The 72,089-nt window shown below is 45.0% G+C and overlaps 3 non-coding genes and 1 pseudogene across 3 annotated transcripts; 1 reads left to right on the forward strand and 3 right to left on the reverse strand.

The window, feature by feature from the left end:
• The first annotated feature begins 28,483 nt into the window (after positions 1-28,483).
• On the forward strand, positions 28,484-28,555 carry trnae-cuc (transfer RNA glutamic acid (anticodon CUC)). Its single transcript has one exon. It is a non-coding gene; the product is annotated as a tRNA-Glu (tRNA).
• Positions 28,556-33,490: 4,935 nt separating this feature from the next.
• trnas-uga (transfer RNA serine (anticodon UGA)) lies at positions 33,491-33,572 on the reverse strand. Its single transcript has one exon. It is a non-coding gene; the product is annotated as a tRNA-Ser (tRNA).
• A 4,930-nt stretch (positions 33,573-38,502) lies between these two features.
• On the reverse strand, positions 38,503-38,586 carry trnap-cgg (transfer RNA proline (anticodon CGG)). The gene is given in 2 exon segments: positions 38,503-38,538; positions 38,551-38,586. It is a non-coding gene; the product is annotated as a tRNA-Pro (tRNA).
• Positions 38,587-71,044: 32,458 nt separating this feature from the next.
• Positions 71,045-72,089, reverse strand: part of LOC140721089 (N-acetyllactosaminide beta-1,3-N-acetylglucosaminyltransferase 3 pseudogene) — a 1,245-nt pseudogene continuing 200 nt past the window's right edge.

Raw genomic sequence — 72,089 nt, forward strand, 5'->3', positions numbered from 1 at the left:
ACAGAGTGTAACAGCAACACAGTCTCCCAACTCCTACACTGACCTCCTGAGGCCAGCGTGCCGAACACCTTTCCCACACTCTCTCTGCACATGAGACGGGTTTCAGCAAACTCTGTCCTTCTCCGACTCTCTCTCCCTGCTGATTTGCACTCCTCGGTGCTCTAACCCTCACAGAATAAATACTCAGCTGGTTTGACATTCCAAAATGTGAAACCTCAAACTTAAAATTATTTCAGACGGGTGTACAGAAGTATTTGTTCCCCGAACAGCGGAGACGTTTGATAAATGACACACAATAGGAACTTTACTCAGGACGAATTTTCACACATCGATGCTGTCTGGCCTGCTGAGTCCCTCCAGCATGTTGTATGTGTTTCGCAAGTTCTTCTCACATTCTGTTGAGATATTGTGGTTATCCTTTCACTGACAAGCATTGTTCCAACACGTGACCTTCCAACTCATGTCGCGTCACCTTCCAAATTTACTATCTGTATTTACCTCTTTCCGGTGCATCTAAGTCGAAACTCACAAGCGGATTCCCATTCAAACTGCACAACCTATCATCCACTTTCCTCCACTCCACGTCGGGTATGATTGCCATCTCCGATGACATCACCACATTGCTGTTTGGGTAAAAACCGGTATGGAGCTGAAATGAGAGAGAGTGTGCAAATGATGATTCATATCTTGCTGACAGTCAAGGGGGAAGGAGAAGATCGTGAAGACAACAGGATGGGGATATTTGCTTAATGACAGAAACTTCCCTTCAGCAAAACCGGGTGTAAAATGAAGAAAGCAATGTGAGGAAGTACGCCGAACTGTCATAGACGGGTTTGGAAACTACCTGTCCAGTGGAAACTACGACCTGAACACAAAGTCTTACATCACTAATCTATCCTGGCCATGGTGGTGAACTCGTGGTTAATTTCATTGCTGCAGCCAATCAAAGGATTAATGTGATTTCAAGTTTCTGGGGATGGGGTCGGAGATTTATTTTCCCAGCTTGCTGCTGCTGTTTAGAAGGAGGCGTTGTCTGTTTTGACAGAGAAGCTCAGACTAGAATTAAATGGACTTGGTGCTAACAGTTAGGATTAGTCTAGTTTAGGATTATGTTCAGAGAAGACGAGATGTTTCGAAAGATCCTTCCGACGGTGTTGGCTACTGTTCCAGTCAACATGTCATTTGTTGACAGTGTTAACAAATTTTACACTATTAGTTTCGCATTATCGTGGTTTGAAATACGCTCAACAGAGTGATACTTCTCAAAGTTTCACAGTGCGAGTAGGCAAGATAGACGACAACACAGCGTCTTCACACCTCAGACTGAACTCTGACATCTCCAACCCTATCGGGCTGTCATCGCCCATCGTTCTTCCTTGAACAATAGCCATTCTTCCGGATTCCGGTGAGGATACTTTGCGTCTCAATCAGGACCGACCCGGCGCACGTTGCTCATGAAAGGGAAACGTGGGTTAAAACTTCTTTCCCAATAGTTAAGAAGTTCAACTGTTTCCTCTAGTGCGGCCTGACTTGTGAATGTGAAGCACACTTCGCCTTCCAATCAGCGAAGTGTGGAAGCTCTGACGTGTTGTTTATGAGCTTGTCTTCCTAAATATATCACAAGACAACATATATAAATTTAAATGTTGCGTGAAACGAAGACACGAGATGAGGGTATGCTCCCCAAGAAGGCGGAGTAATCCGGTCATTTTATACGCGGCGCCGGACACTTCGAAATCGATGCATGTAGCCATGAGCTTCAGGTTAGCTACTGTTACCGGTCTCGAGCGTGCAATCTTCTGATAGTCTCACATCAAGAGCCGAAATCAGACGCCTTATCCATTAGGCCAGATGGTCAGATTGTTTAGAAATGGCCAAGGGTCTTTAGCTGCCATGTTATCGTGATTGCCCAATACATGAAAAGTTACTATTTTAGAATCAGGTGGTGAATTCCTATAACAGCCGTTTACTTTAATTCAAACAGCGTGATAAGGAAACAACTGGACATTGTTAATTCAAAAGAATTTTATCTTTTTCCACTATACAGAATACTCACAGGTTCTCTGAGTTACTGTGCATAGAATAGAACACTTATGTTCAACATGACCATAAAGTCTATGGGGGCTATGATAACTACTTGCATTCTATTGTGGTTGGCCCATATCCTTCCAACCCTTCCTTATCCATGTCCGTGAATACCGGTAAGCATGGACATGCAACATCAATAGAAATAGAACATAAAGCAAACGTGTGGACCATAAACAGAGATTGTGTGTGCTCCAAAGAAATACAGACCCTGAATAACCGACGAGGTGGTGGTGAAGTTAAACCGATGGACTTATAATCCATTCTGCTTTGGAAACGTGCATCCGAATACCATTTGTGTCGTTAGCCATTTGTTTTGTGGGACCATCTCTTGCATTTTCACTTAAACCTCTTCAAACTTATCATTCAAATTCAGCTTCAAATTTATTGTCATTCAACCATAAACATGTATACATCTAAATGAATCAACTAATTATCTGGACCCAAGCTGTGAAACACAAAATCTATATCACATAAAATATTGTTAACACAACAATATTAACAGAGATTTGAATATATTCTGGAGACGTACAAGATGGCAAGCATACATATACAGTAGGACATATAGTTAAATATATAACTATATTTCTACAGACTTTGCCATAAGTAATGATTAACGGATGTCAGCTGGGTGTTCAGAAGTCTCAAAGAGCGAGGAAGATGTTATTCAACCAAACAGTCCTTGTTCTTATTCCTTGGTACGTTCCTCCTGACGGTATGAGGTCGATGATGTTGTGGTTCAGCAGAACTAATGGGAGTTGTCTTTGATAATGTTGAGGTCTCTGTGAACGCAGCGCTTCTGGGATGTGGACGAAGGAGCCCTGATGATTCTCTCAGCGGTTCTCGCACTCCATCACAATGTTTGTGTGCAGATGTTTTGCAATTCCCGTGTGAGACGGTTATGCAGCTGCTAAGGACACTGCCGACTGTGTTCCGCTTAGGTCTGGTTGGAATGGAGGCAGGAAGCTTCTTTTGCCTCAATCTCCCCTGGAACTCGAGGCAATTCGGTGCCCTCGTGACTAAACACGTGGTATTGAGGAACCATGTGAGATCACTTGTGATGTGCACCCCAGTAAACTCGGCACTCCTGACTTTCTGCAGAAAGGAGCGGTTGCTGTGCAGAAAGTAATGGTCCGGCAATTTTCCCTATTTGCCCCACACAGGGTCCGAGAGACAACGTTGTCAGGCCCTGGGGATTCGCCCACCGTCATTTGCCTGAAGATAGCAAAATAGCTCATCCACTGTAATCTGCATCGGGTCCATGGTCTCGCCACTGCTTTGTCTCACTCCTTACACGCTGTGACCGTCTCGCGAGTAAATACAGATGCCAAATAAAAATCACCCCCACCTTTTTTTGGTTCCACGCATAGAAAATCATTCTGATCTTCCGGCGGACCAAGGTTATCCCCCGCAATCCTTCTGCTCCTAACATAACGGTAGAAGCACTGAGGATTCTCCTTTAGCTCGAGCAAACTCATGTCTTCTGAGTTAACATGTAGGGTTTTGTCATCCTGATTTCTTTCTCTTGAATTTCTCATCCTCCTCAAGGGCGTGCTCTGGACCGGTATATTACCGTTTAGCACCTGAAATCAACTGTATCGCTTCCCGTATAGTAAGCATACAACAATGACAAGTTTAGTGTTGATGCTGATGAAAGAATGTTGCTGATTACTTCAGTCCTCCTATTTGTCACGAATTTCAGTCAATAATATCAGCGGATGCGCGTCATTGATTGAAGAGAGATGATGGGAATACATAGCCCAGAAAGCAACACAGCAGAATTCCTTCAGATTCTCCTCTAAATGTATTATTTTACACACAATTTAGCTAATTTAATTGTATTGACCTATCCATATGGAATGTACTGATCCCCCTTGTTTAAATAATCTGTGAATGTACCGTCCGAATGCTCACTAACTAAGGCCAGATAAGACATCTTGAACCGAAGCGTGGACAATCCACTCCACATGCTGTCCAAGTCGCTCATTTCCTCCATTGTTTAATGCTGCAGATTCTAGTGTTGGCGGCCATTGTATCTCTCAAAATTCAGATACGGGCTTTCTCGAAGTAAATGTAAAGTGAAATTATAGTTTCCTATTGCAGGAGCTCAGTGAGTCAGAGAGTATCTCTGCAGGGGAAAGGGTAGACCTTGTAATAATTAATGTCCGAAACCCTTCCTCAACCGGAGGGCGAACAGGTTTTGGAGAAGACGACGATAATGTGCACTGCGAGCCCAAACCACATTAGCCCCAGGGAGTCGCCTCTGGAATTTTATGGGACCAAGTGGGAGAAATATGGGTTAGGAGACGATGAACCGAATAATCTTAACTGCATCTTAAACATAGCACTGTTTTGCCACTGGTAAGCAGTCAGAAACCTTTAAAGTCACGATAGCGAGGACTGAGCAACAGGCACAGATAATCGAATGGATACACAGAAATGTGTCATAACAACGGCGACGGTCAGTGTGGGAATTCAGTAATGCTGAATTGGACGGGAGAATTGGGCTCATCGGGAATACATGGAGACAAGTAATATTTAGATTCCATTGTAATTCTGTGCAAATTCTGAGTGAATATCTAACACTGATGAAGCACGTCGAAGAGCCACTTGCCAAGCCAGCTTAGAAACATCGAAACACAGAAAGACCACAGAACAATACAGACCCATCGGGCCACAAATCAGTGCCGAGCATGTCCTTACTTTAGAAATTACCTAGGGTTAACCATTGCCCTCTATTTTCCTCAGCTCCATGTACCTATCTGGGAGTCTCTTAAAATACCCTGTCATATCCACCTCCACCACCGTCGCCGGCAGCCCATTCGCGCATTCACCACTCTGCATAAAAAACAATATCGCTGACCTCTCCTTTGTACCTACCTCCAGGCACCTTTCAACTGCACCCTTTTGTGTTAGGCATTTCAGCCCTGGAAAAGGATCAGACTATCCACAAGATCATTGCCTCTCATCATCTTATACACCTCTATCAGGTCACCCTTCAACCTCCGTCGATCGAAGAAGAAACGGACGAGTTCACACAACCTATCCCCATAAGACATGCTCCCCAATCCAGGCAACATCATTGTAAAGCACCTCTGCACCCTTTCTATGGCTTACACATCTTTACTGTAGTGAGGCGACCAGAAATGAGCACAGTACTCCAAGTGGACTCTGATCAGGGTCCTATATAGCTGCAACATTACCTCTCAGCTCCTAATCTCAATCCCACGATTGATGAAGGCCTTATTAACCACAGAGTGAACATGCGTAGCAGCCTTGAGTGTCCTATGGACTCGGACCCAAAGATCTCTCTGATTCTCTACATTGCCAAGAGTCTTACCATTAAAACTATATTCTGACATCATATTTGAACTACCATAATGAACCACCTCACACTTATCAGGGTGCACTCCGTCTGCCACTTCTTAGCCCAGTTTTGTATCCTATCAATGTCCCGCTGTAACCTCTGACAGCCCTCCACACTATCCAGAACACCCCAACCTTTGTGTCATCAGCAAATTTACTAACCCATCCCACCACTTCCTCATCCAGGTCATTTATTTAAAAAAATAACGAAGAGTAAGGGTCCTAGAAAAGATCCCTAAGGCACAAACTTGTCACCGGCCTCCATGTAGAATATGGCCCGTCTGCAACCACTCTTTGACTTCCGTGGTAAGCCAATTCGGAACACACTACGCAACATCCGATGGAATCCCATGCCTTCTTACTTTCTGAAGGAGGCTTTCATGGGGAACCTTATCAAATGCCTTACTGAGATCCATATATATAACATGCTGTGCTCCACCTTCAGCACGTCTTTTGGGACATCCTCAACGAATTCAATCAGGCGAGTAAGGCAGGACCTGCGCCTTACAAAGCCATGCTGTCTATCCCTAAGGGTATTATGTCTCTCCAAATGCGCATAAATCTTGCCACTCAGGATCTTTTCCAGCAACTTGCCCACTACTGAAGTCAGAATAACTGGTCTATAATTTCCTGAGTTATCTCCTCTCTCTTTGTTGAATAAGTGAACAACACATGCAACCCTTCAATCCTTCGGTACTTCTCCCCTCCCTATTGGTAACACCAACATAATTGCAAGAGGCTCATCAATCTCCTTCCTCGCTTCCCACGGTACCCTGGTGTATAGCTCATCCGTCCCTGATGCTTTCCGAAAAGCTTCAGTACATGCTCTTTCTTAACGTCTGTATGCTCAAACGTTTCAGTCCGCTGGAAGTCATCCCCACAATTGCCAAGGCCTTTTTCCTTGATTAATAGTGAAGCAAAGCGTTCATTAAGTACCTCCGCTAAATCCTCCGACTCCATGCACACGTTTTCTCTATCGCACCTGATTGGTCCTATTCTCTCATGGCTCATCCTATTGCCCGTCACGTACTTGTAGAATGTCTAGGGATTTCCCTTCTCATGGACCCTTCTCACTCTCTCCATTCCACTGTTAAGCACCTTCAGAGCAACCCTGTAATTTTCTAGAGCTCTAACAGTAGCCAGTTTCCTGAACATTTTCGTAAGCTTTTCTTTTCTTCACAGCTATATTTTCTACTTCCCTATTTTATGTACAATGTTTCTTTAACTCCACCAGCCGTTCCCTCTCAATGGAAAATTCCTATTCAGAACTCCATGCAAATATTCCCTGACTATTTGTCACGTTTCTACCATACATTTTGCTGACATCTGCTCCCAATTTATGTTCCCAAGTTCCTGCCTACTAGCATCATAATTTCCGCTACCGCAATTAAAGGTTTTCCCAAATTGTCTTTTCCTATCTCTCTCCAGCGCTACGGTGACGGAGCTAGTGTTGTAGTCACTACCTCCAAAATCCGCTTCCACCAAGAGATCTGACACCTGACCAGATTCATCTCCCAATGCCAGATGAAGTATAACCTCTCCTCTAATTGGCCTATCCACATTTGGCGTCAGGATTCCTTCCCGAACACACACACCAAACTCCACCCAGCTAAATCCCTTGCGCTACGGAGATGCCCATCAATATTAGAAAAGTTAAAATCTCCCATCACGATACCCCCATTATTATTCCACCATTCCAGATCCTGCCTCTCTGTCTGCTTCTTGATATCACTGTGACTATTGGGGGGGGGGGGGCTATAAAAACACCTAGAAGAGTTGTTGCTCCTTTCCTGTTTCTGACATCCACCCACACTGACTCAGTAGACCAAGCATCCATGAATTTCTCCTTTTCTGCAGCTGTGACAATATCCCTAATGAACCATGCCACGCATCCACCTCGTTTGCCTCCCTCTCTGTTGTATTTGAAACACCTAAACCCCTGCACACTCAGCAGCCATTCCTGTTTCTGAGACATCCAGGTCGCTGTAATGGTCAGAATGTCACAGTTCCACGTATCGATAGACGTCCTGAGTTTATCCGCCTTGTATATGATACTGCTTGCATTAAAATAGACACATCTCAAGCCATCAGGCTGAGTACATTCTTGCTCTATCATCTGCCTATCCTTGCTCACAAACGCCCTACAAGCCGTATCTACTTGTGCTGCAAACTCCCCATCCTCTGTCTCTTCAGTTCGTGTCCAACCCCCTGTAAATCTATTTTAGACCCTCTCCAATAGCATTAGCAAACCTCCCTTCCAGGATATTGCCCCCCCCCCCCGTATTCAAGTGCAACCAGTACTTTTTGTACAGTTCAGACCTACCCTAGGAGTAGACCTAATGATCAAAAAATCTGAATCTCTGCCCCCTGCTCTAATCCTTCAGCCACGCATTTATCCTCCACCTGACTCTATTCCTATACTCACTGTCGGGTGGCACAGACAGTAATCCGGAAATTACTATCCTTGAGGTCCTGCTTCTCAGCTTCGTTCGTAATTCTGCTTTCAGGTCCTCCATCTTTTTTCTGCCTACGTCGTTGCCAGTATGTATTATGTCCCATAGCTGCTCAGTCTCCCATTTCAGGATATTGCGGATGTGATCAGAAACATCACGAACCCCGGCAAATGGGATGCAAACTACCATCCTTGTTTCTTTTCCACGTTCACAGAATGGCCTATCCGTCCCCCGAACTATAGAGTCCCCTATTACCGCTGCTTTCTTCTTCAGTTCCCTACCATTCTGAGCCACAGGGCCAGGATCAGTGCCGGAGACACGGCCACTGTTGCTTCCACCAGGTAGGTAGCACCACCCCGCCCCCGCCCCCCACCAACAGCACTCAAAATGGAGCACTTATTTTTAAGGGGTCAGCCACAAGTGTGCTTTCCACGAACTGACGTCCTCCACTACCTCTCCTAACGGTCAACCACTTGTCTGTCTCCTGTGGTCCTGAGGTGACTACCTGTCTGTAGCTCCTGTCTATCACCTCCTCACTCTCCCTAGTTAGACGAAGGTCATCGAGCTGCCGCTCCAGTTCCCGAAGTCGGTCTGGAAGGAGGTGCAGGCTGATGTACGTGGCGCAGATGCGGCCATCAGGGAGGTTGAAAATCTACCGGACATCGCACATCTGACGGTCAGAACAGGAAACTTGCCTCGCAGTCATACCCACTGTTCCAAAGCGCCGAGCCGCATTAAACTCGTTTTATAAAACTCTTCACCCGTCCATTGGGAAACTCTCTCTGTCTCTACGATTCGATTGGTCCGCCAGGGACTTTGCAAACTGCCAGGGAGCAGAGGTAAGTGCTGTTGCTTTGATTAAGGTAAAGGTGCCCAGAAACTAAAAATGATGAGAATACACCACAGGGTTCTCCAAGTTGCGGCGGAAGAGATTGGGGATGTATTAGTACTGATCCGTCAAGAATCAATAGATTGGAAAATTGCAAATGTCACCTCATTCAACAACATTTAAAGCAATCTGCGATATTTCTATCTGTGGCTTGCCGCAGCGATGTGAAAGATACTGTCCTCGGATCCACAGAGGTGTTTGATTATACTCACTCTGTGATGAGCTGTAAGCAGAGATGCCTGAAATATGAATTAATATTTTAACCGACCCTACCTTATCAGCTGAGCGCTTTCAGTCATTTTTGTTTTTATTTCGATTTCCAGTATTATTCTAATTTCTTTTACAAAAAATCGACTGCACTTTCGGATAGAACTCAGTTCCAGATAGAGAAAGTTAATCTATTGCATTGGAAGTTCTTTAAAGGTCAGCGTACATTTATCATCAGTGTCAGTATATGGTCCTACATACTGCAGTGAGATTTATTTTGCTGAGCAGCGGACCAGATGGTGGACGGGAAAGGAAGCAGATGGTGACGGGGTCTCAGGAGGTGAACAGGGATAAAGATGCAGATATGCAGGGACAAAGAGGGAGCGGTCCGGTGTTGGAGACTGAGTTGAAAAAGAAACATAAAACACACACGACTCCGCCATGTTCCAATCCGATCATGTTCCCCTCAAGGTGAAACTCAGAAATCGAATCTGTGGTACCGGCGTGGCAGAAGGAATAAGCGGGGCATTTATAGCGGAATCGCGGGCATTATGAGGGACATTGGGAGTGAAACACCGTGAACATCACGAGATGGAAGACTGATTAACAGCGGAGAGGGCGCAGGGTGGAGAAACGGGGTCGGATTCATCCTGACTGGACAAACCAGAGTAAAACGATCCTCCCATCACGAAATTGAAAAACGAGGAGTAACGGAGGGAACGGAAAAAAAATGGCGGGACATCAGTGGATTGTCCCCGACAGCTCCCGAGTTCGACAGAGCGTTCATCTGAGTGAATTAAAGCTGGAGAAGCATATTTGAGAAGAATCTGATGAAGAGAAAAATTCACCTGCACAGAGTAGACAACGAGTGAAATATATCGCCAGTAAATACATGCGTATGTCAGAGCGCTCAGCTGTTAGCCGTGGTTCTACATATCGGAAAGCTGATAGCTTAAGGAGGGAAATGGCGATTGATTTAATTCTACTGCTGTAACTAGCTGGTCGCTCTATGATTTAACGAAATTGGTTAACAGTTTCAGCGGGTATTTCACCGCGTTCTTCAGCTCCTCTCTGAACTTGCTCTGAGTCACTGCGTAAATACATGTGTTGGTGCAGGAGCTGAGGATCTGCAGCATCGTCGCCGTGCCATCTGCGATATAAATCGGATGCGCGGCCGAGTAGAAAGGGATGTTTGCAGCCCGTCGGCAGATATCAAAACCCACCCGTGTTAACCACAGAAGTATAAAACTACCGGTTATACTGAATAGTAAAATGACCGATTTCCTTCGGTTTTCCATCTCCGGGTCCTTGTCATTGTTTCCGTTGCTGCGGCCCCGGAGCCCCATCCGGACTTTATTAGCGGACAAAATCCGTCTGACTGTCAGAACATTGAACAATAAAATCAGAACAAACGGGAGACAAGGCATGAAAATACGATGTATCATCTCAAATGCGGCCCAGGAGGGAGACGTATGGAAGCTCTTTGTGGACACACAGCCATAGGAAACTCCATTAATTATCATCCTAGGCTCCATTGTAAAGTAGAAAGGGATACTTTCTAAACAGCCCAGAACACTCACCGTCCCGATAACCACAACCGCCGTTCTTTCGGTACAATATTTTGTTTTCAGCTTTTCACAACAAATGGCGACAAATCTGTCACAGGTGAACCCGACTGTCAGCCAGACAGAGACCCCGGTGCTTGCTAAAAGCAGGCAACGGGAGACCCTACAAACGGGTGTCCGATTGAGGAAGGAAGACATCAAGTATATGTCAACAGTCCACCTCAGCAAAGGGTCAGAGATAACGACCAGGAGATCGGCCGCTGCCATTCCCAGCAGGTAGTGAGTGATGCATTTGGAGAGACCGCACTTTCCGCGGGACAGGATAACAATCGCCACCAGGTTAACTGCAAGAGACAGGGAGGGAAACAGAGAAATTACCGACTAGTCAGGGAAATCCAGCCGCAGTGTGATAGAATCAGATTAGATCTTGTTCTTTTTTTGCCTCAAAGAGTGAATACCGGACGCAGAACATATGAAGCGACTGGCAGTGCGCATTATCAGAATGTCAGAGAACTTGCCGAAAATTTTGTAAATGAGTTAAATTTGCGTGAATTCTCAAACCGACCAGAGGACAGCTGTTTCAATATTTCCACGGCCACAGTGAGAGATGGACATTAAATATCAGCATCACAGGCTCTGAGCAGCACAGGAATGAAATGAAATCCACATCTGTAAATTGCTCTGCTCATATTCCTGAAATAAGTGAGCTATTCGCTTTGTTACATCACCCAGTTACGCAATTCCTATGGGCAGAACAGAAGGACGGCTGGTTCCCACAGATGCGGCACAGCCCGGTGTCCTCCCGTACCGTCATTTCAATTCACAATTATTACATGATATCGAGGCAGTGGAGAGGTTTTCAGTCAAAGACAGCATCTCGGCTCCAATATGGAGCGCTGTCTGCTACGAAAGCAAAGGGATTAATATTGTCAGCGCCTTCCGCCCATGACTGAAATGCGGGGACTGGGCAGGTGGCTGTGGAAACAATTAGCGAGAGAAACACTTCAGAACATTGGAATTAACTCTCAGTTTCTGCCGTTTGCAGGAGTGACAGCGGCTTACCGGGAATTCCAACGGCTGCAATAACAGGGTAGTAAATGTCTTCTATCCGCCAGATTACTGGATATCCCATTTGAGTGACGCAGTGAACGCTATTGCTCTGAATTCCACAGCTCGGCAAGACACTCTGGGCTGACGTACTGCAACAGGCTCTGATTTATACAGGGGATCGATCTCCAGTGACAAGGTCCCACCTCTGACCATTGTTATTGAACAGACAAATTACATCACCGGCAGTGTCTCAGGTGTAAATACTGTGGGCATGTAACACGAACACATCAGTATCATTGGCTTACCTCAGTCAGAACCCTCTGTGTAATTCGACCAGATTGTGTAATGAGACCAGTAAGTGAGCAATGAGCGGCTTCATTTACAACATTCCACAGTTGTATTGGCAGCGGTCACGAGTGTTCCCACTTCCCAATTTGAAACTTTCACTGTGGTTCTCTTTCCACAATCATTCCGGAATCGAGGTTTCCAGCATTTTCGGCAATTTTCACTGTTACGCCGGCAGTTTCATTTACAAATAGATCCGGTTTCCCTTCAGTGTTGTCTGGATCCAGGGACACATGAAAACCCCTCCCAGTCTCCTCCTGCAGACTTCCATTTTATTTTTACACAGCAGCTCCACTTTGGCCGCTCAGTCACCAAACCCACCCCACCCCGTCCCGCTATGCGCCATCAGATATAAAACATACACGCTGTGTACAGAGACACCCTGTCCAGTTCTCCATCAGACACCAAACCCACCCCACCCCGTCACACTATGTGCCATCAGATATAAAACATACCCGCTGTGTACAGAGACACCCTGTCCAGGTCTCCATCAGACACCAAACCCACCCCACTCTGTCCCATCATGTGCCTTCAGATATAAAACATACTCGCTGTGTACAGACACACCCTGTCCAGTTCCCCATCAGACACCAAACCCACCCCACCCCGTCCGACTATGTGCCACCAGATATAAAACATACCCGCTATGTACAGAGACACCCTGTCCAGGTCTCCATCAGACACCAAACCCACCCCACCCCGTCCCACTATGTGCCGTCAGATATAAAACATACCCGCTGTGTACAGAGACACCCTGTCCAGTTCCCCATCAGACACCAAACCCACCCCACCCCGTCCCACTATGTGTCATCAGATAAAAAACATACTCACTGTGTACAGAGACACCCTGTCCATTTCCCCATCAGACACCAAACCCACCCCACACCGTCCCACTATGTGCCATCAGATATAAAACATACCCGCTGTGTACAGAGACACTGTGTCCAGTTCCCCATCAGACACCAAACCCTCCCTACCCCGTCCCACTATGTGCCATCAGATATAAAACATACTCGCTGTGTACAGATTTCCTGTCCAGTTCCCCATCAGACACCAAACCCACCGCACACCGTCCTAATATGTGCCATCAGATATAAAACATACCCGCTGTGTACAGAGACACCCTGTCCAGTTCTCCATCAGACACCAAACCCACCCCACACCGTCCCAATATGTGCCATCAGATATAAAACATATCCGCTGTGTACAGAGACACCCTGTCCAGTTCTCCATCAGACACCAAACCCACGCCACACCATCCCAATATGTGCCATCAGATGCTGGATAGCCAGGTGAGGTCATATCATCAGATAAGGTCATATTAGAAACCGTTATAATCACACACACACACACACACACACACACACACACACACACACACACACACACACACACACACACACACACACACACACACACACACACACACACACACACACACACACAAATAAACGCTAGGTCCTATATTAAAGTATTTGCCCATTTCCCTGTCCATTCCCTTCTCTTCCGCCACTGAACCCGTTAACCAGGGCATTTTACGACCGATCGTATCATCGATGAAGGGACAGAAGAAACAGAAGAGATATTTAAACAACCGCAGTACCACGTTGCAAAATATAGAGAAAGAAAATGAATAGTGAGTTGGGAGAATTCTGCGTTATTTCTCAGTCTGTGGAGAACAAAGTACTTATTATGCAGTAGGCTTCAAGCTGAAAATGAAGAGAGGGGCCATATGCTTTTCACATGAATTGAAGAACTAGTGAGAGAGAACGACAGCAATGTAGAGACAATCAACCATGGGAGATATTTAGTCGGATAATATGAGGCTGTTGGTTTAAATCTCTACTGGATTGTCGCCGGTATAGTGTTGAAGGGTAGTTCGTTTTATACCAACCTGTCTCCGGTGCAATGTGAGAGTGCGGGGTTCATTTTGTAGATATCAGTCCCTGGTACAGATTGAGAGTGTGGCCTTCTGTACGTGTCACTCTCTAGTTCAGTATGAGAAAATGCATTTCATTCTGTATCTATCAGTCTCTGTTACAGTGTGATAGTGTGGGTTTCATGCTGCATCTGTCAGTCTCTGTTACACTGTGAGAGAGTGGGTTTTATTCTGTATCTGTCAGTCTGTGTTACAGTGTGAGAGTGTGGGGTTCATTCTGTAGCTGTCAGTCTCTGCTACAGTGTGAGAGTGTGGGTTTCATTCTCTATCTGTCAGGCTCTGTTACAGTGTCAGAGTGTGGGTTTCAATCCTATAACTGTCAGTCTCTGTTACAGTATGAGAGTGTGGGTTTCATTCTGTATCTGTCAGTCTGTGTTACAGTGTGAGAGTGTGGGGTTCATTCTGTAGCTGTCAGTCTCTGCTACAGTGTGAGAGTGTGGGTTTCATTCTGTATCTATCAGTCTCTGTTACAGTGTGATAGTGTGGGTTTCATGCTGCATCTGTCAGTCTCTGTTACACTGTGAGAGAGTGGGTTTTATTCTGTATCTGTCAGTCTGTGTTACAGTGTGAGAGTACGGGGTTCATTCTGTATCTATCAGTCTCTGTTACAGTGTGAGAGTGTGGGTTTCATTCTGCATCTGTCAGTCTCTGTTACAGTGTCAGAGTGTGGGTTTCAATCCTATAACTGTCAGTCTCTGTTACAGTATGAGAGTGTGGGTTTCATTCTGTATCTGTCAGTCTCTGTTACAGTGTGAGAGTGTGGGTTTCATTCTGTATCTGTCAGTCTCTGCTACAGTGTGAGAGTGTGGGTTTCATTCTGTACCTGGCAGTCTCTGTTACAGTGTGAGAGTGTGGGCTTCATTCTGTATCTGTCAGTCTCTGTTACAGTGTGAGAGTGTGGGTTTCATTCGGTATCTGTCAGTCGCTGTTACAGTGTGAGAGTGTGGGTTTCATTCTGTATCTGTCAGTCTCTGTTAGAGTGTGAGTGTGTGGGTCTCATTCTGTATCTGTCTGTGTGTGTTACAGTGTGAGAGTGTGGGTTTCATTCGGAATCTGTCAGTGGCTGTTACAGTGTGAGAGTGTGGCTTTCATTCTGTAGCTGTCAGTCTCTGCTACAGTGTGAGAGTATCGGTTTCATTCTGTATCTGTCAGTCTCTGTTACAGTGTGAGTGTGTGGGTTTCATTCTGTATCTATCAGTCTCTGCTACAGTGTGAGAGTGTGCATTTCATTCTGTATCTGTCAGTCTCTGCTACAGTGTGAGAGTGTGCGTTTTATTTTGTATCTGTCAGTCTCTGTTACAGTGTGAGAGTGTGCATTTCATTCTGTATCTATCAGTCTCTGCTACACTGTGAGAGTGTGGGTTTCATTCTGTATCTGTCAGTCTCTGTTAGAGTGTGAGTGTGTGGGTTTCTTTCTGTATCTGTCAGTCTCTGTTACAGTGTGAGTGTGTGCATTTCATTCTGTATCTATCAGTCCCTGCTACAGTGTGAGAGTGTGCATTTCATTCTGTATCTGTCAGTCTCTGCTACAGTGTGAGAGTGTGGGTTTTATTCTGTATCTGTCAGTCTCTGTTACAGTGTGAGAGTGTGGATTTCATTTGTACTTGTCTTCTGACGTTCCAACGTTAAGTTTGTCATCTCATTCCTGTACCTGTGAGACTGTCATTCAATGTGGGCGAGTGTATTTTCTTCTCCTTCTTCTCCGCTGTTCCTCAAACCCAGTAAATACTCTTAAAATAGACTCTGTATTATCTGAGCTATTTTTAGAACAAGTGTAACCCACAGTTGGTTTATGTTAAAATTATGGGATTGACAGTGCACTGATGAATTATGACAGTTGCATCGAGCAGGGCAATTGAGCAGCACGTGATCTGTAATGTTCTGCGGTTTGTCAAAACAACTTCTTAAATGTTGAATGAAAATAATCTGATGAAATAAATTCATTAGTTTATATAAATAAGTCCGTCATTATATTAATAGTTTATTCGAAATAAGACCAACCGAGGCAGAGCGTTTCATGTGCCAGCATTATTTATATGTATACATTCCCTCTCAGCAATTCTAAGTCGCTACCTTCACCATGTATCTGCTCTGTTATGTTTGCCAATTCTGTCGCATATTCCTCAATGTGCACTAGTCCATGAATATAATCGAGTTATGTCCCACTCATAAATCATTGAATATTCATTTCGAATTTCTTATGGAAAAGAAAAACACAGAAAACCTACAACACAGTGGAGACCCTTCGGCCCACAAATTTGTATCGAACATGTCCCTAAATTAGAAATTAATAATGCTACCCATAGCTCTGCTTTTCTAAGCACGTACCTATCCAAAAGTCGCTTAAATAAACCCTATCATAACCACCTGCACCATCGTTGCCAGCAGTTTATTCTATGCACTCACCATTCTCTGCTTGAAAAAAAAATTACGATGGCTTCAGACTTGTCTGCAATACGCCTTCAATTTTTCATTGATAAAATTGTGTCTACGTTGTTCTGTGCAGCACTGAGACAGTTTGTGAATAGGACTGCGATGGAAGCTCCAGTGTCACATTTCGGTTAATCCAAATTTCCAATTTGCAGCATTCAGTTCATTGATGAACTCCTGGAATCTGGCGTCACTGTTTACGTCACAGTTCAGCTGGGAATGTTCGGAATGTCAGAGACATGGTGGATGGCACAGTTTGCTCCTGTTAGATTTAAGCTGCTATGTTTAACTGATATTGTTAATCCTTTTCGTACTTTATCGCTGTGTTGCAATACACCGTGTCATATATGACACCCATCAGTGCAGAAGAACGAGATGGATGGAGGAGAATGGACAGCGGATGATTATTAGATTGATATTACAATGTGAACACGTCAGTTGCAGATGTTGGGATTCTGGGAACAGTAGAGTACAGGAACAAGCCCTTTGACTCTCTACTACTGGGCTGAACAAGATACCGAATGAGATTAAACTCTGATGACTGCACATGACCCATGTCACTTCATTCATTGCATACTCATGTGCTTTGACTGAATTTTTACCGTTATGGGAAGCTAGAGGTTATATCTCAAAAAATGGCAGACCTGTACCATCAGCTCCCATGTTGAAGTAAATATTTGAGAAGGGAAGTGGAAACACTTATAGATTAAACGAAAAGGTAAAGCTCAGTTACAGACTTTCCCGGAAAGTGAGCAGGAAGGCTGGTGAGTTCGGCAAACTAGAATCAATCTGGGTGGTGAAAGGGAATCCAGATGTAGAGGTAGCGATGACAGGGAAACCAGCAAACTGTAAATATAGACACATATATAGACTTAGTCACGACACATTAACATAATCAGGAGTTAGCAAAGCTACAAAGAGGCGAGCATTCTGAAGTGTTTGGGAAATATCGAGGGATATAGGCACGGAACCGGATTGTACTTAATAATGGCACATTTGTGGTGCCAGAATGGCGAAAAAAAATCAGGTGATGTACTGGCACCATGACATTTGTGGGCATCAAGGATCAGAGAGAACTATGGAACAGTTGAAGAAACTGTGTTGGTGGCCGAAATTGAGAAAAGATGTACAATATTATTGTAAGAATTGTATGATTTGTGCCCAGTAATAACCCAGATAAATCGGCTAGAGAAGCAGTTTTGAGACACGTCCCGTAGAAGGACCATGTGTTAATCTGCAGGTTTATTTTGTTGCTTCTTCACCTCCATCGCCTGGAGGACTGAAATAAATCCTCAAGATAGTGGTAGCGGTCAACAAATGGATAGAGGCTTCCGTAACTAGATCACGAAAACTGCTGATGTTACAGCCAGGATTTTGTCCGAGAGAGTTTTTCCACGTTGAGGATTGCCAAGGACCCTAGAATCAGATCATGGTCCCCGCTACGCTGCAGAGGTGACATGAAATGTAATGAAACTGTTTAGGGTAAAACGAAAGTTCCATATGCCCTATTGAGCACAATACTGCACGATTGTTGAACGGATGAACTGGACTTTAAAGGCAATGTTGTCTAAAACGGCTAAACGGCTCCTGGGTCACTGTCTTACACTATGTTCTTCTGATTGTCTTCGCCATAGAAGCATCCTCTCCTGCATTTACACGTTTTAAGTTGACAATTCGGAGAAAAATGAAAGTGTTAGTATTCCTGTTTGTCTAGATTTATCACTGACCGAGTATGATGGCATTGGAAAGGACAAATGCAAGCAGCAATTAATTGATCCTATTAAGGAGGCCCATTATGATGCCGCCCATAATACGTGACGGAAAAAACGGCAGAGCGAAGCTTGTTTCGAGGTGCGAGCAAAACGGCGGGCGTTGGAAATAGGACAGCAGGTTATGATGTCATTGCATCAGCACAGCCCCTTTACACCTTCCAGATTTGTCGGCACCGAGCCAGTTCATCAGTATATCGAATCCAGACCGCTCCAAACAAGTTGGGTTAGTATCATGTTAAGCAACTCAAACCCCTTGGAGATAGTCAATGTCCTCTAGTAGCTGAGTTCCAGAAAGCCTATTGTCAATGGGATGCTCTGCTCCGAGATTAGATTAATCTCTTGGATTTACGTTTCAGGCAATCAACGGTGATGGAGCAGTTGCCCCTTCAGTGAGTTGGGCGACTACTTCAATTTTGTACCTGGAGGATCGAGACAGATCACATCTCTGCACTCGCCCGAGCCAAAGCGGAGACACTGGAAGAGAGAAACAGATGGGAGAACGTGTTTGTTGCGTGGAAGTTTGGAAATAAAGTGCGGGATAATTGAGCTGATATGAATGAATTATAGCAAGGCATTAAATTTATCAACGGTAGGACCATTCATAACGTCAGAAGTTTTGGTATCCAGGGAAAGTTCGCTGATGGATCCTGACCTGACGCCCACAGAAGACAGAGGATAGTTGTAGATGGATTTCTCCCTGGATTTTGGTGACAGGTGTCCTCCAGAGATCTGTTCTGAGACCGCCAGCTTTTTGTGTTTTATGAACGATTTGGATGACGAGGTGGTAGGGTGGTTTATTGTGTTTTTAATAATGTGGAGGTTGGTAGAATTATGGGCACTATAGAAGGTTGTCACAGTTTACAACAGGACAGTGACAGGACGCAGAGCAGCGCTGAGAAGTTACAGATGGAGTTCAACCCGGAAAGGTACGAAGTGATTCACTTTGGAAGGATGAATTTGAAGGCAGAGGTGATACTTTCTAGGGTCAACCGAGGGCCGCACATTAGTACGAGTTCCACACTGGAAACAGAGTGGTGAGACTTTCTCCAATAAACCGAGGGCCGCACATTAGTATGAGTTCCACAATGGAAACAGAGTGATGAGACTCTCTCCAACAAACCGAGGGCCGCACATTAGTACGAGTTCCACAATGGAAACAGAGTGGTGAGACTTTCTCCAATAAGCCGAGGGCCGCACATTAGTACGAGTTCCACACTGGAAACAGAGTGGTGAGACTTTCTCCAATAAGCCGAGGACCGCACATTAGTATGAGTTCCACACTGGAAACAGAGTGGTGAGACTTTCTCCAATAAGCCGAGGGCCGCACATTAGTACGAGTTCCACACTGGAAACAGAGTGGTGAGACTTTCTCCAATAAGCCGAGGGCCGCACATTAGTACGAGTTCCACACTGGAAACAGAGTGATGAGACTCTCTCCAATAAACCGAGGGCCGCACATTAGTATGAGTTCCACACTGGAAACAGAGTGATGAGACTCTCTCCAATAAACCGAGGGCCGCACATTAGTACGAGTTCCACACTGGAAACAGAGTGGTGAGACTTTCTCCAATAAACCGAGGGCCGCACATTAGTATGAGTTGCACAATGGAAACAGAGTGATGAGACTCTCTCCAACAAACCGAGGGTCGCACATTAGTGTGAGTTCCACAATGGAAACAGAGTGGTGAGATACTCTCCAATAAGCCGAGGCCCGCTCATCGGGACGAGTATCACAATCGGCACGGAGCGATGCCCTACAAGAGCAGAAGGAAGTGTGATTGACAGCTGAGCTTAAACGCATCCTGTGTTCTGCACATTCATATAGTGACGCTCGAAAGGCAATATACCTGACAGTAAATCAGGAGGAAGAAAATGACACCTTAAGGATTACATTCAGATTGGAGGGTTGTGACTAGTGGTATCCCACAAGGATCCGATCCTGGACCTCTACTTTTTGTGATTTTTATTAACGACCTGGATGTGGGGGCAGAAGGTTGGGATGGTAAGTTTGCAGACGATACAAAGGTTGGTGGTGTTGTAGATTGTGTAGAGGATTGTCGAAGATTGCAGGGAGACTTTGATAGGATGCAGAAGTGGGCTGAGAAGTGGCAGATGTAGTTCAACCCGGAGAAGTGTGAGGTGGTACATTTTGGAAGGACAAACTCCAAGGCAGAGTACAAAGTAAATGACAGGATACTCGGTAGTGTGGAGGAGCAGAGGGATCTGGAGGTACATGCCCACAGATCCCTGAAAGTTGCCTCACAGGTAGATGGGGTAGTTAAGAAAGCTTACGGGTTGTTAGTTTTCATAAGTCGAGGGGTAGAATTTAAGAGACGTGATGTAATGACGCAGCTCTATAAAACTCGAGTTAGGCCACACTTCGAGTACTGTGTCCAGTTCTGGTCGCCTCACTATAGGAAGGATGTCGAAGCATTGGAAAGGGTACAGAGGAGATTTACTAGGATGATGCCTGGTTTTGAGAGTATGGATTATCATCAGAGATTAAGGGAGCTAGGGCTTTACTCTTTAAAGAGAAGGAGGATGAGAAGAGACATGATAGAGGTGTACAAGATATTAAGAGGAATAGATAGAGTGGACGGCCAGCGCCTCTTCCCCAGGGCACCACTGCTCAGTACAAGAGGACATGGCTTTAAGGTAAGGGGAGGGAAGTTCAAGGGGGATATTAGAGGATGTTTTTTCACTCAGAGAGTGGTTGGTGCGTGGAATGCACTGCCTAAGTCAGTGGTGGAGGCAGATACACTAGTGAAGTTTAAGAGATTACTAGACAGGTATATGGAGGAATTTAAGGTGGGGGGTTATATAGGAGTCAGGGTTTGAGGGTTGGCACAACATTGTGGGCTGAAGGGCCTATGATGTGCTGTACTATTAAATGTTCTATGTAATTGCAAATAATATCGCAGTCTGGAAACCTGCAGATTGTTCATAGATTTCACTTGCTACATTTGTTCAAAGACAGAATGGATGGAAAAATAGTGATAGTATTGTGGCAGGTTCGAGAATATCTTTAAAGTTAAACAGACTACATCGCACGTCACGGGTATGAGGTGGTCAAGTCATTCACTGAGAGAGGGCAGGTTCCTGCCGAACGGCCCATGTGTGCGCTGGAAAACATTGTTCTTCAAACTGTCCACAGCCCTCGCTAACTTCCCGAAGACACGGCCCGTTTTTGATCACATGCCTCTGGAATACCGCTGTGGATCTTTGAAAGTGTTTGCAGGAATATGGGAAGTGCATTTTATTATAACACATGCAAGCTGTCACTGTGATTTCCATCACTCGCACCACCCGGAATGACTGGGACGAAAGAAACAAAAGAATGAACGAATGTTCCCCTTTAATAAAGAAGTGTTCTCCATTTCACCCGCCAGAACAAACTTCTTCCCTCAATTTCAGAAGCGAATGTGCTCCGTCAAATGTTACAAAATAAATCGACTTCAAGATGAATGGCTGTTTTAAAGCAACAATGATATAAAATTATGCTACTTAAATAGCTGAAGCCGGGTATCATGGAAAATAACATGTAAAATCCACATCATGTGTTCTTTTAATGTAAATGGATTGCAATATCCCTTGAGGAGTCAAACTCGGGATACGGGAGCAGTGAGTAAAAATAGTTTAACGTAAATGTTTGTGCATTTGGTTGTCACTAATGTCCCTGACGTGATCGCCACGCTAATTGCCTCAGTGGAATTGCTCTCTCCTCAATAAAAGTCTGTTAAACCGATCACCAGTCCATCTGAGCAGCTGAAACGCTCCGTACAACTGAACGCTGCTTCTGACGGAATATGGGATATGCGGCGATTTACTACATTGCGGCCATTTTCTATCCCACACTTGTAGCGGTTGGTGTCCCCGGTAAGATGCCGGAGCTGGTTACTTTATGTATGGTGCCGTCGTTACTCTGCTGCGGTATCCGCACTGTTACTAAGCAAAGATGCTACCATCGGCTGAAACGTGTTTCTGGAATGGAGGATTCAGGCATCTAATGGTTTTATTTTTATTTTCCTTATTTCGATCGCAGTGTTTTATTCTTTTGTTAATTACGTTGGTGTCGATATTGTCGTTGTTTCACAATTTCACCTCGCTAGAGTTTCTGAAGTGATTCTGGTCTCTGCTTTTCCAGACCCGAGTCTCTATCAGTGCAGACACTTCGACCTTATAACAACGTGGAAGCTTATTTAAATGATGGTCCCGTCTATTTTCGACACGTAGTTCTGTTCTTCTGTAAGTCTGTAAATGAGAACTCGTGCTTTATATCTCCTTGACTGCACTTTGTCATCGCTACAAACAATCCCTTCACCTCTAATAATGGAAATGGTGTTGTTTACAGGAGCGATCGACTGCTCACCGGTACGTGAGTCGTGGAACTCGGATATCTCGCTCTAAACTGTGGGATGGTCGCCAATCCACTGACACTCACATCCGTCATTGTCCTCCAGCCGGAGTGCAGCGACGGAGACCGCACACACTGGATTCCCGCTTTCCACTTCCAAACAGACCATACCCTGCATAGCATCGGTAGAATGGGGGCATTCAGAGAGCTGACCATATTTCTTACTTTTTTTTCAAATTTCTTGCAGTTAATTTAACGGCGATTGTGATCCTATCTCGGGGTAAATGCGGACTCTCCAAATGCATCATCCGTTACCTGGTTGGAATGGCAACAGCGGATCTGATGGTGGTTATCGTTGTTGCTTTAGTGGAACAGACCAACAATATCTACATTTATTCCAGATCCCTGCTCATCACTCCTGTATGCGCTCTGACACTTGTATTTGTGGCTGCGACGCGGGACTGTTCTGTTTGGTTGACGGTCAGTTTTACCTTCGATCGCTTTATCGCAATATGTTGCCGAAAGCTGCGGGAGCGATACTGCACCGAGCGAACAGCAACGGTGGTTATCGTGACCGTGGTTATAGTGAGCTGCGGGAGATGCGCCCCGTTTTACTTTGTCATTGAACCTTCTGTCATCATTGACAACATGCCGTGGCGTTGCGCCCTCACACATGAATACGCTACTTCGCCCGTGTGGAGAGGATACCAATTACAGGCCAGTATTTTAACACCATTGGTACCGATCGGCTTAATCCTGGTGTTTAACGGGTTAACCGTAAAACATATTGTTGTGGCAAATAGAGTCCGCAGAAGGCTTCGGCACAGCAGCGACAATCAGAAAGATGCCGAAGTGGAAAACCGCAGAAAATCGATGATTTTACTGTTTTCTATATCAGCTAATTTCATATTATTTTGGATGCCCTTTATAGCCCATTCCCTGATATGGCAAGCGCAAAACTATTTTTACGAGGACAGATATTTGAGTTCCCCGGTATACATCCTACAGCAATTTGGGTTAATGTTGCAATTTCTCAGCATGTGCACCAACACTTGTATCTATACACTGACACAGAGGAAATTCAGAGAAGAGCTGAGGAATGGAATGAAGTATGTGTTTACATTAAATGGCCATCTGTGTAGATAGCGCCGTGTCTATGGTAATTCAGGGGAGTTTTCAAATAAAGCCGTTTTACAATGAACAGCTTTGGCAAATATGTCATAAATTCAAACATTCATATGCCTGGGCATCCAGAAATTGCAGAATTGGCGGAAGATTGCTGACTTCATTCAGTTCAGGTCGGTAGCAATACAAACGCTCAATGCTGCTGGCGTGATTGTTACATTGGCTGAAGTTTGTTCCAAACTATCACAGACACTCGACTGTCACACGGGCAGGGATGGCTTTAGGACATTCTGGGTTTTAGATGTTTCAAAATGGACAGCGTCGTGTAACAGAGTGTAAAGGGAGTGCGATGGCAAACCAGGGATAGTATCGCAGCTGCAGGAAGGGAGGACAACGTGAAGCGTTCGTTTGTCAATTGACTGTGAGACGAACACAGAAACATGAAGGGGGCGAACACCGATTTGGTGTTTTCTGTACGGCCGCCCACCGGGAGCGGAACCTGGACATGTGCCAAGTTATTGGAATGTAAAACTAAAACTTCCCTAATATTCGTCGGCACCTCTCAAGGGTAAAAATAAAGTTTAAGTTTTAGCATAAATTCTCAGTTGTGTCCAGGAAGGATTCATGTCACTATAAGAAGAAAGGCAGACTAGCAAACAATCCAGATCAGATCCCATATTGGAAAAGGAATCGGGTCATGTGACAGATCTCTCCGCGGGTCAGAATTTCAGAACGACAGGGCAGAACTCCCCGACATTTACCTTACACAGAGATACGACCAGGGAGCATGGGATGTATTTAATTTGGGGTCTGCGATGTATGGTGCTACCTGGCAGGAACTTGGGAACGTACATTGGGAAAAGATGTACTCAGGGAAATACGCAACAGAGATGTGGGGATTGTCTAGGGAGCACTGAGATAAGGTTCAGTATAGGCTTGTCTCCGTGAAGCAGGGAAAGGATGGTAACGTAAAGTAACCCTGGGTGACAAGTAAGTTGGAATAACTCGTCAAGAGGAAGAAAGAACAAAGCTTAAAGATTAGGAGGAAAGGATCAGGTAAGGCTACAGCGGGTCACAATGTAAAAAGGAAAGAATTTAACAATGGACTTAGAAGAGGTAGAAGGGGCTTAAGAAGTCCTTGACGAGTTGCACTGTGAAGAACAGGAGGATGACTGGAGAGAGTGTGGGCAGATCAGAGGAAAACTTGTATCTGGAGTCCAAAAAGGCAGTGAAGCTCCTTACTGAATACATTGATATACCAGAACCTGCCGACGCTCAGAAAGAGGATTTGCTGGAAACTTGGAAAACATTATGATAGATGATTCTCCGGTGCCAGAAGGGATACGGTCCAGGTAATTTCGGAAGGCGAAGAAAGATATTGCTGAGCTTTTGGACAGGATACTCGTGGCTTCGATGGCCACGAAATTAGAACGAGACCTCCGTTGATACCCCTGCACCCCCTTACCCCATCCCCATCTATAATTTTAGTTTGGTTCTCTTTCTCTTCCCCCCCTCACAACAATCTCCCCCCGCCCCGCCCTACCTTTCTTTCTCTTTTAATTTTCCAGCTTCCCCCTAGCACATTTCCCTTCAGCCTATCACTTCACAGCTCTCTACTTCATCCCTCCCCCCACTTCTTATCCCCCCCTTGACCTTCCCATGTTACCTCACTCCTGATGAAGGGTTTCGGCCTGAAACGTCGTAACTACCTCCTCCCATAGATGCTGTCTGGCCTGCTGAGTTCTGCCAGCATTTTGTGTTTTTATTCAGTCCCGTCAATAGCCGTGTAATGTTTTTCAACATTCTTTCAATCTTATTTGCATATTTCCTGCAGGTGGTTGAGCCCAACTGTACACAATATTCCAAATTGGGCTCCAATAAAGCCCTAAACAATAGTAACGTAACATCCCAACTCCTGTACTCAGTACTTTGGTCTATGAAGGCCAATGTGCGAAAAGCTGTTTCTCCGACCCTGTGTAACTGTGCCGCAACTTTCATTGAATTATGGACCTGCATTCCCAGATTCGTTTGTTCTATCGTACTCCTCAGTGCCCTATTTCTCATTGCGTCAGACCAACCCTGGCTGGTCCGCCCAAAGGGCAACATCTAACAGTTGTGCGTGTTAAATCCGATCTGTCATTTTTCAGCCCATTTTTCCAGCTGGTCCAGATCCTGCTTCATGCTCCAGTACTCTTCTTCGCTGAGAACTACACCCGTAATGTTGGTGTCATTGGCAAATTTGCTGATCCAGAGTAACGACATTGTTATCCAGATCATTGATACTACCTCATTGTGAACGCAAAGCGACTGATCCTTCCCGAGCATCCTCCCACACGGAAACCTGACAAATTTCTTCAACAGCATTGCGGGTAACTACCTGGTAAAGATCTGTGAGATTGGTTAGACATAACCTACTATGCACTGGCCCATACGGACTATCGCGAATGTTCCTGTTTATCCAGATACTTCCCTTCATACCCCATGACCAGCGTAGTCTGAACACCGAGGGCAATTCATCATTACATAATACTTGACGAGTTCCTTCCAAGCAAAGCTATGGAGATCATCCAGCGGTCGGTACTGATATATATGCCCTATTGTCTTTTTAATTTCTCCTGCAGTATTATCTGACGCATTGAGAGAAATCTGGAAAAGCAAGGCGTCGTAGCTTTAAATAATTAATCAATTGGACAAATAGTGAGATACGGCCTACTAGATAGAGCATAGAATGGAGAATAGTACAGCACAGTACAACCCTTCGTCTCACGAGGTTCTGACAGACTTTCAACTAATTTAAGCTCAAACTTACACATCCCCGCTGCATCTGAATCAGATTCAGAACCAGATTTAATATAATCGGGAGATGTGGTGAAATTTGTTAACTTCACTGTAGCAGTACAATGAAATAAAGTATAACTAAATATAGGGAAAGTAACAAAACATCTGTTGCAGGTGGCAGAGGGGAAGGAGCTGTCCCTGGATCGCTGAGCGTGAGCTTTCAGGCTTCTGTATCTCCATACCAATGGTAACACTGTGCAGAGGGCGGGACTAGTTAGTGAGCAACTTTAATGATGGACGCCACTGTTAGAAGAAACACCCCTTTTAATAATGATCAGTGAGGTACAGAATATCTGCATTTGCAAACTTGTAACTTTTATTATTTCAACTAAAAAGCACGTAGGTTCAGACGCCATGTTCACTTCGCGACATTCCATGAGCAGTCAATGAAGAGAAAAGTTATTACCGGGGAAAGGAGTCGACTCTGGCCAGAGACGGGACAGAGGGACTAGGGAGAAAGTGACTGGGACAGAGGCAGGTGAGGTAGCGAGAGATAGAGGAGGGTAGAGAAAGACCATGGGGAGGGACGCCGGGGAAGGCGATGAATCTGGTGTGTAGAGAGATCGGGGGTTGGTGAAAGATTTTCGATGGGGAGAGAGATCGGAGTCGGGTGTTTGGTGTCGGTAGAAAGCGGGAGGGGCATAGACAGGAGAGAGATAAAGTGCGAGGTGATGCATTTTGTAGGCTCCAGTAAGAGCGGGATGTCTACATTATTGATACGGCTTTAGGAATTTTGAGATTTGTTTATAAATCCAAAGATCCACGATGGCACTGGTGATACACGCGACGTATTGCCGACAGCTCGCAAAATGTCCAGATGTATTTCAGCTGAACCACTGTGGTTGCAATCTGAAACCCCTAGTTTCCCTTTAAGAAATGTACTGTTGATCTGTCTAAATTAACCGGCAGTTTAAGGAGCTGCTGAAGGACCAGATGGACTTGACTCTCGGGAATACAGGTGCGGCACCTTTCAGCGATCAGCGAAGGTCAGCCATTACCATTGCCGGAAAAGAGGTCGGTTCGGAAGACTTCAAGTCAGACTAAATCGATGGGCGACGAAGCGTCCTCTACCCGGCATCTTCTTCGCGGAAGGCCAATTACTTGAAAACAAGATGCATTACGTCAGCGCAACATTGCAGTTTCGGAGGGAAATGAGGGGTTTCTGTCTTCTCTGTTTCATGGAGACATGGCTCAATTCGGTGGAACAGCCGGAAGAATTCTCAATCCACCGTTCGGAGAAGATAAGAAGGTATAGTGGTGCTGGGGTGGAGGGGGGGAGGGATGTGGAACAGCGGTGTTGTTTCATGACTAACTCTTCATGCTCTCCGTACATAGCGGTCTTGCCGCACCCTTGTTCCCTTAATCACAACATTCAATGATTAAGTTCTGTCGGTGCTGCTTACCGAGAGAGTTCTCCTCATTGATCCGGACGGCACTTCACATACCGCCAGAGCAGATGTTAAGCAAGCATACCATGTACTGTGTGCCGCGACCAGCAAACAAGGACTGCCTACCCTGAGGACTTTCAAATAATTGCGGGTTTTCTATCAGGCTTATTTGTCATCAGCACATCATGCTCAGTACCAGTGGCTCCCGCACACTCGACCACGGTTAGAGCACGATCAGGAAAGCCCACCATTCCAACCCCAGACCATATTTCGGGCATTCTGAACGTCTGGTTTTCTTTCTCCTACCTCCACCCAGGCGGAGGGTGAGGAACAAGACACCAGATGTATCGGCGACAATGTCACGGGAATCGGGGGCCAACTACTGAATTGTTTCGAGGCGAGGACAGAAACAAAAATGACACAGGGCTCATAAGAGAATCTGAATTTTACCATCTTTATAAAGACACTGGAGAACGAGTGTTTCCCACCGATTCATACAGTCCAGAGTGTTGCTTAACCTGAAGCACTGGGTGAACACGCGGTCTGCAAAGTGCTGAGCAGTAGATTCGTGACAATATTTATCACATTCATTCATTATTATTATTTATCCATTGATTTTGTTTTGTATTTTTCTGCTTTGATAGTGTATGTTGCTGTGATGCAGCGCATCATCAGCTTTCCTGGTGGTCTAGTGGTTAGGATTCGGCGCTCTCACCGCTGCGGCCTGGGTTCGATTCCCGGTCAGGGAATAAAAATATTTCCTGCTGTACATTAATGTGTTGATTTTAAATTATTTTGTGTATTCATTGCTCGGCAACAACCCCATTCCTGTCAGTGTTTAACCTGCATCCGCCTGATTCAGCGCCATAAAACCACAAAATATAGAAGCAGAATTCGGCCGTTTGGCCCATCGGGTTTGCTTCGACATTTCCTCTCAGCCCCATTCTCCTGCTTTCTACTGTGTGTACTACCTCTTTCCGTCTACAAATGCTGCCTGACCCACTGTACACTGTTCCTGCAGCGATTCGTTATTTGTTCTGTATGACACTTGTTAGACAATGAAAACATGACTTTGAAAAAAAAAATCGCAGGTGCAGTCTCAATAAAGCTGGAAATAACTGTGCGAGGTCTTACAGACAATAACTTGCAATCGATACAATGTAGGTTTGATCTTCTTCACTCCTCACTGCACTTCAATCCACTCAGAGATGCTGTCTCTCTGTAGAAGAGGGTGACCATACATTTCCCATATTGGACTCTGGTTCTACTCACTCAGTTTGCCAACATCACCTTGACTCATCTGCCCGGGGTCATCACTGCTCAAATCTCAGTGAGTATTGTCAGGTCCGGTCGGGTTTATTGCCGTGTGCACAGGGACGGTGAGGGACAGGTTCAATGAAACACTTGCAGCGTCATTGCAGGCTCGAAAAGACAGACAGTACGCAGAACATAAATTGTACAATTCTGCATCATTAACAAACGGTAGATATAGATCTTGTGCCAGTTTCAGACTTGGAAATGATTCCTCAGGCAAACTGATGACATAGATTGCGAACTATTATATCCACGGGAGAGCATCCAGGCCCAAAAAAGGCCTGTTTATTCCTTTTCTTTAAACAGACAGACAACAGAAAGAAGGGCGAGTCTCTAGTCCTCTTCAGCCAGCCCCGGCATTCAATAAGATTAGGCTGGCCCAGACTTTTTCGCAATCCTCCCCCCTCCCCATACCGCAGTTGCGAGTCAAAAATCGGTCGGTGTCCTCCAGCAAATCTTCTACCGTCTCCCAAGGTGAGAGGAGATAATCTTCTGTCGCCCGCCTTTATTTCGACGCCCTGACAGCGCCCCCAGCTTCGATCAGAAGCATGTGGATATGAATGTTATATAATGGGACATTGTCCTGAGTTTTGCTCAGTTTTGACGGGACTTTGGGGAGGCAGAGGCAGTCAGAGTCTGTGGGAGGGAACAGCTCTTGGATGAAACCATTTCCGCAATTGGATAACATGTTGGATTGACATCTGCATACACGAATGGGAGCTAGGTAGTTGCACGTTGTTTGACGAGATTGGTTGATGTCGGACCATGACACCTCGTCAGTGACAATTGGCGAGGTTGATTTGACGGAAGGTCAGCGAACCGATTTGTCTATGGCAATAGGCGGGTTCGCTCGGTAGACAAGAGAGCAATGGGGAGTCTGTACAGTGAGTGATATGAAACGGCGAAAGCTTTTCGCGTTCAGAGACAGTGCTGCCCACTTCAGAGAATCAGTCATAATCTCAATCTCCCCTTTCCCAGCCGCGGCTGAACAACATTTCTTATTGAATATGTAAATATTTTTCTAAGTTGACAATTCAAGTGTTTTCCGCTAACCGAAATTTCACATGGTGGTCGTGTCATAACGGAGCACTGAACCAAAGTCCAGGAGCAGATTTGTTTAAAAAATTGATACTCCTTCATGTCATATTACCTGTTCGCCCCGACATTTCAGCACCAGTTTACACCCGCTCCCCTGCGCTCCACCCGAGCTGTCTTGTAAAGGAAAATCTATAAACGTCCCACTGCATTCACGCAGTCCTTTCACTGAACACGAATATTGATAGCTAAGCGTTCGCTTCAACTTGTGAGGAAAGTGTGGGAGTGAGGGAGTGAGATGTGGAGAGAGAAAGAGAGAGAGAGAGAGAGAGAGAGAGAGAGAGAGAGAGAGAGAGAGAGAGAGAGAGAGAGAGAGAGAGAGAGAGAGAGAGAGAGAGAGAGAGAGAGAGAGAGAGAATGTTTGTGTGGGTGTGTTAGAGAGAGAGGAACATGGAAGTGAGGCAGGGGAGAGAGTCACATCGTCGACAGAACAAGGGAGATTTGAAAGGCAGTTAGAGAGAGAGAGTTACACGGCAATTTATCAATTTCATGTTTACTTTCGGCCACTGTTTTCCTCCCAGTGTTTTTTTGACCACCAGAGTAACTCATCTCACCGACAAAACGAAGTGAATCTTTCCGTCCCTTCATTTAAACCCGAACGCTGCAGGACTCGTAAGTATTATCACCGTTTGTACTGAGGAGGAGAAATGGTTCGTCCGTTTACACATTGCCCTTCAACAGAGGGAGCAGGAGCACGTTATACTTATTGATGCCATTCTCCCAGTTTCTTCAATTATAAAGGCAATTAACATTAAATTAGTGCCATTAATTCTTAACATTCCGAAGTTAGTTCTGATTTGTATTGCAAACACGAGGAAATCTGCAGATGCTGGAAATTCAAACAACAACAGACACAAATGTTGTGTGTGTTGTTGTCTGATTTGGACGCAAGGATTCTGCTCAGTGCGATAAATTGTCCGCTTTTCAACTTAAGGAAGTACGTTGGTGAATGAAGCGAGGCGCTCTGCATCCGTACAGTTGTACAACAGACCGGTACCAATCGCCCTGCTTGTACTCGGAATCTATTGTTAGACACTCGGTTGCAAAGTAACAATATCTTAGCTAAAAAGGCTGTATTGGCATGTCGATTTGGCTAGTTTCCACCCGTCCCCACCCATCAGCAAGTGCATGTTTCATTGTGCTTGTGTGTACTGTTACGTATTCAGGCAACAATAAATATAGATGAGTTAGGCAAGGGTTTTTATAACAAATAACACGTTTATTAAACACTGAAAACAAACCCCCCAAAAGTAAACAAACTCAAACGTAACCGGAAAACAGCTGCTGTGCGACAGCGTAAACAGTTCTTAATAGCGTTGCAGTCCAAAACAGTCTTTAAAACGGTATTGAAAAAAACAGTTCTTTAAAGCGGTATGCCGAAAGTTCAAAAGCTCACAGTCCTTTTTAAAGGAGAGACTTTTTAAAGCGATTTAAATTCTCTTCCACGTCGATGTCCTTCGATTCCCCGGCGTCGAACATTCCCACGAAGAATTTTATGGAATATAACGGCTTAAAGGCACTAACCTCTTCTTCCACACTCTGTCCTCAATCTCCCGCTATCCCAGCGGAGATTAACACGAGAACAGTCAACGAAATCCTTCCGAATGAGGATCAAATAAGGTCGAAATCAATCCACCGTCGAAAATCGATTCTCCTCGATTTTTATCTTCCAAATTCTTATCTTCACTCTCCACAGCAAAGAAACTGTTGGCTATGACCTTTTAAACTTTAGGCATTATATAAAACTTCATTTTTCAACTAAACTGCGTCATCACATTAAATCACGCAGGGACATGAAGTCAGCTTGGCAAATCCCGCCACGAACTGCCCCACCTGACAGGGTGGGTCTTCCTTTTATACCCTGTAAAAAAAAAACCTGTCACATGACCTCTACTGGCGGGAAAATGACATCACTCCACCATCACAAGACCATCACCTCAAGTCCAGTATAACTTCAACCTCAGTCACGTGACAAGGGTACCACTGTCACGTGTCACGGGTACGTAACAGTACACATAGATATGCGCATAAATATAAATTTGAGTTCACTTTAACGTAATCACCAATTGCGTATAATGCATGATCCCCTCGGTTAAATCCCTCACTAGATACAGATGAATTGAATCACTGTCGGTTATTTTCGTGCAGTAGAAACTCAAGACGGCGACCAGCATATGCGGGTGTGGTGGGGGGGGGGGTGTGGTGGAAGAAATTTTCAATGTTTTCCGTTGAAGTACTGAATCAGGACGTCCTAATCTGGTATATATTCTCAGCTAAAAATGCTGCGAGAATTGAACCGACGGAAACATCGGATGTCAACTCCACAAATTCTCGAATCTCCCCAGTCGATCTATTGAAGAAAGTGTTACCGGCTCCAGATTTGTGTTGGATACGGTACCAGAACTCAGTACCTCGAAATCCATGTCGTTAATGAAAACCGAATCGGGAAAGTACCGCGTTGAACAGAGAATCAGAATCAAGTTTATTATCACCGGCATGTGACGGGAAATTTGTTAACTTAGCAGCAGCAATTCAATGAAATATATAATCTAGCAGAGAAAGAAAATAATAATAATAACAACAAATGAAATAAAACATAATAATAAATACACAAGTAAATCAATTACCGATATTGAATAGATTATGAAAAATATGTATAAACAGAAATACTGTATATTAATAAAGTGAGGTAGTGTTCTAAGCTTCAAAGTCCATTCGTGATTCTGATGGCAGAGGGGAAGAAGCTGTTCCTGAACCGCTGAACGTGTGTTTCTGTCTCATGACCTTAGAAATCCAAGGTCAACCCTAATATCCGGTGCTATCTGTGTCGACGTTGCTCCTTTGCAGATTGGAAGAATTTTCATCGGCAGTGTCATGACGGTCAATTATCGTCCCTCATTAATGAGCTGTCCTGACTGTGTGAGGCTGATGACGTGACGTAGTCGGACAATGGGTTGCAATGAGAATATTTAGGCTGCAATTGGTTCGTTCAGTGAGGGCGGAAACTGGACAAAAGTGTTTATTTTGAATAAACAGGATTTCAGGAATGTGTGAGGTCATGTACTTCGATGGGATTAAAATAAAGGACGACCGGTTGCGGTGAGACTGTCAAAGGAAACTGATCCCGAAATAGAGATGGCGAGCCGATGGGTGGATCAGGTATTTTGCAAGGCAACTGCAGATTGTCAACTGAACACATTTGGGGCCAGCGCTCAGACAGCATCCAGGGTGTTAAATTTTATTGGCACACTACACGCTGCTGCTTGTAGTGTGAGCGCTGCGAGCAGGGTTCGAACCTGCGTGGGGAATACCCATTGGATTTCAAGTCCAACGCCTTAACCACTCGGCCATCGCAGCTCCATCAATGTTCAGCACCCACCGTAAGGCTGCACCTGAAGTGAGAGTTGTACTTGATTTATTTTCGGTAACGGAAATGGTGAATCGATCATGCTTTGGGCTTGTCTTGCAGCCAGTGGCACAGGGAACATTTCGCTGGTAGAGGAAAGAATAAATTCAATTAAATACCAACAAATCTGGAAGCAAGGATCACACCGTCTGTAAAAAAGCTGAAGATGAAAAGAGGATGGCTTCTACAACAGGATAATGGTCCTAAACACACCTCAAAATCCACAAAGGACTACCTCAAGAGGTACAAGCTGAAGATGTTCCCATGGCCCTCACAATCCCCCGACTTAAACATCATCAAAAATCTGTGGACAGACCTCAAAAGAGCAGTGCATGCAAGATGGCCCAAGCATCTCACAGAGCGAGAAGCCTTTTGCAAGGAAGAATGGACGCATATCCTCCAAACAAAAATTGAAAGACTCCTAGCTGGCTACAGAAAGCCTTTACAAGGTGTGATACTTGCCAAAGGGGGTGTAACTAAGTACTGACCATGCAGGTGGCCCAAACCTTTGCTTCGGCCCCTTTTCCTTTTATCTTATTTTGAAACTGTAAAAGATGGAAATAAAAAAATGTAATCTTGCTTAAAATAATAAAGAAATGTGTCATCTTTAACTTTATGCCTTTTGGAAATCAGGTCATCTTTTACTCGCTTAGCTGTTGACAGTAACAGAAATTTTGAGCATCGGTGCCCAAATCTTTGTATCCCACCGTATCCTTCCTTCCAATGTGCATCACCGTATCACACGATGATCTGTTTGACAAATCTTCTCCCATTCTCCTCAACTGTCTTTGATCTTCAATGTGTTTGAATCTTTTGAGTTTTTGAACACGTTGAAGTCAGGCTACCTTTCTTATATTTTCTTTTCTTTAGCCTCCCTTCCTTCTTTCAGAGTGGAGTGACAATCCCAATTTCCCAACCATCAGGGTCTATTCTAGAATGTAATGATACGTGAAGGGGTACTATTATTGCCTCGAGAATCTTCAGTTCCCACGTTTAGAACCCTGGGGTGTAGTCCAACTGGTCCCGTTGACATACAGCTTCAGGGCTTTCAGCTTCACAGGCACCTTCTCCGGAGCCATAACATCCACTCTCACTGATGCCCTCTGACCCATGTTCATCGGTGCCATTATGCTGGAGTCTTCCACAGAGCAAAATATTCATTCAGTTCGTCCGTCTTTTCCTTTCCCCCCATTACTGCTTCTTCCGCATCATTTTCCAGCTTTCTGACATCCACTCTCGCATCCCTTGTATTCATCATATCTCCGAAAAAATGATCTTTTCTCTATTATTAGCCATTTAATTTTTCCTCTCATCAAATTTTATTGGTTTTCTTTTGTATCTTGAAAGCATCCCAAACCTCTAGCTTCCCACTAATGCTTGCTATATTATAAACCCTCACTTTTGCCTTTATGCTGCCTTTACTTTCCAGTGTCAGCCACTGTTGCCTCATTCTCCCTATCGAATATTTATTCTTATTTGTGATGCATCTATCCTGCGCCTTTCCAATTGCCCCTAGAACATCAGCCCTGCTGGATCTGCCGTTAGCCCTGCTGGTTCCCCTTTCCAATCGACTTGGCTAACCCTAGACTTAGGTCGCTGTTGTTTTCTGCGAGTGACAGGGTCGAGGACTGTTATCGCCCCTGATTTTTTTTCTCTGCGAATGACGTGGTCGGGAACTGCTATTGCTATTGTGTTTCCATGCGAGTGACGGGGTCGAGGACTGTTATCTTCACGGACTTTCTTTCTGCCAGTGATGTGTTGGGGGACTGCTATTGTCGCTATATTCTTTTCTTTCTTTGCTGCGGGGAGGAGGCATTTTGGGGTTTAAGAGATTTGTTTCTTTTCTTTTCTCGTGCCGGGGTTGATGTTTGTCCTTTCATGAAAACCGATGGTCTCTCGGTATTTAATTGCTGTATGGAGCAGACAAATATCAGAGTTGTATTGTACATGCAGGCTTTGAGAATAATATTAACCGTTTGCACCTTTCTATTCTCCTCACTCGTGCCAATGCAGTTCCACTTACTGCATGGAATACTCATACGTCTAATTTTAGATTCTCGCTCTCAGACTGCAGGATAAAATCGATCACATTACAATCACTGCCTCTGAAGCATTCCTGTATACTAATCTACCTGGTCAAAGCACAACACAACACACAATCCGCAACTGCCTTTCTCTAATGGGCTCAACCACAATGTACTCTAAAAAACCATTCAGTAGGCATTCCCAAACTACCTGAATGTTGAGATCCTACAATGACCATCGTAATATTGCCATTTTCCCATGCCTTGTGCATCTCCCGTTGTCATTTGTACTCAAAGTCGACTGCTAGAGGCCTGCATATAACTTCCATCTTCTGATCCTATGTTATCTCTCACTAAGGATTTTTTTAAATTTTCTGTACGTCACTATAAATTACAATAAATAAAATAAATAGAAATTTAAAACAGGGAATTGTTAGTGAGAGTTCATGCGTTCATGTGTTGAGAAATGTCTAAGCTGAGCAGAAAAAGCGGCTCTTAATAACAATGTGATTTTCTATTTTCAGACTCCTCTACATCCACCACCCCACGCCACACTCCCCCACTCCCCACCCCCGTGGGTAGAAATATGTAGAGGGCATGTTTGGTCTGGTGAAGGTCCTGAATAATGCACCCAGCCTTCTTTTGGCACCGTATTGAGAACATGATATTGGCGAGGCGTGTCCGTTTCAACAGCACTCTGCCCCTTCTTTCGATCCTACGCATTGGAGCCCCGCCCCACTCCAGACTGTGACGCAATGATTGACAATGCTCTCCACGTACGCCCACAGAAATGCATTTGATTCTTCGACAGCACTCTAAATGTCAATAATGAACAATTATGACGTCTGCACAGTGACCGCGTCAGCATTTTGGGACCAGGATGGATCCGCTGAGATGTCTTCGCCCAGGAACCTGAAGATATTTACCCAGAAGACCATAAGACCATAGGACAATGGAGCAGAAGTCGGCCATTCGGCTCATCGAGGTTGCTCCGTCATTTCATCATGAGCTGATCCAAATTCCCCTTTAGTCCCATTCCCCCGCCTTCTCACCATAACCTTTGATGCCCTGACTACTCAGAAACCTATCAATCTCTGCCTTAAATACACCCAGTGACCCGGCCTCCACTGCCGCCCGTGGCAACAAATTCCATAGATTCACCGTTCTGAACCTCCAGTGAGGATTTGCGTTTGTTCACCTGACGCATTCTCCCTGGAGTACAACTAATTCCCTGGTCTTAGTAAAATTGATGAGAAGGTTGTTGCTTCGACTCCACCCAACCAGCATATCCATCTGATGCTGAGACGCCTATTGGTGTCATTAGAAACGGGATTGCCTGCAGAGTCAACGTAAACGATGTGTTCCTCCAAGTTCCGAGTGCAACATGGGTAGCAGGGAGAGTCGCTGCCTCCTCGATGCTTCACCCGTCCCAGTCATTGATCAGCAGAACAGTCAACGCAATGGCTTTTCTTCCGGACCACCCGGTGTGAGTGATTGTGAGTAATCAGTCCTGGGTCGTGGCTGAAATGGTTCAGTATCTACGGAATGGAGCAGCGAGCGGCGTCACGGACAACGACACTCTTCATAAAGGGTTTGCACATTTCACTGCAAACGCAGGATGGGCTGAGACTGTCACTTTCACGTGATTGGTTTCAGCTCGGTATGTTGTCAGACATTCCTGGTATTCGTCTCAGGGTTGGCTTGTAATTAGTGATCACATCCATAGACTCCAAACAGAACACAACCTAGTCGCGGTGTGAAGGCTTGCCTGGCTCAGTAACCTGGAGAGCGAAGCTGGCTGGAGTTAGGAGTTAATGCTTTGGCTCTTGGTAGGGTCACTCATGCCAAACAAGTCAAATGGTGGAGGGCAGACTGAGAGTGTCCACCGCTCCCACAATTTCGAGGGTTCAGCTCAGAGATAACAAGCCGAACTGGTCAAAGAAATCTACAGTGAAACGAAAATGAAAAGTCCGTCTACATATGAATCCGCCGATATATACATATATTTACTCTAATTGAATGTTTGATTTTTATTTCTATATGTATCATGTATTGATTGCACTGCTGCGGCTAATTTAACAGATTTCTCGACATCTGTCCGGGATATTAAACCCGAATCTGATTCTGATTCTGAAGTAAGTCACATCCGGAAGACAGATGTTGGTGAAGATCAGAACTGAGACTCTCAATCTGGATCAGAAGAAATTGAGTTCAGTGGTAAAATTCCAGCTCTCGAAATCCCAAGCATTAGGCACAACAATGTGACCGGTGTGGGCAGTCTCGCTTGTCACCTAATTTCTGCCCGCACCGATTCGAAACCCTATGAAATGTATAAACGGATATTGTACGCAAGTCTAATGCACGTGTCCTGGTCGGGAAAAGGGAAGATGTTAAGCAATGTAAATTCACTTGAAAGTTTCTTGTTCTTCCACATGAATGTCTACAGCGCTCATCAACATGCAGACCCATCGTTTTCCAAAGACTGCTGCGCTGTTTCCATTTCACACGTATTTCCACAACAGAGTGTAACAGCAACACAGTCTCCCAACTCCTACACTGACCTCCTGAGGCCAGCGTGCCGAACACCTTTCCCACAGTCTCTCTGCACATGAGACGGGTTTCAGCAAACTATGTCCTTCTCCGACTCCCTCTCCCTGCTGAATTGCACTCCCCGGTGCTCTATCATTCCTAGAATAAATACTCAGCTGGTTTGACATTCCAAAATGGGAAACCTCAAACTTATCTGCCTTGAAAACTATTTCCAATTCCTTCTTCAGTGTTTCTGTTTGATATAGCCAATTATCTCGAGCGTCAATGCAAAAGTCGTGAAGCAAATCACTGATAATGTCCAATAACGGGGCTCGTCCGGGATTTGAACCCGGGACCTCTCGCATGTGCTTTTCCACCCGAAGCGAGAATCATACCACTAGACCAACGAGCCTGCACTCGCAGATTGCGTCACAACTGAACTCCGAAGCCATTTGAAGTTAATTGGTGGAAAACCCGTTGCCCTCTCCGTTGTTGAGAGGAGAGCCTGATTTCGATATATGTTGTGCCTGTATTCCTTTGAGATTACAAGAGTATTCGTTACTTGATTCAGTCAAAATAAGAATATAACGGAACCTGATGTAGAGCAGATCAGAATGCGTTTGCCAATGGAAAGGAACCAAACAAGGGACGCTTGTTTAAAACTCAATTCCGAGCATACTTTTCTTGCATTGGGAGATGCCTCTGAGCAATTCCCTGCCCCGGCGGCTGCTGGACGGTGAATAATTGGCATGATTTCAGGCGGGTGTATAGAAGCATTTGTTTCATGAACAGCGGAGACGCTTGATAACTGACACGCATTAAGAACTTTATTCAGGACGAATTTTCACATGTCGATGCTGCCTGGCCTGCTGAGTTCCTCCAGCCTGTTGGAATGCAGAACATTGAATAACCGACGAGGTGGTGGTGAGGTTAAAGCGATGTACTGGTAACCTATTCTGTTTTGCAAACGTGCGTCCGAATCCCGTCCTTGACCTTGCCCGTTTGTTATGTGGCACCATCAGCTGCGTTTTCACATAAACCGCTTCAAAGTTATCATTCAAGCTCAGCTTCAAATTTACTGCTATTAAACCGTAAACAGGCAAACAGCTGGACGAACGTTTTTCTGGGTCTGAGCAGGGAAACACAAAACCTACATCACATACAACACATAAAATTATGTTAACACAATAGCATTACCAGATACTAAATATATATTCGGGAGGTATACTGTACAAGTTGACATTAAGTGCATATCCAGTACAACATATAGTTAAACATATGTGAATAATGCTACAGACGTTGCCACAAATAATGTTTAATGGATGACAACTAGCTGTTCAGAAGTCTCACAGGGCGAAGAAGATGTTACCCAGCCGAACAAACCTTGTTCTCAGCCCGTGGTACGTTCTGCCTGACGGTATGAGGTCGGAGACATTGTGGAACAGTAGGACAAATGCGAGCTGCCTTTGATATTGACGGAGAGCCCCTGATGAATTCCTCTGACGTTCTCACAATCCATTACAAAATCCGGGACAAAACTGATCAGCGTTTTCCCTCCCTTTCAGCACAAGTGTCCGACTGGGTGCGGTCCGTTTCTCTGGATCTGCTTCTCTTGACTTTGATCAAAGAAGAAGAGTAAGCTGCCAACCTATCCCGCACTCAAGGTGAGATTTATTGACCCGTCGTGGGCAATTTCTGGATTTCCGCGAACTTCTGCTGATCATAGGATAGCAGTGGACATTTTGCTGCAGATTTTTTCTTACATGCGTAAGCAGGCTTCCTCCTGTTTAACAAGCATCGAGAGCAAGGATGCCGTCAGACATTGAAAGCTACCGAATGCAGACAGGACCAGACAGGGTGGATGTGGAGAGGAGTTCCCTATGGTGGGGATTTCCAGAAGTAGCAGACAAGCCTCAGAATTGAGGGGGCGATCTTCTAGAACAGCAGTAAGGAGGATATATTTCATTAGCCAGAGAGGAGTGATTGTCACACACCTCGTTGGAGGCCAGGTCTGTGGGTATTTTTAAAGCACAAGTTGAGAGATTCCTGATTGGTCAGGGTATTAAATAATATGGCGAAAAGACAGGTGTATGGGGTTGAGAGGGATCCAGAATTAGCCAGAATCGAATGGTAGAGCACATTCGATGGGCTGAATGGCCTAATTCTCCTCCTATGTCCTATAGCAGGCGTGGGCACTTTATTGGTTTAAGACTTTATTACAGGAGCACACAAACAGCATATTCTTTTTGATGTGTTTTATTGCCACTCAAACGGAACAGGCGACGAACAGTATAGCATCGGTCTGTGATGACAAAGTCCACGGAGCCAAGCAATGGACAAGATCAACAATAACAATCATGAAAGCGAGAGGCGATCCTGAGGGTGTTTCACAACAACATTCGCTGACAGCTCGCATCGTCATTTCTTCATCTTGGAGATTTTGTAATTTCCTGTCAAGTTATCCATCCCTCATCACAATTGGGATTGTAATCGAATGACATCATGTTTATTTTTATCCCAGCGGTTGTAAGACAGTCAGCTTTGTGTAGTATTGAATATTCAGTGTGCCGGAGCGAGTATAAATGAATGACCGTGGAGAATCATCAGCTCAGAGTTTCTTCAGTGAGATCGCAGGCAGCTGGAAGACAGGCTGAATCTCACATAGCATGCTTGAAACATTTTACCGAGTGAGAAAGACATATTACTTGATCATCGCCGTTATCGGAGTTCCTGGTAAGAATATCTGCGAACTATCATTTGCAGTCCTATGTGCGCGGTCTGTGGTCTCGTTCAGTTACCGACAGCGTTGTGATGCCGGTGTATCGGTGCAAACATTGTGTCAAAACTCTGTGCTTTTTCCAGAAGCTCCTTTGCAGATTAATCCGCGGTGTCAGCTGAAAATGAACCGACTATTGACACAGATGTGGAGAGGAAGTTCGGTGAGATGGACTCATTTTGTGGATTCAGAGCAGGCAGTTTTGATTTATCAAACGCAAAGTGCACTGCAGATGCTGTGGTCAAATCAAGACGTGGAAAAAAAAGCTGGATGAACTCAGCAGGTCGGGCAGCATCCGTTGAAACCTGACGAAGAGATCCGAAACGTTGACTGCTTCTTTCAACGGATGCTGCCCGACCTGCTGAGTTCATCCAGCCTTTTCGTACGTCTAGTTTTGATTTATCAATGCAAAGCCGCTGTCGAAGTAAACTCCCGTCATTCACTGCGCCCAGCACCTTCACCGGTTACTTGGTTTTATCCGTCTCAATGGTGATACATGTTTGAAATTCAAATTTAAAGGTATTGCGCGGTGTTTTCAGAAACTGCTGCGAGCTCGAAGGGAAAGCGGGCAGCGAAATCCCAGTGACATTCAGCGGAGAACCGTAGACATCACTTCCGAGTGAGAATCCGTAAAAAACATCGGGAGTTTTCAAAATTCATATCGGGTGTGTGTGCGTTTTAGTGTACCGGGAATTGTTTCCACGCTCTGTTATCCGTCAAGTGAAGCAAGAAGAAAGAGTCAATCCGGCAGTGTCCGTGACAGGTCAGACCGGGTAAAGGCGATACTCCGCTCTCGAAAAAAAAGCACGGAAGCATTTAGCAAAATGCTGCAGGGATTCGGAGCAACCCCTAAAAGTGACAAATGTTTTAAAGTATCTACATTGACTTCCCTTTGAAAATTAGATGGTTTAATCACTAACGTTCAAAATATCTCAAAGTTCAGCGGGCCAGGCAAAATTTTTAAAAGCGAACACTGAAACTTTCTGTTAAGATCCATTGACACGGTGTGAAGGAGCCACGAAGAGAAGTTGTTGCAGAATGCAAACAAAGCGAGAATAAGACATGAAAATGCGGGAAATAAAATTGCTTTCAACAACGAACTTTGGAAGTGGACAGAGACGGAGGGAGCACGCCTTCGAACTATATGGAGTTTGCCAGAACATAAGTGACGGGAACTCGGTAAGCAGCATCGCCTAGACAGTTGCCGAGGTATCCAGGCCTCACAAACTAGTCGAGAACCTTCTGGTGTGAAATTTATATTGATTTTTCCATAGCGCCTTTGGCCATCAGTTGGCAATACCTCCTTCTGTAACAGCGTTTCCCTTCCAGTCCCGCGTTCTATTCCCGTTCACCCAGCATTCACGCGCTTCAGGCATCGGTCACTCCCGCTTTACACTTGTCAACCTCCAGAAATGAGTTATCTGCAAAGTTTGATTGTTCTCAATTTCCAGTTTATCCCGGCCCTGAGACCCAGGGAGCGGCGAGACTGTAATTCATTCTATCTTTCTGCTGTCCCCCCAGTGAACTTAATGGCGATTACGATCCTGTCCCGGGGAAAGTGCGGTCTCTCCACCTGCACCACTCGCTACCTGGTGGCCATGGCAACGGCGGATCTACTAACCATTATCTTTCGGGTCCTTTTGTGGCGGATCAGTTATTATTACTTCCCCGGGACTTTCCTGGATATTACCCCCGTATGCAGTGTGATCTCTGTCCTGGGATTTTCAGCCACAGACTGTTCTGTCTGGTTCACCGTCACTTTTACATTTGATCGGTTTGTCGCCATCTGTTGCCAGAAGTTGAAAACAAAATATTGCACCGGGAAAACTGCGGCTGTTGTTCTGGCAACAACCGGCGTTCTGCTCTGTTTTAATAATGTGCCCAGATTCTTTACATACCATCCTGCGAAAGTCATTGACAATACACCTTGGGACTGTATTCCAAAGCCCGGCACCTATACGGATCCCGGGTGGTTGGGATATGACTGGCTTACTACCGTCCTAACGCCATTACTCCCGTTCATGTTAATACTACTGCTCAACGCTCTGACAGTCAGACACATTTTAGTGACTAGTCGCGTCCGTCAGGGGCTGAGGGGTCAGAGCAAGGCGGAGAACCGCAGTGACCCGGAGATGGGGAGCAGGAGGAGGTTTGTGATCTTACTTCTCACCATCTCCGGAAGCTTCATCATCCTGTGGTCGGTGAATATTGCCGAATTCCTTTATTACCTGATTGCCGGACTGGATCCAAAGAATTACAACGAATCGGAGTACATATTTCTACACTTCGGATACATGCTGATGATATTAAGTTGCTGCACAAACACGTTTATTTATGTGGTAACTCAGTCCAAGTTCAGAGAGCAGTTCATCAGCGCAGCGAAATATCCGCTCGTATCAATTATTCAACTAATTAATAAACAAAAAATCTAAATTCTTCTGATACTACAGATCTATGCCGGCTGGTGGCATACTGGCATCAGCGCTGGATTTCGGGGCGAGAAGTTCCGGTTCGAATCGGGCCGGCTACCTTGCACGCTCTCCAGAAATGCCTGGGTTGAGTGTCGAGCTAGCAAGTCGACCTCGTTAAAAAACAAACAAAACAAATTAACTGGAGAGGGATAGGCTCTTCCAGGTTCCAGGTTTTCTGGCGGTCTCCCGGTGAACGCGACAGCGGTGAAAACAAAAGGGAGAGACACACAACACGGGAGCAGACCCTTCGGAATCTATACTTTATACTTTGCTTTATTGTCACCAGACAATTAGTACTAGAGTGTTCAATCATCACAGCGATATTTGTTTCTGCGCTTCGCTCTCCCTGGAGAACGGATCTAGTATCCGCGACCTCCACCTCCGACCAAAAATTAAACTCATCCTAACTTTTATTTTTTATCATTTCACTGTATTCCCTCTTTAGTGTCCACCGCTTCCCTTTGGGTAATAACAGAGCGGGTCAGGATCTGAGCATATTCAGGACCAATTCGGCAGGAAAGCAACTCATTTGATACTTTTGTCTTCTGCTTGGGAATGACACGAAAACGAAAACAAACAGCCGAGATTTGCAGTAAACTTTACACTTCTCCTTCGTATTAGATAAACTTGTTATGCAAAAAAAATAAAACAACTCCAGAAAATTCGTGCATTCTGTTCATAATTGTACAAATTTCTATGGATAATCCTAATGTTCTCTCCGCATTAAGGAAGGAATGAGTTACACTTCCTGATTTCTAAAACAAAACATTCGAGCAAACTGCACATTAAATCTCCATTGCATTCACTCCAGCACAATCTCATGTTTATACTACTACAAACAACAACAATAACAATGATGATGTTGATAATAATCTCTGTTCCGGGTCTCTACCCATCTCCCTCGTCACTCAGACTTCTCTTCCCACTCCAAATCATTTTCCCCAACCCAGATCCCTCGACTCACCCAAGCATTCCTCCTCCTGGTCTGGTTCTACCTCTCCCCCTCGCTCTCTTTCTACCTCATCTTCCTCGCGCCCCATCTCTCACGCCTTCTACCCCCAGTATCTCTCCTCGGCACTCCATTCTCTCTCTCTCTGAGCCGTTCCGCTCGTCTTTTTTCCTCATGCCGTTCCCTCTCTCCCCCTCCCTCTTCTATCTGCCCCACATACACTCTCCGGCCACACTCTCTCCCCCGTCTCTTTCTCTGCCGCTGTTTCTCTCTCTCCGTCTCATCCCCCAGTCGCTATCTCGCCTCCGAAGTGGTCTCTCCCATTTTCTCTTACCCCTACCCTCTTTACCCCGCCCTTCCCGCTCCTCAGTCTCCTACCTTGTCATTCAATTTCCACTCGGCTCCATTGTCTCTCTCTTCAAGCCTCTCCCTGCCCTATTCTCTCTTATTCCATTTCTCTCTCTACCTTTCACTCTCTCCTACTCCTGTATTTGACTCACCCTTTCTCTTTCATTCCCTACTCTCTCTCTCACAAACTCTCTCACACCGTTTCTCTCCCCAGTTTCTCTTTCCCCTGTCCATGTCCCTCCCCAGTCTCTCTTCTTACAGTCTATCTCCCAGGCTCTCTCTCCAATCTCTCTCCAATCAGTCTATCTTGTCCAGTCTATTTCTCCCAGACTGGTCCGCTCAATCTCTATGCCAGAAGTCTCTATCCCTGGTCTCTATCTCCCTCTCTCCCAATGTATCTCCCCCAATCGCCCTCGCCAGTATCTCTGTTATCGAATCACTCTCTCCCCAGTCTCTATCTACCGATTCTGTCTCTCCCCAGTCTCTCGCCCTCAGTCACTCGCCACACTCTCTCTCTCCAGTCCATCTCCACCCAGTCTTTCTCTTCCCCAAGTTCTCTCCGTCTCTCTCGCCAATCTCTCCGCACACTGTCTCCCTGTTTCTCTCTCACACTGGTCCACTTTCTCCTCCAGCACTCACCCGCAGTTTCTCCCACCCCCCGCCGTTTTCCTCCCAAAGGCCATTGGCTCCGTCTCCCTCTCAACTGTCTTCTCTCCTACGTCCCTCTCCCCTGTCCTTCTCCCCAGACTCTCTACCCCTCGTCTCTGCACATTCTCCAGTCTCCCTTTATCCCCCATTATCACTCCCGTCTTCCACTGTCTCTCCCATCACTGTCGCTTTCCAATCCCGCTATCTCTCCCCAACCCGGGACTCTCTCTCCCAGTCTACCATCCTACCCACCCCCACCCCGTGTCTGTCACCTCCAGAGTATCTCCCTGCTGTTCTCTTTCTCACTCATCCTCTCTCAAGTCCCCCAGTTTCTGTCTGTCCAGTCTGTCTTCCTCACGTCTACCTCGCCCCCGCCCCCACCGTCTCTTGCTTGACTCTAGTCTCTCTCCTCGCAGGGGCTCTCATTCCACACTTTCATCCGCATTCTCACTCTCTCTCTCCTATCAGTCTATTTCTCTCCTCAGTCTTCCGACCCCTTCAGACTTTTGTTCCCCGCCTAGTCTCTCTCTCTCTCTCTCTCTCTCTTTCTCTCTCTCTCTCTCTCTCTCTCTCTCTCTCTCTCTCTCTCTCTCTCTCTCTCTCTCTCTCTCTCTCTCTCTCTCTCTCTCTCTCTCTCTCTCTCTCTCTCTCTCTCTCTCTCTCTCTCTCTCTCCACCCCCCCCGAAGGCTTTCTGTCTCCCGGTTTTTATCAGCCCATTCGTTCTCCCTCGCCCTGTTTCTCTCTCCTCGTCACTCTCCTATGCGTATCCTTCTCTTGTCTCACGCCCCGTACTTATCACTCGCTGCTTCTCAACCTCTCCCTTTCTCCCGTCTTTCTCCCAGTCTTTCTCCTTCCTACGCTTCTCTCTTTCGCTCCCCGTGCCTCTCCACATCTCTGCAAGACTCTCTTCCACTAGTCTCCCTTTTCACCCAGTCTGTCTTTCCTCTGCCACTTCTTTCACTCTATAACTCTTTCACCCACTCCCAATCTCATTCCAACCAACCTTTCTCAGCCGTAGTCTTTCTAACCAAAGTGTCTGTTCCTTTGAAATTTATTTTCCCTCACGTCTCTAGTTCGTTCGCTTTCCCTTACCTCGCTGATCTTCCGTCTGCCTCTCGTTTTTATCTCAGTTTCTCTACCCATCTCTCTCTTCCCCGTGTGTCTCCACTCCACTATCCACTGTGCTCCCATTCTCCCGTCATTGCCTCCCCCACGTCCGGTTCCGCTCGTACTCACTCCAAGGCTTGGAAAATGTTGAACACTCCGGATACATGCTGATGGTATTAAGCTGCTGCTTAAACACGTTTATTTATGGGGTAACTCAGTCCAAGTTCAGAGAGCTCTCCTTGTGACGCTCCCCAGAGGAGCGAGATATCCGGTCATGTCAACTAATTAATAAATAAAATGTCTAAATTCTTCTCAGTGGTGGGAGGGGGCATTTTTCCACCTTGACTGTGCAAAACCGGCGGTTATTGGAGAATGTGACAGCGGGGAGAATAAAACTGGTTTGCAGCCCGACGGTGACACATCATGAGAACAGACACCTCGCCGCCCGCACCCTGCGACCTTCACCTCCGACCAATGATTAAATTCATCCTGCATCTTATTTGGATTTTTGACCATAACCCCGCTGTCATCATCGCCGAACCACGTTCAATAATAAATCCCGCCCTACAGTGTAAATACTCACCGCTCAAGTGACGGACAAAGCCGGTGCTTCTCGCTGACGGGGAGGAAATGGAGAAGCTGCGGGAAATATGGCCGTCACAAGGAGAGCGGACGGAATTCACAGTGAGCACCCCGACGGTCAGATCGGGACTGGTCCGAGCTCGCAGTGAGTGGGCAGCACCGCAATGAGATTTAGCCGTTTGCACCCAACATCGGATCCGTCAACACGCGATGAGCAGACAACATCCACCTGTACACAGACCCGAATCGTAACTGTCGAGTTCGGCAGTTTTCCAAATTTCCATCTGAGTAAAATACATGTTGAATCTCCTCTGCATTCACTCCAGTACAAACGCATGTATGTAAATAATTTTTCTTTTTTTCTCACAGCTAAGACTGGTAAAACTCATTTTTCAATTGCTGGGAACTTTCCTACTATTCTAGTGATGTTTATTATTGTAGCTTTCTGGAGATTTACATAAATATTGCTGCGTCGGTGTAATTATTGTTGTGCAGTGAGTCTGGGATGAAACCACCAGTGGATATTACAACTGGGACATTGTATACCCTTTTCATAGTCTTTCAATTTTATTTTTCAAGTCAGCATATTTTTGTTGTTTCTCAAGTACTGATTTCTGTCTATTATGTGTGTTTGGAATGGCACACACATACCTGCAGATTTGTCTCTTGTTTTTTATTGGTTGACTATTAAGTAAATTGCTTTTGCTGTTTAATCCTGTAATATTATATCTGGATGTGTCTGATGTATCTCTTGGAATGTATTGGCCATAATATGATCGTCGGACTCTAACTCTAAACCTCCCTCAGGATTCGAATTAGAGTAATGGATCGTCTCTTTCATGAGTTTACAATTTAAAGCATGATTTTGGTGATTATGCCTGCCACTTGATTGTGCCTGTGTGAGTAATCAGCTTGAGTTAAACTGTCTCAGGATCCTGTAATTTGTTGAATAATTTCTGGTTTATCTTAATTTCTGCCTTCATCGTCTTGAGTTTGTTCGTCCTTTATTGGGTGTTTTCGATATTTTCGTGTTACCCACCCGGTCCTATATTGCCACAGAAGGAATGGAACTCCCCCAACACCGTGTCTGAATGTGAGCAGCTCCCCGACCATCTTCTTCTCCACAGCACAATCTACTACTTCGTCCCTCCCTTCTTCCTCACCCTCACCATTCTCTCACCCCTCTCTAATCGTTCAGCACACCCCCTCTCCCTCAGCCTCTTTCCTCCATCCTCACCTTCTCCTTTCCCCTGTCTTACTCCTCTCGCCCCAGTTGCCTTCACTCTCACTTTTCTTCTATATACAGTGGAGTGCAAAAGTCCGGACTCCCCTAGTCAAAATTTATTTTACTGTGAATATCTAAGCGAGTAAAAGATGACATGATTTCGAAAAGGCATAAAGTTAAAGATTACACATTTCTTTAATATTTTAAGAAAGATTACATGTTATTTTCATCCTGTACAGTTTCAAAATAACAAAAAAACGGAAAAGGGCCTGAAGCAAAGGTTTGGTTATCCTGCATGGCAGTACTTAGTAACACCCCCTTTGGCAAGTATCACAGCTTGTAGCCGCTTTCTGCAGACATCGAATAGTCATTCAATCCTTGGTTGATGGAATTTCGCCCATTCTTCCTTGCAAAAGGCTTCTAGTGCTGTGACATTCTTGGGCCGCGTTGCTCTCTTGAAGTCTGGCCACAGATGTTCGATAATGTTTAGATCGGGGGACTGTCAGGTCCATGGGAAATCCTTCCGCTTGCGCCTCATGAGGTAGTCCATTGTGGATTCTGAGGTGTGCATAGGATCATTATCCTGTTGTAGAAGCCATCCTCTTTTCATCTTCAGTTTTGTTACAGACGGGGTGATGTTTGCTTCCAAATTTGCTGGATTTAATTAAATTCATTCTTCCCTCAACCAGTGAAATGTTTCCCGTGCCACTTGCCTACAACACAAGCCTAAAACATGATCGATCCAACCCCGTGCTCATGAAATTCTGCACCCTTTTTTCTCCAAACATATCTTTGCTCATTGAGACCAAAAAATCTACTTTAAATTCATCAGTCCACAGGACTTGTTTCCAAAATGCTTCAGGCTTGTTTAGGTGTTCCTTTGCAAACTTCCGACTCTGGATTTTGTGGTGAGGACGCAGGAAAAGTTTTCTTCTGATGACTCTTCCATTAAGGTCATATTTGTGCAGGTGTCGCTGCACAGTAGAACAGTGCACCACCACTCCAGAGTCTGCTAAATGCAGGAGGGGGCGGGACATTCTCCCACTTCCAGTCCGCCGCAATCTCTCCCCGGAGAGTGAGGTGCTGCTGCTCGCTTGCGAGGCGTTTCGAGTCGATAGGGTCATCAGACCGAAGGGGCTGTGGAAAGGAGAGGGAAAGTTGGAGACTTACCTCGCCTCCGTGGCTCTGATCCATGGGTGAGCGGAGACCCGGTAGGTGGAAGCTCCTTAGTCCCGGCACTGGTGGGTTTGTTCGTGCTCCTAGGCTCGGGGATACCATGGTCCTGAGGTCAAAGGAAGTGTGAAGTGAGAACGCGAAAATACTGGGTTAGGCCTTTAGGGGGAGCTCTTCGATGTTTTACTAAATAGAACAGTCAATGTAGTATAGAGTACAAACAAATCATCGTGAGTTAATCAGTGTGATGTCCTGGTGGAAGAAGCTGTCCCGGAGCCTGTTGGTCCTGGATTTTATGCTGTGGTACCACTTACCGGATGGTAGCAGCTGGAATAGATTGTGGCTGGGGTGACTAGGGTCCCCAATGAACCTTCTGGCCTTTTTTACACACCTGTCCTTGTAAATGTCCTGAATCATGGGAAGTTCACATCTACAGGTGCGCTGGGCTGTCCGCACCACTCTCTGCAGAGCACTGCGATTAACGAAAGTACAGTTCCCATCCCAGGCAGTGATGCCGCCAGTCATGATGCTCTCAATTGTGCCCCTGCAGAAAATTCTTAGGATTTCTGGGCCATACCAATCTTCCTCAACCGTCTGAGGTGAAAGAGGCGCTGCTGTGCCTTTTTGACTTCAGAGCTGGCCTGTACAGGCCACGTGAGGTCCTCGAGAATGTGGATGCCAGGAATTTAAAGCTGTTTACCCTCTCAACCGCAGATCCATTGATCTCAATAGGGGTTAGCCCATCTCCATTCCTCCTGAAATCCACAACCATCTCCTTGGCTTATGCGACATTGAAGGAGAGGTTGTTTACTTGACACCAGAGAGATAACTTCTTCCCTGTAGGCCACTTCGTTGTTTTTTGATACTAGGCCAATAAATGAAGTGTCGTCGGCAAATTTAATTAACAGATTGGAGCTGTGGGTGGCGATACAGTCATGGGTATACAGGGAGTAAGGGAGGGCTCTCAGTACATGGCCCTGAGTGGAACCTGTGTTGAAAGTCAGAGGGGTGGAGGTGAGGGAGCCCACTCTTACAAACTGCTGGCGATCTGAGAGGCAGGGGCAAGGACGAGATCTCTGAGCTTCCAGTCGAGCGTGGAGGGAATTATGGGGTTGAATACTGAACCGTAGTCCAAAACCAGCATTCCTACATAAGCATTCCCTTTCTCTAGATGTGTAAGGACGGTGTGTGGAGCAGTGGCTACTGCGCCGTCTGTGGATCGGTTGCGTCAGTAGGCAAATTATAAGGGGTTCAGCACCCTCCTTCCGTGAAAGGGTTACATACACTAATGAGACAGGCCCGTGTCAGTCACCAAGTAATCTCAATGCCCCACTGTGTCCCCACAACCTCGTGTCATTCCCCATACCCATCCCATTGCCCAACTCTCTGCCCACTGCACCGTGTCAGGGTCCAAATTAATCACTCTACCCGCTCCCGTCCCCCAGAGCTGTGTCAGTTCCCGATGTAATTAACTGTGTAAGTGGAATTATGATGATATTAAGCTGGAACATCGAAGCATAAATCGGGAACGGATCAGACATAACTGTAGATTTACAAAGTAGCCGGGGGCAAACTGAAGAATGGAATTAGGATCACTAGAAACGTCTACAGAAGGTCCGCAGTAACTTTAAGGAAAACACCAAGCCATCCTAGATGTATGTGAAAAAAAGATGACTGGAATCAGTGTAGGACCGGTCGGGGATAGAATATGAAACAAGTCCCTGAGGTTAGGGGAAGAAGGGTAGGTCCTGAATGAAGACTTCGGTTCAGTATTCACCAGTCACAGGGACATTTGTGAGGAGAGCGTTAAACGGGTCGATGTGCGACAACATATCGAGGTTAAGAGAGAGGATGTACAGGAACTTCTGAAAATAAAACACCGTAGGATAAATACGGCTTCTTCTGTGGTCGGGAGAAAGCCTGGGTGACTGCGGGAAGCGGTGAGTCCTACTTCAGTGATGGGCAAATTATTAGAGAACTTTCTTAGAAACAGGATTTACGAGAATTTGGAGAAGCATTACCTAATTTGGGAGAGTTAGTATGGCTTTGTGAGGGGCAGATCATGTCTCACGACCCTGGTTCAATTCTGTGAATATGTGACAGTTATACTTACGGTTAACTTTGGTAGGACCTTTCAAAAGGTTTGGTATCCTGGGAAAGTTGGCTTGTGGATTCAGGACTGACGCCCCAGGAGGCAGAGGATAGTTGTGGATGGAGCGTTTTCTCACTGGATGCTGGTGCCAGTGGTGTCCTGCAGAGATCTGTTCTGAGGCCCCAGGATATTTGTGCTTTAAAAATGATGTGAATAAGGAAGGCGAAGGGTGGTTTATTTCATTTGTAATGATGTGGAGGTTGGTGGAATTATGGATAGTATAGAAGTTTGTCACAGATTACAACAGGACAGTAACAGGACACTGGGCAGCGCTGAGAAGTTACAGACGGAGTTCAACCCGGAAAAGTACGATGCGAATCACTTTGGAAGGATGAATTTGAAAGCAACAATGTCAAAATATATCTTCATTTAAATAGCTGAAGCCAGGTAACATGGAAAATAATATGGAAAAAAACACATCATATTTTGTTTTAAAGTAATTACATTGCAAAATCCCTTGAGGAGAGAAATTCGTTACAAGGGGATTGCGTGAGTAAAAATAGTTCAACGTAAGTGTTTGTGCAGTTGGTTGTCACTAATATCCCTGACGTGATCGCCACGCTAATTGCCTCAGTGGAATTGCTCTCTCCTCAATAAAAGTCTGCTAAACCGATCCCCAGTCCATCTGAGCAACTGAAACTTAAGAAAACAAATACATAGGATAGATAAGTCCTCTTGTGTGGTCGGGAGAATCCCTGGGTGACTGCCGGAAGCGGTAAGCCCTGCTTCAGTGAGAGGCAAATTAATGGAGAACGTTCTTAGAAACAGGATTTAGGAGAATTTGGAGAAGCAATGCCTGATTTGGGAGAATCAGTTTGGCTTTGTGAGGGGCAGATCATGTTTCACGAGCCTGCTTCAATTCTGTGAGGATGTGACGGTCATCATCGGTTAACCAGGTAAGACCTTTCAGAACGTTAGAAGTCTTGGTATCCTGGAAAAGTTGGCTTGTGGATTCAGGACTGACGCCCAAGAAGGCAGAAGATAGTTGTGGATGGAGCGTTTTCTCCCTGGATGTTGGTGACAGGTGTCCTGCAGAGATCTGTTCGGAGTCCCCCGGATTTTTGTGCTTTAAAAATGATGTGAGTAAGGAAGTGGAACGGTGAGTTATTGTATTTCCAATGAAATATGAATAATACAGAAAGTAGTCACAGATTACAACAGGACAATGACAGGACGCAGAGCAGCGCTGAGAAGTTACAGATGGAGTTCAACCCGGAACATTACGGAGTGATTCACGTTCGAAGGATGAATTTGAAGGCAGAGGTGATACTTTCTCGAGTCAACCGAGGGCCGCACATTAGTACGTGTTTCAGAATGGAGTCAGAGTGGTGAGACATTCTCCAATAAGCCGAGGGCCGTTCATCGGTACGGGAACCACAATCGGCACGGAGCGGTGCACTGCAGGAGCAGGAAGAAGTGTGATTGACAGGTGAGCTTGAACACATCCGCTGTTCTGCACATACTCATAGAGACGCTCGAAAGGCAGTATACCTGACAGTAAATCAGGAGGAAAAAAGACAACTTCGTGGCAAATAATAGAACAGCCCGGGAACCTACGGATTGTTCACAGATTTCACTTGCTACTTTTGTTCGAAGACCGAATGGATGGAAAAATGGGGGTAGAATTGTGGCAGTTTTGAGAATATCTTTAAAGTTAAACGAACTGTACCGCACATTATGGGTATGAGGTGGTCAGGTCATTCACTGACAGAGGCCAAGATTGTGCCAAACGGCCATTGTGTGCGCTGGAGAACATTGTTCTTCAAACGGTCTGCAGCCCTCGCTAATTTCCCGAGGACACGTTCCCACCTTGACCACAGGGCTCTGGAATATCGCTGTTGATCTTTTAAAGTGTTTGCAGGAACATGTGCACTATATGTTACTGTAAGACATGTCAGCTGTCACTGTGATTTCCATCACTGAAAGCGCCCGGATTGACTGGAACAAACGAAAGAAAAACATGTTTCCGCAATGGGGGGTTCACGCGTCTGATTGCTGTATTTTCATTTTCCGTACTTCGATCGAAATTATTTTTGACAACTTCTCATAATTTCACCTCGCGAGGCTTTCTGAAGTGATGCTGGTCTCTGCTTTTCTCGGTCCGAGTCTCTGTCAGTGCAGAGACCTTATAACAACGTGGCAGCTTATTTAAATGGTAGTCCCGTCTATTTTCGACACGTAGGTCTGTTCTTCTGTAAGTCAGTAAATGAGAACTCGTGCTTTATATCTCCTTGACTCCATTTGGTAAGGCATTTGATGCGGTTAACCATGGTAGGACCGTTCATAGCGTCAGAAGGCTTGTTATCCAGGGAGAGTTGGCTGGTGGATTCAGGACTGACGCCCACTAAAGGCAGACTGTAGTTGTGGATGGAGGGTTTTCTCCCTGGATATCGGTGACCAGTGGTGTCCTGCACTGGTCAGTTTGAGACCCCCGGCTTTTTGTGATTTCTGAATGATTTGGATGAGGAGGTGGAAGGGTGGATTATTGTATTTACAATGATGTGGAGGTTGGTGAAATTATGAATAGTATAGAAGGTAGTCACAGATTACAACAGGACAGTGACAGGACGCAGAGCAGCGTTAAGAAGTTACAGATGGAGTTGAACCCGAAAGGTACGAAGTGATTCACTTTGGGAGAATGGATTTGAAGGCAGAGGTGATACTTTCTCGAGTCAACCGAGGGCCGCACATTAGTACGAGTTCCACAATGGAAACAAAGCGGTGAGACTCTCTCCACTAAGCCGAGGGCCGCTCATCGGTACGAGAACCACAATCGGCATGGATCGGTGCACTGCAGGAGCAGAAGGAAGTGTGATTGACAGGTGAGCTTGACCACATCCGTTGTTATGCACATACTCATAGTGACCATTGCTTAAGAAAACAGGTTGAGTGAACACGGCGTTTTCTCCTTGGAGCGACGGAGGATGAGAGGTGACCTGATAGAGGTGTACAGGTTGATGAGAGGCATTGATGTGGACAGTCAGAGGCTTTTTCCTAGAGAGGAAGTGGTTGCAACAAGAGGATACAGGATTCGGGTGCTTGGGAGTAGGTACAGATGAGAAGTCAGGAGTAAGTTTTCTACTCAGAGAGTGGTGAGTGTGTGAACGGTGGTGGAGGCGGATACAACTGGGTCTTTTAAGAGACTTTTGGATAGGTACATGGAGCTTGGAAAAATAGAGGGCTATGGCTAACCCTAGTAATTTCTAAGGTAGGGACATGTTCGGCACAACTTTATGGGCCGAAGGGCCTATGTTGTGCTGTAGGTTTTCTATGTTTCTATGTTTGTATGAAAGACAATATACCGGAAAGCAAATGAGGAGAAAAACAGACAACTTCGTAGTAAATAATAGAACAGCCTGAAAACCTGCGGAATGTTCACAGATTTTACTTGTTACTTTTTTTTCAGACAGAGAATGGATAGCGAAATACTGGTACAATTGTAGCTGGTTTGAGAATATCTTTAAAGTTAAATCGACTGCATAGAAGGTCACGGGTGTGGGGTGGTCAAGTCAGTCACTGGCAGAGGTCAGGTTCCTGCCAGTCGGCCCATGTGTGCGCTGGAAAACATTGTTCTTCAAACTGTCCACAGCCCTCGCTAAACTCCAGAAGACACCTTCCCTTTTTGACCACAGGTCTCTGGAATATCGCTGTGGATCTTTTACAGTGTTTAGAGGAATATGTGCAGTGTATTTTATTGTACAATATGTCAGTTGTCACTGTGATATCCATCACTCACACGGCTCGGAATACTGGAGCGAATGAAAGAAAAGAATGAACGAATATTCCCCTTTAATAAAGAAGTGTTCTCCGTTCCCCTTGCCAAACAATCTCCTTTCCTCAATTTCAGAAGCGAATGTGCTCAAAATGTTACAAAATAAATCGACTTCAAGATGAATGTCTACTTTGAAAGCAACACAGATATTTTTTTTTAAAAATCCTATTTAAATTGCTGAAGCCAGATATCATGGAAAATAACATGGAAAATTCAAATCATATTTTGTTTTAAAGTAAATAGATCGCAATATCCCCTGAGGAGTCAAATTAATGACACGGAACAGTGGTAAAAATAGTTTAATGTAAGTGTTTGTGCACTTGGTTGTCACTAATGTCCCTGACGTGATAACCACGCTAATTACCTCAGTGGAATTGCTCTCACCTCAATAAAAGTCTGCAAATCCGATCACCATTCCATCTGAGCAGCTGAACGCTGCTTCTGACAGAATATGGAATATCCGGCTATTTACTACATCGCGGCCATTTTCTATCCCACACTTGTAGCGGTTGGTGTCCCCGGTAAGATGCCGGAGCTGGTTACTTTATGTATGGTGCCGTCGTTACTCTGCTGCGGTATCCGCACTGTTACTGAGCACAGATGCTACCGTCGGCTGAAACGTTTTCCGGAACGTAGAATTCCAGCTTCTCATTGTTTTATTTTCATTTTCGTACTTTGATCGAAGTGATTTTTCTTTCGTCAGTGACGTTCGTGCCGATATTGACAGTGTTTCATATTTTCACCTCGCTAGGCTTTCTGAAGTGATGCTCGTCTCTGCTTTTCTAGGTCCGAGTTTCTATCAGTGCAGACACTTCGACCTTCTAACAACGTGGCCGCTTATTTAAATGACGGTCCAGTCTATTTTCGACACGCAGATCTGTTCTTACACAAGTCATTAAATGATAAATTGTGTTTTGTATCTTGTGATTCCACTTTGTCACCGCTGCAAACAATCGCTTCAACTGTTTTGCCCCTAATAATAGAAATGGTTTCGTTTACAATCTTCTGTTCACCGGCCCGTGAGTCGTGGAACTCGGATGCCTCGCTCTAAACTGTGGGTAGGTCGCCAATCCACTGACACTCACATCCGTCATTGTCCTCCAGCCGGAGTGCAGCGACCGAGACCGCACACACAGGATTCCCGCTTTCCTCTTCCAAACAGACCATACCCTCCATAGTATCGGTAGAATGGGGGCATTCTGGGAGCTGACCATATTACTATTTTGTTTCCAAATTTCTTGCAGTTAACTTAACGGCGATTGTGATCCTATCTCGGGGAAAATGCGGACTCTCCAAATGCATCACCCGTTACCTGGTTGGAATGGCAACAGCGGATCTGATGGTGGTTATCGTTGTTGCTTTAGTGGAACAGACCAACAATATCCACATTTATTCTAGATCCCTACTCATCACTCCTGTATGCGCTCTGACACTTGTATTTAAAGTTGCAACGACGGACTGTTCTGTTTGGTTCACGGTCAGTTTTACCTTCGATCGCTTCATCGCAATATGTTGCCGAAAACTGCGGGAGCGATACTGCACCGAGAGAACAGCAACGGTGGTTATCGTGACCGTGGTTATAGTGAGCTGCGGGAGATGTGTCCCGGTTTACTTTGCCGTTGAACCTTACGTCATCATTGACAACACGCCGTGGCGGTGCATCGTCACATATGAATACACTACTTCACCCGTGTGGAGAGGATACGAATTACTGGACAGTATTTTAAATCCGTTGCTACCAATCGGCTTAATCCTGGTGTTTAACGGGTTAACCATAAGACATATCGTTGAGGCAAATAGAGTCCGCAGAAGGCTTCGGCACAGCAGCGACAATCAGAAAGATGCCGAGGTGGAAAACCGCAGAAAATCTATGATTTTGCTGTTTTCTATATCAGCTAATTTCATATTATTTTGGTTGCCCTATGTAGCCCATTCCCTGAAATGGCAATTGGAAAACTATTTTTACGTGAACAGATATTTGAGTTCCCCGGTATACATCCTACAGCAATTTGGGTTCATGTTGCAAGTCCTCAGCATGTGTACCAATACTTGTATCTATACCCTGACACAGAGGAAATTCGGAGAAGAGCTGAGGAATGGAATGAAGTATGTGTTTACATTAAATGGCCATCTGTGTAGATAACGCCCGCGTCAAATGACAATTCAGCAGAGTTTTCAAATAAAGTCGTTTTACAATGAACAGGTTTGGCAAATAAGTCGCAAATTCAAACAATCATATACTTGGTCATCCGGAAATTGCTGAATTGTCGGAAGATTGCTGATTTCATACAGTTCAGGTAGGTAGCAATACAAACGTTCAATGCTGCTGGCGTGAGTGTTACAATGGTTGAAGTATGTTCCAAACTATCACAGACACTCGACTGTCACAAGGACAGGGATAGCTTCAGGGTTTTCCGGGTTTTAGATGTTGTAGAATGGAAAGGGTCGGGTAACAGAGTGTAAAGGGAGTGCGATGCCAAACCAGGGATAGTATCGCAGCTGCAGAAAGGGAGGACAACGTGGTGCGTTCTTTTGTTAATAGACTGCGAGACTAACACATCACCCCATTTGGAGTATTCTGTACGGCCTCCAACCAGATTAACATAAAAGAAACTGCAACGAGAACACTGAGGAAAGATCGGGAGCGGAACGTGGACATATGCCATGTTATTGGAACGTAAAATTAAAACCTACCTAATATTCTTTGGCACATTCCCAGTGTAAAAGGTTCAGGTATGGCATGATTTCTCAGTTGTGTCCAGGAAAGATTCATGTCACTATAAGAAGAAAGGTGGACTCGCGAACAGTTGATTCCGGATCTAATATTAAGAAAGGAAACGGGTCAGGTGACAGATCTCTCCGCGAGTCAGCATTTCAGAAGATAGGGAGAACTCCCCTACATTTAGCTTGAACCTGTGTCGGACCAGGAGCAGGGAAGTATTTAATTGGTGGTCTGCGAATGGTGGCGCTACCTGGCAGGAATTTGGGAACGTACAGTGGGAAATTATGTACTCAGGGAAATGCGCAACAGATATGTGGGTATTGTTTAGGGAGCACTGACATGGGGTTCAGTAAGGGTTTGTCTCATTGACGCAGGACAAGGGTGATAGCCTAAGGTAAACCTAGGTGACAAGAAATATGGACGAATCAAGAAGAAGAAAAAGGATAGTTTAGGTTTAGGAAGAAAGGTTCGGGTAGGGTTATGGCGAGTCACAATGCAGACAGCAAAGAATTTAACAATGGACTTAGAAAAGGTATAAGGGGAGCTGTGAATGCCTTAGCGAGTTGCACTGAAGTAAGGGAAGAGCAGGAGGATGACTAGATCAAGTGTGGGCAGATCAGAGGAAAATTGTGTTTGGAGTCAAGGAAGCGGTGAATGGTCCTTACTGAATACATTGATGAATATGAACACAGAGTCAAACGGCTAGAACATACCGACGCTAAGAAAGAGGATGCGCCGGAAACTTGGAAAACATTATGATAGATGATTCCACGGTGCCGGAAGGGATATAGTCCAGGTCATTTTGGAAAGCGAGCGAAGATATTGCTGTACTTTTGGACGGGATATTTGTGTCTTCGCTGGACATGGAAGTAGAACAAGAAGACTGGGGAGGGGGTCGGTGGGTGGCAAATGTTATTCCTTTGTAGACCAAAGATAATAGGGAGACTCTTTCGAATTACAGACCAGCGAGTATTATGTCAGTAGTGGGTCGAAATTTCGGTACACTTTACAACTATATTTGGACCTCGCACTTATAGAGGGAAATAACCGATTTAATCTGACCACCCAGCAGCAGCTGGATAATTAATGGAATTAGGGCTGACGATGTAAGCAAATCGTTCAGCTCATGATTACACCGCCACGTTATCTAAACTGACCTGCCATTTACATATTACAGGGCAGATGCTACAATGACTTCAAAACAATCTTTTCCAATGAGACCTGCAACCTCAAACCAGCATTTCAAAGTTTTCAGCAGCAGCTTTTGCTGCTCATTAAAAGAACCAGCCTTCCAAAATGCCAATTACAATTTCCCAGTTCAAGTACACACCATTTTATCCAAATGACAATTTACTTTTGAATCGTGATTTTATCGTGTCGGGTGTAGAAGCGGTCGAATTTCGATCCCTTTAACCCTGAATCCACTTGGCCGGTGTGGAATCCGTGTCCCCATCAGAAATCCATAAGAAATGAACCTACATAACTACACAAACTGAAAACTCGGCGAAAGCAAACCAAACATCCGGGCTTAGACTTCTCTTCCTGCAAAACCATCGCAGGCAATTGGAGAATACAGAATAAACAATTTCCAAAGCAAAAGGCCTCAGCACGTATTCTAAAGAACTTAGGAGGTTGAGATGTGGAGACCTGAGTCTCATATACATTAACACTTCATAGAATTTCGGAAAGATATGCAGACTCCGAATTTTGCATCAGTTCCTGGAAAACACTTCTCGCAAGGAGACACAAATGTTCTGCCTCATGTATAGTGAAAAAGAAGATTAATTCAATCTTCCATCCCACACAAACTACAGAAACACATGACTACCATGAAGTTATTCATGGCCGTAATCTTTCTATTTCTCTTTCAATTGAACTCAATTATGTCCATACCTCGTGCTATATTTTAAATCCGCAATGTATTCATATTTTCAAAATATCGCAGAAAATGACATGCCCTTATTTGTTCAATAGTTAACAAACATCTGTAATTGCAATCATGCAACATTTAGTAAAGACTTTCGACTCCAAGACAAGGAGACGCAGAAAGTAATATATCGTCCAGGAGTTAATATTCAACACAATAAAAATATGGCGTCTCCACAACTCCAAGCATCCAACGGCTTCCGAGGTTTCCCATCTCCAATTTCTGACCAAGGACAGGATTCGGATTAAAGGAACCCTTTGTTGTGTAGTATCAGGGCTAATGATCCCCTGTACCACCGATGAAGCAACAGATTTGACCACTGTCACACCCACCTCCAGCCCGGAACTATTGTCTTTACCGCCTAACTGAAGGAGTGAGGGCATATTCCTGTGGTGTGATACTCCCCTTATCATCTCACATTTGTGCTTCCATCTCCTCATGCTGTAACTATCCATTTCACTCAGTCTCCACGCTTCAGTGTGAGCAAGGAAAGAGGGATCGAACAGTATCAACGACTTTTTAGATTGGTCGGTGCTGTGAGACACTGAGGTTCTAACCCAGACATACAGTTAGACAGCAATAGGAAACCACTGCCCAGAAACAGGGTCTTCAGCCCGTCAGGTCAGGGAGGAATTATTTACACAACCTACTCCCATCGACCCGGACCCGGACCGTGGACATCCTTATCCCTCTCATCCGTGTACTTCTCCAATCATCTCTTACACGTTGAAATCGGAATCTCAATTACCATTTGTGTTGTCAGCACTGTCTGGGTGAAGAAGATTCCCCTCATGTTTCCCTTAAACATTTCACATTTCACCCTTCACCCAATATCTCCAGTTGTATTCCCGCCCAACATCAGTGGAGAAAGCCTGCTTGCATTTACACTCTCCATCCGCCTGATATTGTTGTACACCTCTATCAAATCTTCCCTCAGATTTCTAGCCCCTCGGTAATCTTTCCTTTTAATTAAAAACATTCAGTCCCGGCAATAGCTGTGTAATTCTTTTCCTGCATTCTTTCAGTCTTATTTGCATCTTTCCTGCAGATAGTTGAGCCCAACCGCGCACAATATTTCAAATTGGGCCCCAATAAAGCCTGACACCACAGCAACGTAACATCCCAACTCCTGTACTCAGTACTTTGATCTAGGAAGGCCAATGTGCGAAAAGTTGTTTTTACGACCCTGTCTAACTGTGCGGCAACTTTCATTGAATTACGGACCTACATTCCCAGATTCGTTTGTTCTATCGTACTTCTCGGTGCCCTATTTCTCATTGTGTCAGACCAACCCTGGCTGGTCCTCCCAAAGTGCAACATCTAACACTTGTCTGCGTTAAACCAGATCCGCTTTTTTTCAGCCCATTGTTCCAGCTGGTCCAGATCCCTTTTCCGGTACCATGTTCTGGGACTCTTCCTCGCTGTCAACTACACAGGTAATGCTGCTGTCATCGGCAGTTTGCTGATCCAGTTAACGACATCATTATCCAGATCGTTAATATAGATGACAAACAACAAACAACGATGACAGCAACGATCCGTGCGGCACTCCACTCGTCACAGGTCCCCAATCAGAGAGACAACCATTTTTACCACACTCTAGTTTCCCCAACGTAGCCAATGGTGACAGCAATTTAATAGTTCATCATGAAAGCCAAGCGACTGAACCTTCTCGAACATCCTCCCCTAGGGAACTTTGAGAAATTCCTTGCTGAAGTCCCTGTTAGACGGCATCCACTGCCTTGCCTTCAACACTATTCCTGGTAACTACCTCGTAAAGCACTGTAAGATTGGTTAGATATGACCAACTACGCACTGGCCCATACTGACTATCGCTAATGTTCCTGTTTGTCCAGATACTTCCCTTCATACCCCATGACCGGCGTAGACTAAACACCGAGGGCAATTCATCATTACATAATACTTGGCGAGTCCCTTCCAAGCAAAGCTATCGAGATCATCCAGCGGTCGGTACTGATATTTATGGCCTATTGTTTTTTAAAATTTCTCCTGCGCTTTATTATCCGACGCATTGAGAGTAGTCTGGAAAAGCAAGGCGTCATGGCTTTTAATAATCAATCGACTTACATTTAAAGAATCAGAACCAGATTTAATATCACAGACATACGTCGCGAAATTGTTAACTTTACGCTAGCAGTACAATGAAATACAGGATAAATAAATATAGAGAAAACAAAACTGAGATACAGGTGGCAGCGGGGAAACACTGATCCTGAATCGCTGAGCCTGAGCTTTCAGGCTTCTGTATCTCCTTCCCGATGGTAACACTGTGTAGAGGGCGCGTCCTGTTAGTGGGCAATGTTAATGATGGACGTCACTTTGACAAGGATCATCCCTTGTAACAATGATCAATGAGATACAGAGAATCTGTATTTACCAACAAATATCTTTTATTATTTCTACTAAAAGCACGTAGATTTACACACTATCGTCCAGTGTGCACCCTACTGGAAACCCTGACACTCCATGAACAGTCAATGAAGAGAAAAGTTATTACCCAGGAAAAGAGTCTACGCTGGCAAGACATTCCATAGAAACATAGAAAACATAGAAAATCTACAGCACAATACAGGGCCTTCGACCCACAAAGTTGTGCCGAATATGTCCCTACCTTTGAAATGACTAGGCTTACCTATAGCCCTCAATTTTTCTAACCTCCATGTACCTATCCAAAAGTCGACAAAGAATCATCTGTTGTGCAGTTCATGGAGCAAACCCTCTCCCGAATTCGGCTTCCAAGTTGTTACCCAATAGCACCAATTAAATACAGTCTGCATCTATCCCGGTGTAGTTATCAGACATTTCGAATAGTTGACCCGCGAAGAGATCTATTACCTGATCCTTCTCATTTTCTGGTGCAGGATCCAGGAGGGCCTGTTCTCCATTCCGCCTGCCCGATAATGGTGCCAGGACTCATTTCTGGACGCAACTGTGAAATTCAGTCATATCTAAACACTTTAATGCGAGGAAGTGCCGATTAATTTTATTGAAGCTGCCTGTGACAACAGCTTGTTAATATGGCACCTGTCCAAAACGTATCTCCGCATCTCCGCGCTGTTTCTGTATCTGTGTGTGTGTACACACACCACATACACACACACCACACACACACACCACCTACACACACACACACCACACCACACACACACACACACACACACACACCACACCACATACACACACACACACACACACACACACACACACACACACACACACACAGATATATATTTTATTTTATTTATTTATATATATTTAATTTTTGGTGATGCGGTGCGAGTCTGTGGTCTGTACAGAATGCTCACAAACTAGTGATTGCTCCCTTTCTGCTCTGAGATCTACTCCCAGTCTATCAATAGACAGTCACTCCACGGTTCCTTCCCTTTCGGATTCTGCGTGCTATCATACTCTCCCCGTCTTTCAATGGGACTCCCTTTACTGTCTGTTATCGGATTCCATTTTGAAATATATGAACCCGGGAAAGTCCAGCAGCCATTCCTGCCCTTGCGGTCTGGCATAATCTCTCAGTTGTGTGCTGGAAGGATTCATGTCAATATAAAAAGAAAGACAATCTAGCGAACAGTCCAGACCGGATCTAATATTAGAAAAGGGACGGGTCAGGTGACAGATCTCTCCACAGGTCACATTTTTAGAACGACAGGGCAAAGCTCCCCTCCATTTATCGTACACGGGGTTATGACCAGGGAGCATGAGATGTATTGAACTGGAGATCTGCGATCTGTGGTGCTAACTGGCCAGAACATGGAATGGTAAATAAGGAAATAATGTACTGAAGGAAATGCACAACAGATATGTGGAGATTATTCACAAAACACTTACATGGGTTCAGTATAGGCTTGTCTCATTGAGGCAAAGGATGATAGCGTAATGTAACCCTTGCTGACAAGAAATATGGAACAGCTCGTCAAGAGGAAGAAAGGAAGATAGTTAAGGTTTAGGATCAGATAGGGTTATGGCGAGTCACAATGTAGACAGAACATAATTTAACAATGGACTTCAAAGTTAGAAGCGGAGTAAAGATGCACTAAGATAAGTGAAGAACAGGAGGAGACCTGATAGAGTGTAGGCAGATCAGAGGTAAAAGAGGAAAACTTGTGTCTGGAGTCCAAGGAGGCGCTGAAGCTCCTCACTGAATACATTGATCAATGTGAACACAGCGTCAAAAGACAGATATGCTCGAACATGCCGACGCTGAAAAGAGGATGCGATAGAAACTTGGAAAACATGATAGATGATTCCCCGATACCGGAAGGGATATACTCCAGGTGATAGATGATTCCCCGATACCGGAAGGGATATACTCCAGGTAATAGATGATTCCCCGATACCGGAAGGGATATACCCCAGGTGATAGATCATTCCCCGATACGGGAAGGGATATACTCCAGGTAATAGATGATTCCCCGATACCGGAAGGGATATACTCCAGGTGATAGATGATTCCCAGATACCGGAAGGGATATACTCCAGGTGACAGATGATTCCCCGATACCGGAAGGGATATACTCCAGGTAATTTTGGAAGGCGAGCTCAGATATTGTTGTGCTTTTGGGCAAGATATTTGTGTCTTCGCCGGCCATGGAAGTAGAACTAGAAAATTGGAGGGTGGAAAATGTTATTCATTTGTTGACGAAAAATAATAGGGTTACTTCTTGGAATTATTGACCAGGGAATCTTACATCAGTAGTGTGTAAACTACTGGAGGGTATTATTGAAGATGGAATTTATGAGTATTTAGAGAAACGTAGTCTGGTTAAAGACAGACACCATGGCATGTTGTCCTTTATGAGTCAGATTGAATTATTTGAAAAAGTGAAAATAAAACAAATAGAAGAATCAGAACAGTCGATGTGGGGGCATTAATTACGGTCAAGTATTTGATCAGCTCCCCAAAGTGGACTCATTCAGAAATTCGGGAAGCATGGGATCGAGGGAAACCTGGCTGCGTTGATTCAGAATTGGCTTCCTAACAGAAGGCAGATGATGTCGTAGACAGAGTGAATTCTGGATGGAAGACAGCGGGCAGCCGTGTTCCGCATGCAGAGTCGAAATTTCGGTACACTTTATAACTTTATTTCGAGTTTGCAGTTAAACTGCTGAAATAGGGCTGAGGGAAATAGTCGATTTAATCTGAACACAGAGCAGCAGCTGTATAATTTATGGAATTAAGACTGAGCGATTGACTGCACCGCCACTTGTCTAAACTGACCTGTCAATTACATATTACAGGGCAAATGCTACATTGAATTCAAAGCACTACAACTTAAAACCAGCATTTCGAAGTGTTCAGCAGCAGCTTTTGCTGCTCATTAAAATAACCAGCCTTCCAAAATGCCAATTCCAAATTCCCAATTGAAGTACACATCATTTTATCATAATGCCAATTTACCTCTGAATCGTGGTTTTATCGCATCCAGTGCAGACACGCTCATATTTCGATCTATTTAACCCTGAATCCACAAGGCCCGTGTGGAATCCGTGTCTCCATCTGAAATCAATAATAAATGAAACACACAGAACTACACAAACTAAAAACGCCGCGAAGGCAAAGCAAGTACCCGGTCTCACACTTGTCTTCCTTGAAAACCATCGCAGACTGTTGGAGAATACAGAATAAACAATTTCCAAAGCTTCCATCTCCTCATGCTGTAACCATCCATTAACTCAGTCTCCATGCTTCAATGTGTGCAAGGACAGAGGGATCGAACAGTATCAACGACTTTCTAGATTGGTCGGTGCTGTGAGACACTGAAGTTCTAACCCAGACATACAGTCAGACAGCCATAGGAAACCACTGCACAGAAACAGGGTCTCCAGCCCGTCAGATCCGGGAGGAATTGTTTAAACTGCCTACTGCCAACGACCTCACCCGGACCGCGGCCATCCATATCCCTCTCATCCGTGGACTTCTCCAATCATCTCCTAAACGTTGACATCGGAATCTCAATTATCATTTGTGTTGGCAACACTCTGACCACCCTCTGAGTGAAGAGGTTTTCACTCATGTTTCCCTTAAACATTTCACATTTCACCCTTCACCCATGATCTCCAGTTGTATTCTCGCCCAACATCAGTGGATAAAACCCGCTTGCATTTACACTCTCTATACGCCTCATAATGTTGTATACCTCTATCAAATCTCCCCTCTGTCTTCTACCCGCTCGGGAATAAAATGCTGACATATGTAATCTTTCCTTTTAATTAAAAACATTCAGTCCGTCACGGCACTAGCCGTGTAATTTTTTTTCTGCATTATTTTAACTTTATTTTCATTTTTCGCGCACACAGTATTCCAAATTAGGCCCCGATAAAGCCTTAAACAACAGCAAGGTAACGTCACAACTCCTGCACTCAGTACTTTGGTCTATGAAAGCCAATGTGCGAAAATCTTTTTTTTTTATGACCCTGTCTTACTCTGGTGTAACTTTCATTGAATTATGGACCTGCATTCCCAGATTCGTTTGTTCTATCGTACTCCTCAGTGCCCTATTTCTCATTGTGTCAGACCAACCCTGTCTGGTCCGCCAAAGTGCAAGATCTAACTCTTGTCTGTGTTAAATGCGATCTGACATTTTCCAACCCATTTTTCCAGCTGGTCCAGATTCCGTTTCATGCTTCGGTACTCTTCCTCGCTGTCGACTACACCCGCAATGTTGCTGTCATCGGCAAATTTGCTGATCTTGTTAACGACATTATCATCCAGATAGTTGATAAAGATTACAAATAACAACGGGCACAAGAACGATCCCTGGGGCACTCCACTCATCACAGGTCCGCAGTCAGAGAGACAACCATCCATTACCACACTCTAGCTTCCCCAACGTATCCAATGGCGAATCCAATTTGCTACCTCATCGTAAAAGCCAAACGACTGAACCTTCTCGAACATCCTCCCATATGGAACCTTGAGAAATTCCTTGCTGAAGTCCCTGTTAGACGGCATCCACTGCCTTGCCTTCCACACCATTCCTGGTAACTACCTCTTAAAGCTCTGTGAGATTGGTTAGACATGACCTACTACGCACGGGCCCATTCTGACTATCGCTAATGTTCTTGTTTGTCCAGTTACTTCCCTTCATACTCCATGACCAGCGTAGTCTGAACAACAAGGACAATTCATCATTACATAATACTGGGCGAGTCCCTACCAAGCAAAGCTATCGGGATCATCCAGCGGTCGGGACTGATATTTATGGCCTAATATTTTTTTAATTCTCCTGCACTTTATTATCCGACGCATTGAGAGTAGTCTGGAAGAGCTAGGCGTTGTAGCTTTAAATCATTAATCGATTTACTAAACTATAGCAAGATACGGTACGCTCGGTCGAACACAGAACATAGAATATTACAGCACAATACACAAGGTTCTGATAGGCTTTCAACTAATGTAAGTTCGATCTAACACATCCCCGCTGCATCTCCATCAGAATCAAAGGTTTCAAAGGTACATTTAAAGAATCAGAACAGATTTAATATCACAGACATACGTCGCGAAATTGTTAACTTTACGGTAGCAGTACAATGAAATACAGGATAAATAAATATAGAGAAAACAAAACTGAGATACAGGTGGCGGCGGGGAAAAAAGCTGTTCCTGAATCGCTGAGCATGAGCTTTCAGGCTTCTGTATCTCCTTCCCGATGGTAACACTGTGTAGAGGGCACGTCCTGTTAGTGGGCAATGTCAATGATGGGCGCCACTGTGACAAGAATCATCCCCTGTAACAATGATCAATGAGATACAGAGAATCTGTATTTACCAACAAGTATTTTTTATTATTTCTACTAAAAGCACGTAGATTTACACACTGTCGCTGACAGCAACATTGCGGGTGTAGTCGACAGTGATGATGGGTACCGGAGCATGAAACGGAATCTGGACCAGCTGGAAAAATGGGTTGAGAACACTTGTCTTAACAAGTAGCTACTCTTCTGAGCATGGTCTCGGGTTTATTGCTCTGATTAGATTGTCCCAGAGTCAAGAATCAGTTCAGAGTCCACGCCCTTCACATAACAAATGGCGACTTGTTTGAGAATGGTCTCAGGTTTAGCAGATCATTACCTGAAGCTTCCTGTGTCCACATTCAGCTCCTGTGATTAAATTATTCCAGTGCAAGAATCAGTTCATAGCCAACAAAATGGGGGGAAACAGAGAGAACTGGTTTGTATGCTTCCCTGTCCTTGATCAGTCTGTAGTTTCTTTTGGCCAACAATGTTTAATGAGCCATGCAATCTGACACGACGGTATCTTTCTCGGGTCGGCTGTCGTCTGTATGCACCAGGGCGGATGATGGAGGTTTTGTAGAGATGCCGAGTGCTGTAGGGTCGAAGGGGTTTACAGAAATGCGGTGTGATGTAGGAGTTGGAACGGTTTTGTTACGTACCCTGTAACGGGTTAAAAGAACCAGCATAAATGGAACACACCTGGAGTCTGGTATTGTTACAAATAAAACACTGTTCAGTAGTATCTACGTAATCTCGTAATATAAAACCTGATAAATCAAACAGGTTAGCAGAGTTTATGCAAATGTAAGTGTGTAAATATAAAACCCCAAACTTCTTCAGCTTAGGTGGTCAATGATACCGTCTTACGATGGTGTAGGAATGACGTCAGTTCAGTTCGTGATATTAAGTTGAGTAGAATTGAGGAGAGAGAGAGAGAGAGAGGGGTGATTTGTTTTCCAAGTAAGCTGATGTCGTCGATATTTTCGTTTCCTTCCGAAGTCGTGTTAAAGTTTTGTGATCACACAAAAGAGTACCGCCTTCACGCAGTAAAGCTATCAAAGGTTAAACACACCGATAACATTCCACCGGTCACCCCTTTCCCACACTGCGATCAAAACCCACCCTTTCGTGGGCAGTGAAAGCTCATCCAGTGTCTATTTCTTCAGTATTTCTGTCCGTGTCTTCCGTGTGTCTCTGTGTCTGTGTGAAAAGCCAGCTGACCGTGTATATATCCCAAACATGCTGAGCGCCAGCTGTCCATTATATAGCCCCGTCTTTCCGTAACCATGGCGACTCACGAGCTGCTCGGTGCTCTCACTCTCTGAATCGGTGTACACCAACTCTCTCTCTTTTTAAAGACACAGTCCATATTGAATACACCTTAGCATCTCGTCACAGTTTTTACAGATAGCGAGGGGTGTCAGCACACTTCTCCACCAATGTGGAAATGCAGTTTACTTGTAGTACCAAACTGGCATTTCTGTCTGTAACAAAATGAAACCCGTCTTGTGTCGGAGTGTTTTGCTAATAAAGTTCGTGCAACATTATGCTGCGTGATCCTGAGTACCTGACTGCCGACCGCAGGCCCTACACTATGATGGCAGAATATGGAATTAAAGGCAAAACATTTGGCAGTGCGGAGGATCAGAGGGATCTTGGGGTCCGAGTCCCCAGAACACACAAAGCTGCTACACAGGTTGACTCTGTGGTTAAGATGGCATATAGTGCATTGGCCTTCATCATTTGTGGGATTGAGTTTAAGAGCTGAGAGGCAATGTTGCAGCTATATAGGACCCACTTGGAGTACTGTGCTCAGTTATAGTTGCCTCACTACAGGAAGGACATGGAAACCATAGAAAGGGTGCAGAGGAGATTTACAAGGATGTTGTCTGAATTGGGGAGCATGCCTTATGAGAATAGGTTGAGTGACCTCGGCCTTCTTCTCCGTGGAGCGATGGAGGATGAGAGGTCGCCTGATAGAGGTGTACAAGATAATGAGAGGCATTGATCATGTGGACAGTCAGAGGCTTTCCCCAGGGCTGAAATGGCTAGCATGAGAGGGCATAGTTTACGGTGCTTGGAAGTAAGTACAGAGGAGATGTCAGGGGTAAGGTTTTTATTTTACACAGAGAAAGGTGAGTGCATGGAATTGGCTGCCGGCGGCGGTGGTGGAGGCGGAAACGATACGGTCTGTTAAGAGACTCCTGGATGGTTACATGGAGCTTAGAAAAAGAGGGCTATGGGTAAAGCCTAGGTAGTTCTAAGGTAGGGACATGTTCGGCACAGCTCTGTGGGCCGAGGGGCCCATATTGTGCTGTAGGTTTTTTGTGTTTCTACTCAGAAGACGGCCACTGGGTTTGTCCAATCTTCCATTAATTTGCTCTTACTAATCAATCCCAAATGCCGATTGGCCACTAGTTGATTGGTCACCGATTGCTCTATTGCACTGCCGTGAGCTGCCCCTCGGACAATGAGCCTTATTGAAGTTCCCTCCTCTCCAGATCTCCGATGTCCAGGTTGGCCACTAGTCAAAGCTACCGGACTTACCTCTCAGTGATGGCCATGTCAATGACAGCAACATGACACTGGCAACCGAGTACATTTTCTTAGACAAGACACCTGCCAAATCTAATGCCACTCCCCTTCGCACTACATATGGACTGCCGTCTATGTATGCATACTGATCTGTTGTCCCCACATGTTCATTGATCTCTTTCCCTCTCTGCAATGTGAATACTCCAGTTGAAGCAATCTCCTGCGTGTGTGTTTCTATTTGATATGTAGTTACACAGACACAATGCAGGCTGACATTTGAGTACAGAAGTGATGACCATAAGTTTCTCTATTCCTCCAACCCTGAGACAATTCTAGATCTAGATTCTGTGTTGTCCTCACAGTTCCAGTCCAAGAAACACATTTGTCTCTTTCATATTTTGCAAGGGACATGTAAGAAACGGCAAGAAAAAAATACACAGATATAGTTGTTACTAAAAATTTTATTGGTGGCTTATTATACAAATGCCCCAAGTGAACATGCTGTACCTATCTGCACGCAATGCAACAAGGACTGCTCACTTGGAATAACTTTACAATTGACTTAAATTGCGGTGCTCTTGACAATATTGTAATGTCATTATGGGTGCAGTAAGAATTAGGCTGAGTGATGACACCTGACAGCTTTACAAACATTTGAAGAATGTAGAAAGTCACCAACCCTATGAATTAATGTATCCTCCAATATAATTTAGGAATTAACCATCTTACATTGCATAAACAACTGATTAACACATGTTTACAAACTGCATTGCATTCCAACAGTTGCTACATGCTATCATGACTCATGCGGTCCTTTCCGTGGATGCAGACTTCTGGGAAGCATGAACACACTTCAGATTAGCATCATGCACCGCAGCCCACATCAGTAGCAGTTCGAAAGGCCGAAAACGGTGCACTAGCATTAACTCACGGTAATAGCAAGGATTGAAAGAGTCATCTTGGGTTGAAGGAACACTGATTCCAGCTGTCCTGAATCCGCTATGGGAGTGTGGAGCTAGTCCAGCCTTGGCCAGACACATCCCCAAAAATACATCATCAATGGGGTATAGTTCAAGGTCTTGGGCTATGTGGTAAATGATATGAGCTGTATACACAGACATAAGTATGCCCCCTCCACCAATGTATGGTGGGTACGACTTGATGGTGGTCACTATTTCTGGCACATAATACTTGCTCGACTTCTGGCGTTTGGGCCCAAACCCATAAATGAGACGGCCCACAAACAGGTGTTGGTGAACCTTCATGCCTAGCAAGTAATCAACTATGTTATCGGTGTTGGCAAAGACATCATCATCTCCATTGAAGATGAATTTAGCACTGGGGCAAAATTCACTGACCCACTGCAGCAACTTGTATTGTTTGAGGGTGAGGTTGAAAAAGGTATCCAAGAAATCCCATTGTAGGATATCTCTGTGTTCTCTGTTTTCCATGGCTAACAGCTGATTCAATTTCCTACTTTCTTTTTGCTCAGGAGAGACACCAGAGATAAAGACTCTCTTAATTAGGACCCCATTGAATTCGCGTTCTCTGCCCCATGTCTTCCTTACCATTTCCCGCCGATCCTGGTTGAAAGGGTGAGATTTGATCACCAGGAGCAGGAAGACATTCTGAGATCCTTCTCGACCACCACATTTGTCTGGGACATTTTGAATCATGTTAAATTCTCGACAGTGTTTATACATCAAGAAGTTTTTTATGTGCTCTTTCTCTTGATGAAATGAGGACAGGTGCAGCAATGTC

This window comes from Hemitrygon akajei, unplaced genomic scaffold (genome assembly GCF_048418815.1).
Source record: "Hemitrygon akajei unplaced genomic scaffold, sHemAka1.3 Scf000050, whole genome shotgun sequence".
In the NCBI taxonomy this organism is placed as follows: Eukaryota; Metazoa; Chordata; class Chondrichthyes; order Myliobatiformes; family Dasyatidae; genus Hemitrygon; species Hemitrygon akajei.